Source organism: Spinacia oleracea, chromosome 1, assembly GCF_020520425.1.
Source record: "Spinacia oleracea cultivar Varoflay chromosome 1, BTI_SOV_V1, whole genome shotgun sequence".
NCBI lineage: Eukaryota > Viridiplantae > Streptophyta > Magnoliopsida > Caryophyllales > Amaranthaceae > Spinacia > Spinacia oleracea.
This window is the reverse complement of record NC_079487.1, coordinates 14,929,577-15,001,665: the sequence shown is the minus strand read 5'-3', so window position 1 is coordinate 15,001,665 and position 72,089 is coordinate 14,929,577. Positions and strand designations below refer to the sequence as shown.

The following is a 72,089-nucleotide window of genomic DNA, read 5'->3' as shown; positions in this document are numbered from 1 at the left end:
TCCCACCGAGTCAACTTCAGCACTATAGGGGAGAACCAGCCTACACCCCCGAACATGACTTTTACTGCTGATGACTGCCTCGGAATCCAGTACAAGCACGACGACCCGTTGGTAATTGAAATGGATCAACAACCACAACGTTCACAGGGTACTGGTCGATGGAGGGAGCGCCGTCAACATCATCTTCAGAAACTGCTTCGAGCAGCTCATCCTTGAAGAAGGAGAAGAGTCTCTAACAAAGGTCAGTTAGCCGCTGATCGGCTTCAACGGATCCGCAACCATTCCGTGGGGAAAAATCACTCTTCCCGTTACTATTGGCCAAGGCTTGGCAGCAAGGAACGTCCGAGAGGAATTCTTAGTGATGGACTGTGATTCGGTGTATAACGTCATCATGGGACGAACTATGATTCACAAGATACAAGCAATCCCATCCACGTACCACCAAATGATGATGTACGTCTCGGACGCAGGCTTCGCCGAGCGGATAAAGGGTGACCAGGAGGTGGCAAGGTCAACCTGTCACACTGCTATCCGAAAACCGAAGCTAGGAGACAGTCCTAGGGAAGAGGACGAGAAAAGTAGCCCCCCAAAAGAGGAAAAAGATGCAAAGAGGAGAAAGGCTGGCCCGAGCAGTCTGGTAAAACCCGCCGAGGTTGATGCTCGACTAGAAACCCTTTCTCCCGAACCAGATCAGGAAATGGAAGACATTCCCTTGGAAGATGATTCGGACAGAAGCATCCGAATAGGCAGAGGCCTGAGCTCGGGGCTCCGAATCGATCTGATCCAGTTGCTAAGGGATCACAAAGACATTTTCGCATGGTCGGCAGCCGATATGCCAGGGATAGATCCGGAGATGATCTGTCATAAGCTGGATGTCAACGCCGAGGCCCGACCAATCAAATAGAAGAAAAGAAACTACTCCTCGGAGAAAAACAAGGCCATCGCCGAAGAGGTGAGGAAACCGCAAGAGGCAGGCTTCATTGAGCCATGCATGTACCCCAAGTGGCTGGCCAACGTGGTCATGGTCAAAAAAGCCAACCGCTCGTGGCGCATGTGCGTCGACTTCACAGATCTGAATCGAGCCTGCCCGAAAGACTGTTATCCCCTCCCGAGGATAGATCAGCTAGTGGAATCCAACAGTGGCCATGCATTGCTTAGCTTCATGGATGCCTTTTCAGGGTACCATCAAGTATTCATGCACCCCGACGATAGAGCAAAAACCGCCTTCATCACAAGCGCGGGAGTGTTCAACTACAGAATGATGCCCTTCGGATTGAAAAATGCAGGGGCCACCTATCAAAGGTTAGTTGATCACGTCTTCGCCGATCAAAAAGGAAGGAACGTCGAAGTCTATGTGGACGATTCCATAGTGAAGAGTGTGAAGGAGGAGGATCACATCAAAGATTTGGCCGAAACTTTTGCCAACCTGAGGAAGTACAAAATGAAGCTGAACCCGAAGAAGTGTGTCTTCGGGGTTAGAGCAGGAAAGTTCCTCGGATTCATGGTGAGCGAAAGGGGAATTGATGCAAACCCGGACAAAGTCCAGGCCGCATTAGACCTACCCGAGCCAAAGACAAAGAGAGACGTGCAAAGGCTAACAAGCAGGTTAGCCGCACTTTCAAGATTTATATCGAAGGCTTCGGACAAGGGGGCACCCTTATTCAAAGCTCTCAAACCAAAAACTCTCCCAGGAGGAGAAGAAGAGCCTGCCAAAAAGAAAGGCGTCCCGAGGAAAGTGGACCTCGAGCTGACATGGGAACAAGAGCAGAAGGATGCATTTCAACAGCTCAGGGCTCACCTAACCCAACTGCCGACACTAGCTAGGCCGAAGGAGGGGGAAACCCTATACTTATACGTCGCAGTTAGCCCCGGGACAGTAAGTGCGGTACTCCTGCGGGAAGAAGAGAAAAAGCAACAACCAATCTACTTCACCAGCCGAACCCTAACAGATGCTGAGACTCGGTATCCACTCATTGAAAAAGTAGCATACGCAGTGGTGGTGGCATGCCGGAAGCTTAGACCCTACTTCGATTCTCATCAAGTAGTGGTGCTAACTGACCAACCACTAGAAAAAGTGCTAGACAAAATAGAGAGGTTGGGAAGATTGGCTGCATGGGCCTTCGAATTATCTGAGTTCGGCATCAAGTATCAGCCGAGGACCGCCATCAAAGCACAAGCACTCGCTGACTTCTTGGCCGAATGCTCATATCAGGAAATGTTGGACGACACCAAGAGAACATGGGAGGTATACACTGACGGCTCTTCCACAGTGAACGGCTCGGGAGCCGGAGTGGTGTTGATACCCCCAGTAGGGAAAAGCATCGAATACGCCCTGAAGTTCGGTTTCAAAGCAACCAACAATGAGGCCGAATATGAGGCCGCAATCGCAGGTATAGAGCTATGCTTATCTCTGGAGGCCGAACATGTTTGCCTCAAAACTGATTCTCAGCTCGTAGCCAACCAAATCCGAGGGGAGTATGAGGCCAAATGGCCATGTATGACAGCCTACCTAGCAAAAATTAAATCCTTAACGTCAAAGTTAAGATCCTTCGAAGTCATCCTCATTCCCCGAGGCCAGAACACACAAGCGGATGCACTGTCCAAACTTGCAAGCTCAACGCTCCTAAACAGGTTGGTCCATGTGGAAGTACACCAAGAGAGAAGCATTGACATGCCACCCCCCACAGTCTGTAATCTACGTCCTGAACCAAGCTGGATGGACGCAGTCATTGCATACAAGAAGAGGGGAGAACTTCCCGAAGATAAGCTGCAAGCAAGAAAGTTGAAGAGATTCAACCAAAGGTTCATTATTGAAGCCAATGGAGAGCTCATGAGGAGGTCATTCTCAGCCCCACTGCTGAAGTGTGTCGGCCCAATTGACGCCGATTACATCCTAAGGGAAATCCACCTCGGCATATGTGGAAATCACATCGGAGGCAGGGCATTGGCACACAAGGCACTAAGGGCCGGGTTCTGGTGGCCCACCATGGTTTTCGAAGCAAAAGCATTGACAAGAAAGTGCGAGAAATGCCAGAAGTTCGCACCAGCAATCCACCAGCCAGCTCAGGCCTTACAGTCAACACTCTATCCCTTACCATTTGCACAATGGGGGTTGGACATCATCGGTCCATTCCTTTCGGCTGTGAACCAAAAGAAGTGGTTGATTGTAGGAGTTGATTACTTCAGCAAATGGATCGAAGCTGAAGCAGTTTCATCTATCACTGAGCCAAAGGTCCGCAAGTTCATCTGGAAAAACATCATCACAAGGTTTGGTATACCGAGGCTAATGGTCTTCGACCATGGAAAGCAATTTGACAACACACCACTGCAGACGTGGTGCAAACAGTTCGGTATCCACCTCGCTTACTCGGCGGTATGCCACCCTCAGAGCAACGGCCAGGCCGAAGCTGCGAACAAGCTCATACTCAACGCACTCAAGAAAAGAGTCGAGGAAGAAAAGATTAAGTGGCTGGAAGGACTCCCTGGAACACTCTGGTCCCTTCGGACCACCGAGAAAGAAGCCACGGGACAAACGCCCTTCCATTTGGTATACGGTTCCGAAGCTGTCATCCCTGTAGATATCGGAACAGAAAGCTTGAGAGTCCAAGCATACAACAAGTATGATGGAACCCACGGACAAAGCAATGATCAACTTCTGACCGAAGCCTTGGATCTACAAGACGAAGCTCGGGATGAAGCCAGAACTCTCAACGCAGCTTACCAGCAGAGGGTTAGCAAACACTACAACCGAAGGGTCAATGCCAGACCTCTGAAGGTCGGCTTCCTAGTGCTCAGAAATGCCGCGGCATTTCAAAAGGGAAGGGTCCATGGGAAACTCTCGGCAACATGGGAAGGGCCATACATCATCCACTCTGAAAAGAGGACTGGCACCTTTATGCTTAAACAGTTAGACTGGACAATCTTGAAGAATCATTGGAATGCCGATGTTCTCAAGAAGTATTTTGTATGACCGGACCCCTTTGTAATCCAAGTAAGTTTTAACGAGTAAGTTTAATGAGAAGAGGAAAGCCACTGGCACCATGTGTTTCATTAAACATATCTCTAAATGTTTTTTGTCCTATTACCATTTTTTTTATATATATATATATATGCCTGCATGCAACTTCGGATCTGATCAATCCGAAGCTAAAAATAATCCGAGGCAGCCACTCCTTGGAAACTAAATCCAAGGAGCAGCTAACCCAAACCAACCCGCAAGGTACCGTCCAGAATCCCCGGATTCGCGATACCCAGGGAAACTCCGTTCGCAACAGGGTCTCTCGAATAGTTATAAAGAGTTCGGCTTAGATCCAAAGATCCCCGAAGCTCATAACTAGGAGTCAGACTTGCGACTTCTTGCCCAGGTTTCCGAACCACAAGAAGTCGGAAGAACGAAAACAGACGTTAAAGAGCTCAAAAGTAGACTCTTAAATAGATCCACGGATCTGAAGAGCTCAAAAGAAGACTCTAAACACGTCTACAGACGTTAAAGAGCTCAAAAGTAGACTCTTAAATAGATCCACGGATCTAAAGAGCTCAAAAGCAGACTCTAAACACGTCTACAAGCGTGAAAAAGCTCAAAGTAACCTCTTAACAGATCCTCGAATCTGAAGAGCTCGGAAGCGAAACTCCAAAGAAATCAAAGACTAAAGTCCAAAGCTACCGAATCCACCCGCAGAGCCTAAGCAAAACTCAAAAAGAGTCTTAGAAAATCTACGGATTGGGAGAACTCGCAAACGAGGAAATGACTTAGCAAAACGGTGGATTCAAAAGCAAAAAACAGATACTTCGGAAATACACAAAAATATACGAAAACAGCAAAGTCATTTTTCATTCAATATTTGGGGGGACAAGTACAATCATATCAACTAAAGCTCGGCACAGCCCGAGGAGTCCTCAAAAAATGAAAGCAAAATGACCAAAAGAAAAAGCTAAATTCGGCAGCCATCAACAGACAAAACATCGGCCTACCGAAGTACTAAGAAAGCAAAAAGAAGTTAAAGTACAACGCAGCGCCGAGGCAAAAGGGAGGAGAGTCAAGCGCAAGCTCGGAGGCCCTCAACTGGAATCGACCGACTCTGAAGAAGACGACTGCCCGAGTTCCTAAGGGACATCACCAACATGTCCCTGAGGAGCAGATCGCGAAGAGGCGCCAGCAGTGGTATCACCTTCCGAGGCGACCTTCCGAGCTTGCTGCGCCTTAGCAGCTTCTTCGCGCTCCTTGGCAGCGTCGTCTTTGTCAGCCTGACAATCCACCAAGTTGTCCTCGGCCTCGAGCCACTGAGGCACATGCTCAGTCCACTTGAAGTCAGGCATATGCTTGGCAAACATCCGACGAGCACCAAGGATCCCCTCCCAATACTGGTCTCGACACGTGTCGGCAGTATACAGCAAGGCCTTCTCCGCTTCGAGCTGGCGAACCTTGGCCTTAAGCTCATCAGCTTCGTGCTCAAGCACGGGAATCCTCTCAAGGGAAGCGGTGAACTTCTGAGCACTCTCACAAAGGTTCAGGATAACAGCATCCTTGTTCTGCAGCGCAGCCTCAAAGCTAGCCTTCTCCTCGGCTTTTGCCGTCTTCAGAGCCTCGTGCTCCCGAGCATCAGCCTCCATCTTCGACTTCAGATCATGAATCCCCTTGCCGAGCATCTCGAGTGTGCCCGTCTGTTCCCGAGTAAACTCGGCAACCAAGCCCTTTGTTTCTTCGAGCTCGGCAAGGAGAGTGTTCGCCTTCTCATCCAGAAGAGGAACATCATGATCGTAGCGCTCCTCGAATCTGGCCAGCCTCACTTCGTCAAAATACTGACATTCCGCTGCGAAGGAGGACCAGAAGTGCGCCTACGAGGATGAAAAAAGAATAGTGAATACTAAAGGAGAATAAAAGCAAAAGTTCACAAGAAAGAAATAATGCTTACCTCATTCAAATGAAACTGAGCCATTTGAGTAGGGTGGTTCGCCTCCTGTCCAGGAACACGCCAGTCAGGGATACCCCGAAGCATGTTCTCCCTGGCGGCGCTAGGGCCAATCATGGACTCAGGGTGTGCCTCGAAGTCTTCACCCAGAACAGAAGCCCGAGCAAACCGAGCCATGGTGTCCCTCACCTTCCGAGGAACCCTCCTGATCGGCACGTCAAAGGAAGGGTAAGCCAGACGCTCCAACACCGAGGTAGATGTGGAGCCCAAAGTCTCGCGGAACTTCCTTTTTAGTCGGCGTTGTTGGCCGAGCTCCCCACCTTCGGGAACCGCGAAATCAGCACCCTTGTTGGCCGAGGGACCACCTTCCTCATTAAAAGAAGAGGTAAGGTCGACGACCACCTTCGGGGGATCTTGCAGATCATCCCCCTGTCCAGCCGCAGCAGCGTCCTCGAACCCAGCAGCCTCAGTAGAATCGAAAGGGGGGTCAATCTCGAACCTCTCCACCATAGGAGTAACATCAGCGACAGTCCCCCCTACTGGAGTCAAAGGCTTCAGAGGCGAAGGTATAATAAACTCTTCGCCCATGGGCTGGTTCATAGGCTCGTCCTGTACCAGAATCGCCACGCTTTTCAGCTTCTGGCCAAGGAGAGGAAGCTTACTCCTAAGGCTCGGCGGTGGACCCATCTCTTCCTTCTGCCGAGCAAGGTAGCGTTCGCCTGCCTCAGCTAGACTGGGATCTGCGGCAACAACCTGCCGAATTCTTTCCTCAGTCAGATAAGGACGACGGCTCAAAAACTCGAGAACTTCGGGACTAGGAGTTACCTTCGACGAAGAAGTAACTTTCTTCTTCAACTTCGAAAGGGACCTCTCTCTTCTGTGCTTCTTGGGAGAAGTCTCTTTCTCCGAAGCCTTCCTCTTCTTTAGCTTCTTCGACTCCTACAAAAGAAAGGGCACATGAGAAGCGACCAAAACACCAAAGAGGGCAAACAGAGTACGAATGTAAGATCGCTTACTTCGGGAGCGGCAAAAGAAGGAGGAGACGAAGCAGAGGAAATGACAGGCGCAGCAGCTGTTACCTCTGGTCCCTAAGAAAAAAAGACACCGAAGACAGGGTCAAAATCGAGACCACAAGAGTCCACAGAACCGAAATCTAAACAAAATGAACGAACTAATCAGCGTTACCGGATCAGAGGTAGTTACCAATTCAGGAAGCACTGTCCGCCTCGAAACAACCTCTCCAGGGCTCTGAGAATCCCAAGGGTCGGCTCGAACGTCTTCCAGATGTGCAAGAGCGTGATCCGAGAACTTGTGATCCTCGAGCTTCGGCTGCCGAGGATTCTGCTTCTTGAAATCGTACGGCGGGCAGCGAGTAAGAACTCCGTCACCGTTGAGCTGATAGACGAGCACCTCGGGAACAATAGCCTTCTCACCTTGATCTGCGCAAAGAGGATGAAAAAATGAGATTCAAAGGAATAAAAAGGGAGGTGGCACCTCAACTGAAGCACGATCTCAGCATAAAAAGCCTCACCCCTGTCGTAGATCCTACTGAGACCGGCAGCAGCGAGGATGACCTCCCGTGTGATGTAATGCAAATTCGGAAGCCAATACATCGGCTCCCGAGCAGTTTTAGCCTTGAACCACTCCAGCTGCATGGCGTGGTCAGAGTTCTCTCTGTCTACAGGGCCAACCCGCGACATCGAAGGATCCGGTTTCACGAACCACTTCGGGGGCAAAAAATAGTGAGGGTGCCTCGGATCCACAGGAACACGGACCAGCAACCATTGGTCCTTCCACCCATGGACCGAAGAAACGTACGGAAAGGCAGTCATATAAAGGTTCTCGCCCTTCCGCTTGTTTTTGTTGTTTATGGCCTACCAGCCGGCCTCGGCGTTTGCGTTCCTCACAAGCTCGTGCATCTCTTTGAAAACCTCGATGGACGGCTCGTAGCCGAGGTAGTCGCACATCCAGTGGTACCCCACAATATGACGCATAGACTTCGGCGTCAGCTGGCCCAAAGAAACGTTGTACTCCTCCAGCACACGGGCGATAAACGGATTCAAAGGGAACTGAAGCCCGTAATCGAAATGATGGAGATACACAGCAATGTACTCCGGAGGAGTACGAGTCACCCTCGCATTCTTCTGCGTCGGAAGCTCGCACCAATAACCCAAGGCATGCTGAATGCCATACAAATCCTCGGCAAGCCGATGATACTTTCCGCGCTTGGCTTCCACCAACCATTTCCCACCAACAGCCACACCGTCCGGGCCCGCTATCTCGGACTGTTAGGTTATGATACATATGATATTACATAAATCATGCGGAAACAACCATTAACCCAGGATTACATATTATTTACACATAATCATATAGCATAATTTAGATGCATACTCTTTGTTGCGTGCCCTCCCTAGCTGCGCCCGAACCGAACAAGAACAAGTCTTTAGGACTCCAAGTGTCGTCCCTCCGTAGATAGTCCACAGCACGTCCGGATCCGCCTTAAGATTGACCAACTAGAATCGCCCTTAAGGTACTAGAATTTTCGGCACTTTTGAGCAAGATGTGTGGCTGAATTTTTCTCTCAAAAACTCACTTTGAATACTTTGAAACTCGTTATAAATTGTGAACCCAGGCCACATATTTATAGGGTTATGGAAAGGGAATTGGAATCCTATTCAGATACAAATTAATTAAACCTAGAATCCTACAAGAACTCTAATTTAATTAATTTATCAAATAGAATTAGGAATTTAATCATTAACCGAACTCTGCACGTTTTAGGAAACGTGCACGAACACAAACACTTACGCACACACACACTGCAGCCACGATGGGCCGCCCATGCGTGCGTGCGAGCAGCAGCCCACGCAGCGAGGCCTGCGCGAGCCACAAGCCCACGCAAGCACCCGCGCGCGCTGCGCGCGCTGTGCGCGCTGCCACGGCCTGCTGGGCCTGGCCTTGCGCTGGGCCTGGCGTGGCTGTTTGTGTGGCGCGCTTGGCTTGCTGGGCGATGGCCTGGCTTCGTGCTGGGCCCTCGTCCGGCAGGCCTCGTCCGATGCTTATTCGTACGATACGCTTCCGATTAAATTTCCGATTCCGGAATTCATTTCCGATACGAACAATATTTAACATTTCCGATTCCGGAATTAATTTCCGTTTCGAACAAATATTTAATATTTCCGTTTCCGGAATTATTTTCCGATTTCGGTAATATTTCCGATTCTGACAATATTTCCGTTTCCGGCAATATTTCCGATTCTGGTAATATTTCCATTTCCGATAATATTTTCCGATACGTACCATGTTTCCGTTTCCGGCAACATCTACGACTTGGATAATATTTATATTTCCGATACGATCCATATTTCCGTTTCCGGCAATATCATCGTTTCCGGAGTATTCATTTCTTGCCTGTGACGATCTCAGCTCCCACTGAAACCAAGATCCGTCGATTCCGAATATCCATAGATAGAGTATTTAATGCCATTAAATACTTGATCCGTTTACGTACTATTTGTGTGACCCTACGGGTTCAGTCAAGAGTAAGCTGTGGATTAATATCATTAATTCCACTTGAACTGAAGCGGCCTCTAGCTAGGCATTCAGCTCACTTGATCTCACTGAATTATTAACTTGTTAATTAATACTGAACCGCATTTATTAGACTTAACATAGAATGCATACTTGGACCAAGGGCATTATTTCCTTCAGTCTCCCACTTGTCCTTAGGGACAAGTGTGCATTTCCTAATTCCTTTGTCGCTCGATGCTTGCTCTTGAACATAAGGTAAGAGTTGTCATCCTTATTATGTCCAGAGGTGTTCCTCGGTTTCAGAGTTCAACTGATCAAATAAACAGATAATCATAGCCTATGATTCATCCGAGCACGGCCATGCATTTCACAGTTTCTAGCTCTCCGAGTGGCCTTGTACAACTTTTAAGCATCTCATCCCGATTTATGGGAGGACAATCCCAATCTTGCGATCTTGAGATTAGACTTCGTATGATAGGTGATTACCTGAGCGTTGCCTTTATAGCCTCCTTTTACGGTGCGACGGTTGGTCAACGTCAAAGCAACCAGTTCTCAAACAAGTAATCTCAAATCACTCAGGTATTGAGGATTTAGTGTCTAATAATTTAATGAAATTTACTTATGACAGACTTTCATTTCTTACAGTAAAGTTTCATAGGTCTTGTCCGATACTAGTCTTCCCAAAGTAAGTATCTATGCAAATGATTATGACATTGCCATGTCCACATAGTTCAAGAAACAGAACTACTAGTCATCTTGCATTCTAATCGTCTAACGTTTTCTATGCGTCCAATTTTATAGAAAACCCCGACTAGGGACCATTTTCAACTTTTGACATTCAAGTTCACTTGATAGACATTTCTTAGTCACAGGACTGGTCCTGACAGTCTATCTTGAATATATCGTCAAATTGAAGGGACTCATCATTTAATAAACCACAAATTAAATGGAAAAATGAATTCTTTTCATTTATTGTGAATGATTAACCAATAATGTTTTACAAATATTTAAACTCTAAAACTTTAAAACATTAAACAGAGACATCAAAGCCATTCTCCAATATGCTTGATTCCCATAGCTGCAGTGTGCGAGTTGTGCTTCGCCTGCGGCAGAGGTTTAGTTAATGGATCTGATATGTTGTCATCAGTTCCAATTTTGCTTATCTCGACTTCTTTTCTTTCAACGAACTCTCGTAGAAGGTGAAATCTGTTAGGTTATGATACATATGACAATTCATAAATCATGCGGAAAAACCATAAACCCAGGAAAACATATTATTTACACATAATCATTTAGCATAGATTAGATGCATACTCTTTGTTGTGTGCCTTCCCTAGCTGCGCCCGAACCGAACAAGAACAAGTCTTTAGGACTCCAAGTGTCGTCCCTCCGTAGATAGTCCACAGCACGTCCGGATCCGCCTTAAGATTGACCAACTAGAATCGCCCTTAAGGTACTATTATTTTCGGCACTTTATAGGCAAATGTGTGACTGAATTTTTCTCTCAAAAACTCACTTTGAATACTTTGAAACTTGTGTTATAAATTGTGAGCCCTAGCCTCATATTTATAGCGGTATGGAAAGGGAATCGAAATCCTATTCAGATACAAATTAATTAAACCTAGAATCCTACAAGAACTCTAATTTAATTAATTTATCAAATAGAATTAGGAATTTAATCATTAACCGAACTCTGCATGTTTTAGGAAACGTGCACGAACACAAACACTTGCACACACACGCACGGCAGCCACGATGGGCCTCATGCGTGCGCGCGAGCAGCAGCCCACTCAGCGCCCGCGCGCGCTGCGCGCTGCGCGCAGCCTGCTGGGCCTGGCCTTGCGCTGGGCCTGGCGTGGCTGTTTGTGCGGCGCGCTTGGCTTGCTGGGCGATGGCCTGGCTTCGTGCTGGGCCTCGTCCGGCAGGCCTCGTCCGATGCTTATTCGTACGATGCGCTTCCGATTAAATTTTCCGATTCCGGAATTCATTTCCGATACGAACAATATTTAATATTTCCGATTCCGGAATTAATTTCCGTTTCGAACAAATATTTAATATTTCCGTTTCCGGAATTATTTTCCGATTCCGGTAATATTTCCGATTCTGACAATATTTCCGTTTCCGGCAATATTTCCGATTCTGGCAATATTTCCATTTCCGATAATATTTTCCGACACGTACCATGTTTCCGTTTCCGGCAACATCTACGACTTGGATAATATTTATATTTCCGATACGATCCATATTTCCGTTTCCGGCAATATCATCGTTTCCGGAGTATTCATTCCTTGCCTGTGACGATCTTAGCTCCCACTGAAACCAAGATCCGTCGGTTCCGAATATTCATAGATGGAGTATTTAATGCTATTAAATACTTGATCCGTTTACGTACTATTTGTGTGACCCTACGGGTTCAGTCAAGAGTAAGCTGTGGATTAATATCATTAATTCCACTTGAACTGAAGCGGCCTCTAGCTAGGCATTCAGCTCACTTGATCTCACTGAATTATTAACTTGTTAATTAATACTGAACCGCATTTATTAGACTTAACATAGAATGCATACTTGGACCAAGGGCATTATTTCCTTCAGTCTCCCACTTGTCCTTAGGGACAAGTGTGCATTTCCTAATTCCTTTGTCGCTCGATGCTTGCTCTTGAACATAAGGTAAGAGTTGTCATCCTTATTATGTCCAGAGGTGTTCCTCGGTTTCAGAGTTCAACTGATCAAATAAACAGATAATCATAGCCTATGATTCATCCGAGCACGGCCATGCATTTCACAGTTTCTAGCTCTCCGAGTGGCCTTGTACAACTTTTAAGCATCTCATCCCGATTTATGGGAGGACAATCCCAATCTTGCGATCTTGAGATTAGACTTCGTTTGATAGGTGATTACCTGAGCGTTGCCTTTATAGCCTCCTTTTACGGTGCGACGGTTGGTCAACGTCAAAGCAACCAGTTCTCAAACAAGTAATCTCAAATCACTCAGGTATTGAGGATTTAGTGTCTAATAATTTAATGAAATTTACTTATGACAGACTTTCATTTCTTACAGTAAAGTTTCATAGGTCTTGTCCGATACTAGTCTTCCCAAAGTAAGTATCTATGCAAATGATTATGACATTGCCATGTCCACATAGTTCAAGAAACAGAACTACTAGTCATCTTGCATTCTAATCGTCTAACGTTTTCTATGCGTCCAATTTTATAGAAAACTCCGATTAGGGACCATTTTCAACCTTTGACATTCAAGTTCACTTGATAGACATTTCTTAGTCACAGGACTGGTCCTGACAGTCTATCTTGAATATATCGTCAAATTGAAGGGACTCATCATTTAATACTAAACCAAGATTAAATGGAATATGAAAATACATTTCATATATGATAAATGTTCAACCCAAATGTTTTATAACCATGGGCCTCAAACCCATCTTCTAAAACAATTCATGGAATTCAAAGCTATGCTTGATTTCCAGTGCTACAACGTGAGTGTTGCTTCTCACTTGTTGCATAGGTTTAGTTATCATGCTTTGCCAATCTTAACATCCTTTTCATCGAATGTTCTTTGAGATATGATGATAAGATCTTTTCGAGTTTGTTTATTATGTGATCTAGTCTTTCTTACTATATTAGTGGTTCTACGCATTTTGCAATGAAGAACCATTAAGTTAGCAGACGTTTTTCTTGCTTCAAGAGTGGTTCCACGCATTTTTCAATGAAGAACCATCAAGCCAGCAGATAGGTGATCTACCCAAGTTCAGTGAAGAACTTTAAACAACCCTGTTTTATTGCTTCTTAGGCAATAATTACTTTTACTTCAACTGTATAGGTTGCTAGTGATGCTTTGTTTGGATTTACCTATCCAGGCAGTTCATAGATATGTGGAAGATTCTCCAACTATATCTTGGAACATAGAAATTATTATTTTAATTTCCCACGCAACAACTCATGGTCTCCAACCCATGTTGCCATTTCAAAACACGATGCTCTATAGCTCGTCCTTATCAATGGTTAACTCCAAAGGGTCTTGCTTGATCCTTTGCCAGTGTTTATGCGTGTAGCATCAATATTTAGCATATCTTTATTTCCTTGAATCAAGAACTATTCCTATGTACCTTTTCAAGTACCATAAGTATTCTTGATCTCAATCTAGTTGATCTTCACTTAGATCAATAGAGATTGGTATATGTTCGTCATGCCTAAAGTCATACGATACGTTTTTGGCGATCCTCATATTATATCATACATGATAAATTCTTTTGCAGAATAATTCCCAATTGAATTCTATTCATGTAACTTTAGCTCATTCAATTTCAGCAGATACTGAATCCAGCTAAATTCTTTGACATATAATATAGGTTTAAGAATCTCATTTAGACTCTTTGATGTTTAACTTAGTAAATGCTTATACATAGTTCAAACATCCTTTACTTAGATTTATTCACATGGGTCGAATATCTCCAATGGAGACTTTCGTGTTTGATTTAGTAAATGCCATTACTTAATCCAAAACAATATCATAAGATCTTTGTAAATAGATCTTAATACCCAGTATGTACTAAGTTTCGCCATGGTCCATCATTGATGAATAATTTCAAATCTAAGTCATTAGCATTTGAATGTTATTTCACAATAGAGAGATATGTGTGTGATACACATAGGACCAAATAAGTTTTTATGTACTCCCACTAAACTTCTTATACATCTATAAGAATCATGTATATTTTATGAAACTAAAATGCTTATTAGCTTCACTTAAAATACAGTTCCAATTCCCAATTGCTTGCTTAAATCTGTACTTAGATTTTATAAGCTAGCTTTCCTTTTCAAGCATTTATTTGGATCCACAAATTCTATGACATGCCATGTACATATTATATTCCAACATTTGATTGAGGAATACGTTTTGTCATCCAATTGCCATATGTACCAATATGCAATTATTGCTTGAATTATAGACTTAAGCATTACGATTTTGCATGAGGTTTCAACACAATCCACGCCGTGAATTTGCTTGTAACCTTTAGCAACTAATCTAGCTTTGTGTGTGAACACAATTTCATGTTTGATGGTTTTTATCCCTAAAACAAACTTGCAACTAATAGGTGTGAAACTATTCTTGCAAATCAACAAAATTTCAATTTTGTCATCAAAACATTGAGTATGTTTTATGGCCTCTAACCATTTAAAACATTTGAGTCTATATATGGCCTCTAACCATTTTAGGGAATCTGGGTTTCGTCATAGCTTTCTTACAAGTCACAAACTCATTAATCTACATGATAATAGTTTGACTGCAAGTTGTAGGTTTCTTCACTATTTAATAGAAGAATCTCATAGTTTCATTGACCTGATCTCTATGTTTCTTCACTATCTAATAGAAGGATCTCATAGTTTCAGTGACTTGAATTCTATGCCTACTTGGGTATAGAACATCAAACAATAGAATATCAATAGCCACTTGAAAGTCCTTTGAATATTCTGTTCTCCTTGAAGCACTTGTAAAGTCTTCTAAGAGATGTGTATTCTTTAAAGCCACTTCTAAAGTCCTTAAAGAATAAGTTCGGATTTTCTGAAGAACTTCGAAAAGCCTCCGGAATGTCCGTTTATGTTTGTTGTTCGCCTTGAAGACTTTCGAGGTCTATTTTCTCCCACTTGTCATTTTGGAAACGAATCTCCAAAAGGACATTATTTCGAGCAAACAAACATTATGTTCTCAAAAATTCGTGGTAGAAACAATACCCTTGTGTCTCATTTGAATAAATCACAATGAAACATATATCTATACTTGGACCTTAGTTTGTTGAATAACAAACACTAAGCTCCCACTGAGTTTAAGAACTCTTTAGATATATTATGAAAAGATATTCTGAAATTACTTTACAATAGCTTTGACGAATTTGGTTTAGTTTGGTGGTAGTTGAGCATTTTGTTTTAGAAATTATAGGAAAAGTCTTTATGATCCATCATTGATCGAATCAAGTACTAATTGACTTCGATTATTCCAACTTAGATATGCCATATCTTATGGAGCTAGATTGTGAAATTACAACACACAATCATTGATGATCATATTTGGTCTCAAGTAATCATCAACATGATCTAACCTAGATCTTTATGATTTCTTGACAAGTGGATTTTATACTTCTGAATCTTTGAACTAGCCAAACAGATTCAACTTATATCACATTTGAGTAAATAAACCTATATTCACTCAAATCCATGTGAAATAATAAAGTCATAAAACCTTTCTTTAGCTTTGAACTCTATCGTCTAGGCGTTCTAACAATAGTTCATATTCTTTGTTACTTTCAACAAGTAAGACTAGCTTGTCTTAAGTTGATCTAGAAATCAACCAACTTTCAAAAGTCCATCAAAATAGAGCTTTTGAATGTTAACTTGTTGATATGGTCTAAGCAACAATGCCAAAGATTAGTGGAACTCAAATCAAGAAGTTGATTTGAACCTAGTAAAGTTCTTTAAAGAGTTGTTTGTTTTAATCAAGCATATTGACTCAACCTGTAATTGACCATTTCATTCAAATAAACAAACAAACATTGCTTTTGTTTTTCTTGAATGTGAGTCTTTCTGTGTTTGAAGCAGAAATTTAGGTATGCTGATTATGGAACAAAATAGCCATTTAGTTCCAGCCTTGAAAGGACTTAAAACAAACTAGATGACCCTACAACTAATGTAGCATTGCCATGCTTCATTTCCCACTTGTAGGCCATTAGTGTAGCCTAGCTTCCATTATTTGAGTTATTACCGAAGTAAGAACCTCAAGCGGTATATGATACCAAGGAAGTTTGATTGCTAGGTCACTTCTCTTTAAACATAAACTTATAGGTAGAAACGGAATCGTAAATTCCTTTCATTTGTTCCTTGTTTCCTATTTCTTGTACCCTTTCTTATAGTCTTAAGAATTGAATTCTTTAGTGTTGACTTTTATACTTTGTTAGACATGTCCAATGTCACCCCAACAAGGTTTTTACCATTTTAATTTATGTTGAATATTCTGTTTCAACTAGATGATCTTACAAGAAGCTTCTAAAGTTCTCTAAGCATCGATCTATTCGAATGTCTAGGGACTAGACTCATTCGAGAATTAAATGGACAAAGATATTAGGTTGTTAACCATTGGTAAAGCTGAGCGTTTAAGCTCAATGCTTTATGATCTCAAAACTACAGTGTATTTTGAATTCACAAGCACCAATTGGTTTGCCATTCGATTTTGATGTTCGAAAACAACCATAAAAGTCGCTATAAGAAACGTACATTTTAAATTGCTCACTTTCTCTCATTTCCGTGAATCGTTCTTGGATTCACTACCAATCGAGGAAATTTACTGTTACCTTTCTAAAAGGATTTATTGCAGTGCAAGATATTTAATTATAAACAATAATTAAAACATACATTGAAGCATGCAAAGTCTAAACATTTACCATGAATAATAACTTGAAATTAAAGCAACCATGCAATTCAAACAAGTTATTAGCATTTTATTCGATTTTATTGTTCCGGCAGGTGTGAATAAAATGATTCCAAGATCCTAAAACCATTGAAGAATTAAGCACAGTTTGTCGACTCAATTCTAAAACATTTTAGGTAAGCAAAAGCCTTTTGCTAATAGTCTAAAAACTACTCTTGGTTGATAGGTACGTCTAAGAACTTATTAGGTAAACCTATCGATTTTGCCACGACATAAAAGGACTCCTTACTTATATCGTTGAGTTTCACCAAAACTAACATGTACTCACAATTATTTGTGTACCTTGCCCCTTTAGGACCAATAAGTAACACCTCGCTGAGCGAAAACTATTACTAGATTGATGTAAAGGATATCCAAGCAAGTGTATATTTTGGCATGGCACCTTTTAACTCAATTTTTAAGTTTGGAACTTAAGGCTCTTATTATGTTGGTTAGATTTTAAGTGAACTAAAATCCTTAATCATGCAACATAATCAAGCCACAATCTTATGCATATTTAAGACATATTTAAAGCAATAAATAACTTAAAGCATGCATAAGATAAATGTGATCTAGTATGGCCCGACTTCATCTTGAAGCTTTAACTTCAAAGTCCGTCTTGAAAATCTCCGTGGGAGGCACCATTTTCTTCAAATAGGATAAGCTATAACTAATTACAACTATTTGATGGTACGCAGACCATATTTGAATTGAAAAAATAACTTTGGTACTTTAGACCAATTACATTCAAATTAATGGTACGCAGACCATATTTTCTATCCTATTTGGGCCATACTAGTCACTTCATAACCTGCAAAACAGTACATATACAATATATACCATTCACCCATTCATTATCATGAATGGCCCACATAGCTGGTTAGTAAAACACATTATGCATCACGTAAATATTTGCAGCAATTAATCAAGGGCACCAATAATCTACCAATTATTCAGTCCTTATTAATTCTAATCAAGTTGTTTTAACCTTAAGGATTTGTAGACCTAATCAAGAGTTTATGACTAAAAGGCGCTCCCACTTAAACCAATAAATTCATATGCTTTACTAATTTTAAACATAAAAATGTATTTCTAGTCTAACCGGAAACATACAAATTTAATTAAAATTTAAAGCTCATATAAATTTATAATTGAATCCAAAAAAGTTTAATTTAATTTCAGTCGCATTTAAATTAATTCATGATTTTAATTTTAGTAAAATAATTAGAATAAATAACATTTATTATAATTATAATATTCAAAATTAAAATCCAAGAAAATAACTTAAATTATTAATTTTAAAATTAATTAAAATTACGTGAACTGAAATTTTCAAATTAAACATTCAAAACGATCTAATCGTAACGCAAACACCCTACGCGTTGCACGCCCATGGGCCGCACGCACACAGCCATTGCTGGCCATGTGCGCGCAGTCCATGCGCTCGTCGCATAGCTGCTGCATCCCTATCGCAAGCCTCCGCACGCATTGGTGCTCGCTGCGCGCGCCAGCGCTCATCGCACGCGGGCTATCGCTCGCAGTGCGCGCGCGACATCGCTCGCTGGGCGCGCGACATCGCTCGCTGGGCGCGCGACATCACTCGCTGGGCGGGCGACATCGCTCGCTGTGCGCGCGAGCAATGCTAGGCGCAGCGCTCGTGGCACGCGAGCTTGCGCTCGCTGCGCGCGAGGCTACGCGCTCTTGTGCGAGGCAGCGCGCGTTGTGGCGCAGCTCGCTTGCTGCCCACACGCGACTGCCTTGGCTCGCCCTACGCCCATGCCCATTCGTCCATTGGTCGTGGCACACGACACAAGGCAGGGCTGCTGCCTTGTGCTCGTGCACTACGCCCTTGCTCATTGCATTCGTGCCGCATGGGCGACGAGCTCCCTTGCTCGTCGTCGCATGCCCGCATTATACAACACCCCTTAAGGGTAACACGAAGCGTCCATTGCTTCGTGCGTGCAAGTTATATGAACGAATCGCATAAAAATTTAAAATTTATATTTAAAATTAATGACAAATTAATAAATAATATTAATTTCATAATTTTAGGGCGAAAAATCGAAAATTTATTATCCAATTGATTTCCGATTGTTATGGATTCAAGTCTAGGTCATAAAAATTTAAAATTTATCGTAAATTTACAATTTTTATGGTGGTTTTTAATCATAGGTTTCTAATTAAATTACAATTAATTATGAAAATCAAATTAATTCTAAATTATTCTAATTTTCAACAAATTAATCATAATTACAAATTAGATTGCATAATTAACAAGACTAGGCATTCAAACTTGTTAAACATATGCAGTAGGTCAATCAAAAATTCAAGATTTATCAACAAGAATCGCAAATATTTAATTTAACATCTTAAATTTACGAAATTTTGCATTCGAAAAACTAAAACCTTCGAAAAGTCATAGTTAGGCTTCGAATTTGAGAATTCTGGGTTCGGCAGAAAAATACTAGTTTTGTCAAAATTTTAGAATGCCTTTTACATGCGGAATTGACACAAAAATCACTCAATTCGGATGAGTAACGAAGAAACTGCCGAAAAACTGCGTACGTATAATTAAATAAACGCAATTTGCAATTAATTAACAATTACGAAAATTAATCACCCCTTTTAATTCTTGCAAATTTGTAATATTTAACCATGTTCATGCAATTTAGATTATGAAAATAATAAGGGGCTCGTGATACCACTGTTAGGTTATGATACATATGACAATTCATAAATCATGCGGAAAAACCATAAACCCAGGAAAACATATTATTTACACATAATCATTTAGCATAGATTAGATGCATACTCTTTGTTGCGTGCCTTCCCTAGCTGCGCCCGAACCGAACAAGAACAAGTCTTTAGGACTCCAAGTGTCGTCCCTCCGTAGATAGTCCACAGCACGTCCGGATCCGCCTTAAGATTGACCAACTAGAATCGCCCTTAAGGTACTATTATTTTCGGCACTTTATAGGGAAATGTGTGACTGAATTTTTCTCTCAAAAACTCACTTTGAATACTTTGAAACTTGTGTTATAAATTGTGAGCCCTAGCCTCATATTTATAGCGGTATGGAAAGGGAATCGAAATCCTATTCAGATACAAATTAATTAAACCTAGAATCCTACAAGAACTCTAATTTAATTAATTTATCAAATAGAATTAGGAATTTAATCATTAACCGAACTCTGCATGTTTTAGGAAACGTGCACGAACACAAACACTTGCACACACACGCACGGCAGCCACGATGGGCCTCATGCGTGCGCGCGAGCAGCAGCCCACTCAGCGCCCGCGCGCGCTGCGCGCTGCATGTGCTGTGCGCGCTGTGCGCGCTGCGCGCTGCGCGTGCTGTGCGCGCTGTGCGCGCTGCGCGCTGCGCGTGCTGTGCGCGCTGTGCGCGCTGCGCGCTGCGCGTGCTGTGCGCGCTGTGCGCGCTGCGCGCTGCGCGCAGCCTGCTGGGCCTGGCCTTGCGCTGGGCCTGGCGTGGCTGTTTGTGCGGCGCGCTTGGCTTGCTGGGCGATGGCCTGGCTTCGTGCTGGGCCTCGTCCGGCAGGCCTCGTCCGATGCTTATTCGTACGATGCGCTTCCGATTAAATTTTCCGATTCCGGAATTCATTTCCGATACGAACAATATTTAATATTTCCGATTCCGGAATTAATTTCCGTTTCGAACAAATATTTAATATTTCCGTTTCCGGAATTATTTTCCGATTCCGGTAATATTTCCGATTCTGACAATATTTCCGTTTCCGGCAATATTTCCGATTCTGGCAATATTTCCATTTCCGATAATATTTTCCGACACGTACCATGTTTCCGTTTCCGGCAACATCTACGACTTGGATAATATTTATATTTCCGATACGATCCATATTTCCGTTTCCGGCAATATCATCGTTTCCGGAGTATTCATTCCTTGCCTGTGACGATCTTAGCTCCCACTGAAACCAAGATCCGTCGGTTCCGAATATTCATAGATGGAGTATTTAATGCTATTAAATACTTGATCCGTTTACGTACTATTTGTGTGACCCTACGGGTTCAGTCAAGAGTAAGCTGTGGATTAATATCATTAATTCCACTTGAACTGAAGCGGCCTCTAGCTAGGCATTCAGCTCACTTGATCTCACTGAATTATTAACTTGTTAATTAATACTGAACCGCATTTATTAGACTTAACATAGAATGCATACTTGGACCAAGGGCATTATTTCCTTCAAAATCTACGAAGTACATGCTTGACTCTCTGGTGGTGTCTAGGCTCTTTTGCCTGTGCAATAGCTCCGTTATTGTCACAATACAGGGCTATTGGTCCTTTAATGGAGGGGACTACACCAAGTTCACCTATGAACTTCCTTAGCCATATAGCTTCCTTTGCTGCTTCATGTGCAGCAATGTACTCCGCTTCAGTTGTAGAATCCGCAATGGTGCTTTGCTTAGCACTTTTCCAGCTTACTGCTCCTCCGTTGAGGCAGAAGACAAACCCAGACTGTGATCTGAAATCATCTTTGTCGGTTTGGAAACTTGCGTCCGTATAGCCTTTAACAATTAATTCATCATCTCCACCATAGACCAGGAAGTCATCTTTATGCCTTTTCAGGTACTTCAGAATGTTCTTGGCAGCAGTCCAATGCGCCTCTCCTGGGTCTGACTGGTATCTGCTCGTAGCACTGAGTGCGTACGCAACATCCGAGCGTGTACATATCATAGCATACATTATTGAACCAATCAATGATGCATATGGAATCCCATTCATTCGTCTACGCTCATCAAGTGTTTTTGGGCACTAAGTCTTGCTTAGAGTCATTACATGAGACATGGATAGGTAGCCTCGCTTGGAGTCCGCCATCTTGAACCTATCAAGCACCTTATTGATATAAGTGCTTTGACTAAGTCCAATCATCTTTTTAGATCTATCTCTGTAAATCTTGATGCCCAATATGTACTGTGCTTCTCCTAGATCCTTCATCGAAAAACATTTCCCAAGCCAAATCTTGACAGAGTTCAACATAGGAATGTCATTTCCGATAAGCAATATGTCGTCGACATATAATACTAGGAAAGCAATTTTGCTCCCACTGACCTTCTTGTATACACAAGATTCGTCTGCGTTCTTGATGAAACCAAAGTCACTGACTGCTTCATCAAAACGTATATTCCAGCTCCTGGATGCCTGCTTCAATCCGTAGATTGATTTCTTTAGCTTGCATACCTTCTTAGCATTCTTTGGATCCTCAAAACCTTCAGGCTGTGTCATAAACACAGTTTCTGTTAAAACGCCGTTTAAGAAAGCAGTTTTGACATCCATCTGCCATATTTCGTGATCGTAATATGCAGCGATTGCTAACATTATTCGAATAGACTTTAGCATTGCAACTGGTGAAAAGGTTTCATCGTAATCCACACCGTGGACTTGCCTGTAACCTTTTGCAACCAATCTAGCTTTGAAAACTTCAAGTTTCCCATCCTTGTCCTTTTTCAGTTTGAAAACCCATTTGCTTCCAATGGCTTGATAGCCATCTGGCAAATCGACCAAATCCCATACTTGGTTTTCAGACATGGAGTCTAATTCAGATTGCATGGCTTCTTGCCATTGCTTGGAGCTAGGGCTCGTCATAGCTTGTTTGTAAGTCGCAGGTTCATCACTTTCAAGTAATAGAACGTCATAGCTCTCGTTCGTCAAAATACCTAAGTACCTTTCCAGTTGAGATCTATATCTTTGCGAACTACGCGGGGTAACATTTCTAGATTGTCCATGATTCTCACCAGATTCTTCTAAAGATCTCTGAGTTTCATCCTGAATGTCATCTTGAGCATTCTCTAGAGTTTGTTGTTCGACTCGAATTTCTTCGAGGTCTATTTTTCTCCCACTTGTCATTTTGGAAATGTGATCTTTCTCCAAAAAGACACCATCTCGAGCAACAAACACTTTGTTCTCAGATGTATTGTAGAAGTAATACCCCTTTGTTTCCTTTGGATAGCCCACAAGGATACATTTGTCAGATTTTGGATGAAGTTTGTCTGAAATTAATCGTTTGACGTATACTTCACATCCCCAAATCTTAAGAAAAGACACATTTGGAGTCTTTCCAAACCATAATTCGTATGGAGTCTTTTCGACAGCTTTAGACGGAGCTCTATTTATAGTGAGTGCAGCTGTATTTAGTGCATGTCCCCAAAATTCTAATGGAAGTTCGGCCTGACCCATCATTGACCTGACCATGTCTAGCAAGGTTCTGTTCCTCCATTCCGACACACCGTTCCATTGTGGTGTTCCAGGAGGAGTCAACTCTGATAGAATTCCACATTCTTTCAGATGGTCATCAAATTCATAGCTCAGATATTCACCGCCTCTATCAGACCGCAGTGCCTTAATCTTCTTGCCTAATTGATTCTCTACTTCACTCTGAAATTCCTTGAATTTGTCAAAGGATTCAGACTTATGCTTCATTAGGTAGACATAACCATACCTACTGAAGTCATCAGTGAAAGTGATAAAGCAGCTGAAACCACCTCTAGCATTTGTACTCATTGGTCCACATACATCTGTATGGATTAAACCCAATAGTTCATTTGCTCTTTCTCCAACTTTAGAGAAAGGTTGCTTTGTCATTTTGCCAAGTAAACATGATTCGCATTTACCATAATTCTCTAAGTCAAATGGTTCTAGAATTCCTTCCTTTTGAAGTCTTTCTAAGCGTTTCAAGTTTATATGGCCTAATCGACAATGCCACAGATAGGTGAGATCTGAATCATCCTTTTTGGCCTTTTTGGTATTTATGTTATATACTTGTTTGTCGTGATCTAATAAATAAAGTCCATTGACTAATCTAGCAGATCCATAAAACATCTCTTTAAAATAAAACGAACAACTATTGTCTTTTATTAAAAAGGAAAATCCCTTAGCATCTAAGCAAGAAACTGAAATGATGTTTTTAGTAAGACTTGGAACATGGAAACATTCTTCCAGTTCCAAAACTAGCCCGGAGGGCAACGACAAATAGTAAGTTCCTACAGCTAATGCAGCAATCCGTGCTCCATTTCCCACTCGTAGGTCGACTTCACCCTTGCTTAACTTTCTACTTCTTCTTAGTCCCTGTGGATTGGAACATAAGTGTGAGCCACAACCTGTATCTAATACCCAAGAAGTTGAATTAGCAAGTATACAGTCTATAACGAAAATACCTGAAGATGGAACGACTGTTCCGTTCTTCTGATCTTCCTTTAGCTTCAAGCAATCTCTCTTCCAATGCCCCTTCTTTTTGCAGTAGAAGCATTCGGATTCAGAAGTGGGTTGACTGACCTTCCTCTTTGCAGATTTGGCGCCAGTTTGCTTAGTTGGGCTGGCCTTGTTGCCACCTTTCTTAGCATTCCTCTTCTTTCCAGATTTCTTGAACTTGCCCCCACGCACCATAAGCACATCCTGCTTATCACTTTTGAGCGTCTTTTCAGCGGTCTTCAGCATACCGTGAAGCTCAGTGAGCGTTTTGTCCAGACTATTCATACTGTAGTTCAGTTTGAACTGATCATACCCGCTATGAAGAGAATGGAGGATGGTGTCTATAGCCATTTCCTGAGAAAATTGCTGATCCAGCCGACTCATATTCTCAATGAGTCCAATCATTTTGAGAACATGTGGACTTACGGGCTCGCCTTTCTTAAGTTTGGTCTCAAGAATTTGCCTATGAGTCTCGAATCTTTCGACTCGAGCCAGATCTTGGAACATGTTCTTCAACTCACTGATGATTGTGAAAGCATCTGAGTTGATGAACGTTTTCTGCAGATCCGCACTCATGGTGGCGAGCATTAGACATTTCACATCCTTGTTGGCATCAATCCAACGATTGAGGGCTGCCTGAGTGACCCCGTCGCCTGCAGCTTCGGGCATCGCCTCATCTAGGACATACTCCTTTTCTTCCTGCATAAGAACTATTTGCAAGTTCCTTTGCCAGTCAAGGAAGTTTTTCCCGTTCAACTTCTCCTTTTCGAGAATTGATCGAATGTTGAATGAATTGTTGTTTGCCATATTAAAAAACTACAATTGAAAAGAATAAACAAATAAATAACCATTCACAGTTTCTCTTAATAAACTTAAATTCTAGCATACATGCATAATTCAATGTTTATTAAGCATTTTATTCAAGTTATGTGTTCCGGCAGGTGTGAATAAAATGATTCCAAGATCCTAAAATCATTGAAGAACTAAGCACAGTTTGTCGACTTAATCCTAGAACATCTTAGGTAAGCAAAAGCCTTTTGCTAATAGTCTAGAAACTATTCTTGGTTGATAGGTACGTCTAAGAACTTATTAGGTAAACCTATCGAATTTGCCACGACATAAAAGGACTCCTTACTTATATCGTTGAGTTTCACCAAAACTAACATGTACTCACAATTATTTGTGTACCTTGCCCCTTTAGGACCAATAAGTAACACCTCGCTGAGCGAAAACTATTACTAGATTGATGTAAAGGATATCCAAGCAAGTGTATATTTTGGCATGGCACCTTTTAACTCAATTTTTAAGTTTGGAACTTAAGGCTCTTACTATGTTGGTTAGATTTTAAGTGAACTAAAATCCTTAATCATGCAACATAATCAAGCTTTTGATCTCATGCATTTTAAGACATATTTAAAAGCAATAAATAACTTAAAACATGCATAAGATATTTGTGATCTAGTATGGCCCGACTTCATCTTGAAGCTTTAACTTCAAAGTCCGTCTTGAAAATCTCCGTGGGAGGCACCATTTTCTTCAAATAGGATAAGCTATAACTAATTACAACTATTTGATGGTACACAGACCATATTTGAATTGAAAAATAACTTTGGTACTTCAGACCAATTACATTCAAATTAATGGTACGCAGACCATATTTTCTATCCTATTTGGGCCATACTAGTCACTTCATAACCTGGAAAACAGTACATATACAATATATACCATTCACCCATTCATTATCATGAATGGCCCACATAGCTGGTTAGTAAAACACATTATGCATCACGTAAACATTTGCAGCAATTAATCAAGGGCACCAATAATCTACCAATTATTCAGTCCTTATTAATTCTAATCAAGTTGTTTTAACCTTAAGGATTTGTAGACCTAATCAAGAGTTTATGACTAAAAGCGCTCCCACTTAAACCAATAAATTCATATGCTTTACTAATTTTAAACATAAAAATGTATTTCTAGTCTAACCGGAAACATACAAATTTAATTAAAATTTAAAGCTCATATGAATTTATAATTGAATCCAAAAGTTTAATTTAATTTCAGTCGTGTTTAAATTAATTCATGATTTTAATTTTAGTAAAATAATTAGAATAAATAAAATTTATTATAATTACAATATTCAAAATTAAAATCCAAGAAAATAATTTAAATTATTAATTTTAAAATTAATTAAAATTACGTGAACTGAAATTTTCAAATTAAACATTCAAAACGATCTAATCGTAACGCAAACACCCTACGCATTGCACGCCCATGGGCCGCTCGCACACAGCCATCGCTAGCCATGTGCGCGCAGCCCATGCGCTCGTCGCATAGCTGCTGCATCTCCATCGCAAGCCATCGCACGCTGTGGTGCTTGCTGCGCGCGCGCCAGCGCTCGTCGCACGCGAGCCATCGCTCGCAGTGCGCGCGAGCCATCGCTCGCTGTGCGCGCGACATCGCTCGCTGGGCGCGCGACATCGCTCGCTGTGCGCGCGACATCGATCGCTGGGCGCGCGACATCGCTCGCTGTGCGCGCGAGCCATCGCTCGCTGGGCGCGCGACATCGCTCGCTGTGCGCGCGAGCCATCGCTCGCTGGGCGCGCGACATCGCTCGCTGTGCGCGCGAGCCATCGCTCGCTGTGCGCGCGAGTAACGCTGGGCGCAGCGCTCGTGGCACGCGAGCTTGCGCTCGCTGCGCGCGAGGCTTCGCGCTCTTGCGCGAGGCAGTGCGCGTTGTGGCGCAGCTCGCTTGCTGCCCACACGCGACTGCCTTGGCTCGCCCTTCGCCCAAGCCCATTCGTCCATTGCTCGTGGCCCACGACACAAGGCAGGGCTGCTGCCTTGTGCTCGTGCACTACGCCCTTGCTCATTGCATTCGTGCCGCACGGGCGACGAGCTCCCTTGCTCGTCGTCGCATGCCCGCATTATACAACACCCCTTAAGGGTAACACGAAGCGTCCATTGCTTTGTGCGTGCAAGTTATATGAACGAATCGCATAAAAAATTTAAAATTTATAAAATTAATGACAAATTAACAAATATTATTAATTTCATAATTTTAGGGCGAAAAATCGAAAATTTATTATCCAATTGATTTCCGATTGTTATGGATTCAAGTCTAGGTCATAAAAATTTAAAATTTATCATAAATTTACAATTTTTATGGTGGTTTTTAATCATAGGTTTCTAATTAAATTACAATTAATTATGAAAATCAAATTAATTCTAAATTATTCTAATTTTCAACAAATTAATCATAATTACAAATTAGATTGCATAATTAACAAGACTAGGCATTCAAACTTGTTAAACATATGCAGTAGGTCAATCAAAAATTCAAGATTTATCAACAAGAATCGCAAATATTTAATTTAACATCTTAAATTTACTAAATTTTGCATTCGAAAAACTAAAACCTTCGAAAAGTCATAGTTAAGCTTCGAATTTGAGAATTCTGGGTTCGGCAGAAAAATAACTATTTTTGTCAAAATTTTAGAATGCCTTTTACATGCGGAATTGACACAAAAATCACTCGATTTGGATGAGTAACGTAGAAACTGCCGAAAAACTGCGTACGTATAATTAAATAAACGCAATTTGCAATTAATTAACAATTACGAAAATTAATCACCCCTTTTAATTCTTGCAAATTTGTAATATTTAACCATGTTCATGCAATTTAGATTATGAAAATAATAAGGGGCTCGTGATACCACTGTTAGGTTATGATACATATGATATTACATAAATCATGCGGAAACAACCATTAACCCAGGATTACATATTATTTACACATAATCATATAGCATAATTTAGATGCATACTCTTTGTTGCGTGCCCTCCCTAGCTGCGCCCGAACCGAACAAGAACAAGTCTTTAGGACTCCAAGTGTCGTCCCTCCGTAGATAGTCCACAGCACGTCCGGATCCGCCTTAAGATTGACCAACTAGAATCGCCCTTAAGGTACTAGAATTTTCGGCACTTTTGAGCAAGATTTGTGGCTGAATTTTTCTCTCAAAAACTCACTTTGAATACTTTGAAACTCGTTATAAATTGTGAACCCAGGCCACATATTTATAGGGTTATGGAAAGGGAATTGGAATCCTATTCAGATACAAATTAATTAAACCTAGAATCCTACAAGAACTCTAATTTAATTAATTTATCAAATAGAATTAGGAATTTAATCATTAACCGAACTCTGCACGTTTTAGGAAACGTGCACGAACACAAACACTTACGCACACACACACGGCAGCCACGATGGGCCGCCCATGCGTGCGTGCGAGCAGCAGCCCACGCAGCGAGGCCTGCGCGAGCCACAAGCCCACGCAAGCACCCGCGCGCGCTGCGCGCGCTGTGCGCGCTGCCACGGCCTGCTGGGCCTGGCCTTGCGCTGGGCCTGGCGTGGCTGTTTGTGTGGCGCGCTTGGCTTGCTGGGCGATGGCCTGGCTTTGTGCTGGGCCCTCGTCCGGCAGGCCTCGTCCGATGCTTATTCGTACGATACGCTTCCGATTAAATTTTCGATTCCGGAATTCATTTCCGATACGAACAATATTTAACATTTCCGATTCCAGAATTAATTTCCGTTTCGAACAAATATTTAATATTTCCGTTTCCGGAATTATTTTCCGATTCCGGTAATATTTCCGATTCTGACAATATTTCCGTTTCCGGCAATATTTCCGATTCTGGTAATATTTCCATTTCCGATAATATTTTCCGATACGTACCATGTTTCCGTTTCCGGCAACATCTACGACTTGGATAATATTTATATTTCCGATACGATCCATATTTCCGTTTCCGGCAATATCATCGTTTCCGGAGTATTTATTTCTTGCCTGTGACGATCTCAGCTCCCACTGAAACCAAGATCCGTCGATTCCGAATATCCATAGATAGAGTATTTAATGCCATTAAATACTTGATCCGTTTACGTACTATTTGTGTGACCCTACGGGTTCAGTCAAGAGTAAGCTGTGGATTAATATCATTAATTCCACTTGAACTGAAGCGGCCTCTAGCTAGGCATTCAGCTCACTTGATCTCACTGAATTATTAACTTGTTAATTAATACTGAACCGCATTTATTAGACTTAACATAGAATGCATACTTGGACCAAGGGCATTATTTCCTTCACGGACTTGTCCTCAAACAGACAAGCAAGCCTCCCCAAGGGGCCAGCCTCCTCCCACCGCCTCGGAAAGAATGGGCGAACGGGAAAGCGGCCAGTCGCACCAGCACCTCGGCTCGATTCAGCACGGTTCTCATTTTCCGAACCCCCTTCAGCGTGAACCTCAGGAGACATCGATCTAGGCCCTTCAGAGGCTACCTTATTCTCCTCCTCACCACTAGAGGAGGACACCACGCCAGACTTCTTCTTCCATCTTCCCCCAGCCATGACAGAGTTGGGAAGCGCCGAGGATACACAGAAAAGGGTAGAAGCAAAAAGAAGTCAAAACAAAGAGCAAATTACCTCTCCGGAAGCGGAAAATGCCGATGAAACAGACGAAGTCAGGTCCCGAGGCAGATTCGTAGCAAATATGCAAAGATCTGAAGAAAACACCAAATAGAATGACCGGAATTCTTGAGAAGAATGGAGAGCGTTTGAGCGAATAAAGTTCGAAATGAGGAAGGAAGTGCGGTATTTATAGGCCACGTTCTGAAAACCGCCCAACTTCCGCCCCTTAACACTTGTCAACCGTTCGCGAATTCAAACCACTCTGTTTTCGAAAAATGAGAGGGAACCTTTGGACTTCCTACAACTGGAAACCCACCCATTTAATTCCAAATGGGCTGGGTCTGGGGGGCATGTTGTTTGGGCTCCCAATTGATACTCAATTGGGCCACTAAGTCCAAAGTCCAATGGCTCAAAACAGCAACATTAAACCCACCACAAACCAACATGGCTATTCAGCCATCCGCTAAGGCCCAAGACCCAATAGCAATGAATGACCTATGGGCATTTATTATGCAAACACTATAAATAGGCCGCCAAGGCTCACACCTCAAGGTACGTCCAATTTACTGCCTTAAGACTACTCTTTAGAGAACTTCTCTCTCTAGAATCCGAGCATCAATTTTACTTAGGCATCAGAGGGGCTTTCCTCGGAAACACCCCCGAGGCTAGTAACATTGTCTTTGTGCAGGTGAATTCGGACAACACTCATTCAAGCTAACAAGATCTTCAACACATTCAAAAGGGGCTTCATTCGAAGCCCATTGCTCCATATAAAACAGTATACAGCTAGAAAAACACTGTATTATAAATGAAAAACAAATAGTTACGGTCCAATGGGTCTAGGTTTCATTGGGACTCATTCCGAGTCCAACTCTTACCTATATTTGTCATTCCTTGTAAGCGCGGTGTAGCTCATATTGTTGGAGTCAGAAATTCCAAATTAAAAATTACATTGTGTAATTGCTGAATTCACAGATTCAATTTCTACTAGATATACGCCAATGGGATTGGGATTTATGGATTATTCACGAGTCCAAATTTATAATAAGAAGCTCAAATATCATTACTCCAAATTAATAATTACATAAATAAATACAGCAGTAAATTGCAAAAATGTATTTATAAGTGCTAAATTAAGGCCAAACAAGCTCAGAATCAATCCTTAAATGAGGTAAATCATCATTATCATCAACTTCTTCAAGTTGCTTCTGCCTAATCTCAACTTTAATCAACTCTTGAGCATAATTAGTAACACTAATCTTCTTCTTCTTCGTCTGCAAATCAGAAGCTGCAGTAGCAACACTTGAACTGTAAGTGTAAACAATCTGTGTGTTTTTCGGGTGCAGAAACTCTGATACCAGCAACACTAGAGATGCCATCAAATTTTAGATCTTTTTTGTTTTTGTTTTTGGTTTTTGAGTTTGATGTTTCTGTTTTTGGTGGTTTATTGTAAATTGTTTGTGGTTTATATATAATATATACAGTTGGTTTATTAATAAATGTTATGTTTACGGTTTACCAGGAATTTGATGCTGTTTTTTAATTAAATATGGTGGGCAGCTCATTATATATACTTTATACTACTCGTAGACTCGTAGTTGCACACCTTATTTATGCAGGAAGAAAAACAGTTGACGGAATAAGATGGTTTTAAATCCATAAGCAAATGTATTTCTCCCTGTCTATTTTTATTTATTGAAACGAATATAACAAGACAGATAAAGTATATATTGAAACAAATCTAACAAGACATAAGAGTAGGGGTGTGTACAGGTCCAAAATCGGATCGGAACCGGTTAGACCGGTAGGCCGGAATTTTCAGAATTCGCGGATCGAGGACCGGACCGGAAAGAATCTGGCCCGGACCAGAACCGGACCGGAAAATTCAGGTCCGGTTCGGTTTTTGGACCGGTTTTTTTAATTTTTGCGATTTACACTCTTAAACTCAATTTGTTTTTACGATTTTATCTTTTTACGACCTATATTTATCTTTAAGTATAGCATACATCACATCATAAGCTTAATTTAAAGGGGATAAAGGCCAATGATATATAAAAGATTCTCAAAGTTTTTTTTTGCGGGAGGAGATTAATGTACGTGGGCTATAATTGAGCTATTCTATCTAAAATTTATATTTTTATAATTATATTCCGGGTCACCTGTCCGGACCGGAAAATTTCGGGTTTTGACCGGACCGGACCGGAAAACCGGAATCGTGTATTTTCAAGGATCGAGACGGAACCGGAATCTATTAGTCCGGTCCGGTCCAATTCCGGTCCGGTTCCGGTCCAATTTTCGGTCCGAACCGGACCGTGCACACCCCTACATAAGAGTACTATATTATTTCTTATACTATATTGAAAATCCACATTCAAAGTTTTCAAAATATAATCCAAAAAATTTACATGGGACAATAGTACCTTTACATACTCCAAAACTGCGGAAAAAGAGAAAATTGTAAAAAGCACTTTTGAATGTCTCGTTAGCAAACTTAAAACGAAAGAAAAATGTTGCGAAAGTGAAACCACGGGCTAGTTGCGGGTTGGGCCCCACTGGTTTTTCAGAAAAGTGGAAAAAGCCAGTTGAACCCACATTCAAATAGGAAGTAGAAAATACTTCCTTTTTCTTTGGTTTTGGGCCATGGTTTTTTTAAGGGCACACCCACAATTTAAGGCCAGTTTTTTTTCACTGCCATTAAATCTCAAAGTAGGCAAAGCTAAAATGAGGGACATGTACCAAATTTAGGGCCTAGAAAAGAACTATTTCAACTTCATTCAATTTTTCTTTTTTGGGTTTCTATGTTAGGTGTTAATTTTTTTTTTAAATAAGAGAACATAGGGGAGATACACTTTCTAGCAACTCTGGAATCAATTGGGAATATTGAAATTCTTTGAAAAAAGAATAAATTTACAATTTGGTTTAGTTGCTTGGTTGGTAGTGCAGTGCTAAATATGTAGCTGGCACATACAATATGGTAAAGTAGTGATCGATATTTGTACTATTCCTAAAATCTAAGACAGATAAGTGTTATTTCACCACTTGTTGTTACCTACCACAAGCTCTGAAATCGATCCTCCCCACATCAATATGACTAAATCACTACTCGAATCCACAACCTTTTACTAGAAAAACTAAGGATTTGCACGCCATCTAATCTATACAATTTTATTGTTTAGTTCATCAGAATCATCACTCCAACCTATAGTATGTAAAGGAGGCCAAAGCCAATGGATAACATTTTAATGACACAAAGTATAGCCCAAACTAATAAATAGGTCTGATTAAAACTTGTTAGTACCATATACATCACCATCAAGGTTTTTCAACATGTTTATCTTTTTGACCACCACAAACTCAAAAAGGTCACACATCCTTTTCCACTTCTAATGCAAGGGCCATATGCATATATATATCAAAAATATCAAGCTAAGGGAGTATGAACCATTAAAATGAAACTTGTATTAATAAATATTTAAAAATCTATTTGTTTTGTTTCTACATAAAAGGCTTTTGTAAGTTCATAGGAAAATGTCAAATTACATGATTGAACTCTTTCAAAATTATGTGATGATATCATATATTATGATTAGATTATTAATTCTTGAATCTTCTAACTTGTGTGTCATGTGCAATTTGAAGCAAGATTAACAATCATGAAAAGAAATCAACAATAGAAGTTGTCCCATAGAGTACCTAATGGGAAGGGACAAGACATCAATCATGATGGAAGCTTGGATGTTTATGTACACATTATTTTAGTAATCCATCATGCATGGCCACACCAATTTGCCATCCCTCAATCGATTATCTTCAAATATATAAAATTTTAACCTAAGCTAGAGATTTAACATCATTATTAATAATATTAATAATCGTCTCAATTTGATGGTTTCATCAAACTCAACACATAATTTTATGCAATAAGTGGTTATTAGTGTATTTTTTATTGGGTGTCTTTTAACAGGAACATGGGTGTGACAGAAGCTCAATAGTAGAGAATTATTTAATTGAATAACAAAGGGTGTGAAACCCTAACTTTTTGGTAATATAAAAAGGAGTGGTAATAAGATATTAATAAATTATGTCATTAAAGTAGGTATATGGAAATATATTCAAAAGGAAGCAAAAGAAAGAGTTATAAGTTAAATGAGGGCAAAAAAAAAAATTCTAAGGATTACCAACTAACTTATCAGAACTTATATTATGAAATAATCAGAAATTACATGTAAAATATTACTCGAAATTTCATCTGGCCTCCTATAATTGTTACCAAAATTTGAAGGATGAAAATGTGCCAATTCATAAGGACAATAATATTATTTGTAAGAGTTTAAATATGTCCTCAGCGGCGAATCTTCTGTAAAGATTATCGACCAACGAATACTCAAAAGAATAGGAAAAAGAACAAGAAATGTATTTCCTAAAAAAGTGCTCAACCATGTTCTATGCATCTTTACTTAGATTGGACAAAAGTACAAATGGGAACCAAGTATGAAGGCATTAATCTAATATGGCTTTCTAAAATTATTATTATTAGATGAACTTTGCAATAGTAAAATTATTAAACTTGATAGTATTAAAACGTCTAAAACAAGAGACAAATAAAAGGATATCTTAGTTTTGTTATTATACTAGTATCTAATCATTTTAATCAATAGTTATGCTTATTAAGTAGGGATTAACCACTTGAAATGATTGCCTCTTTCTGCGCTAACATTCTCTTTTCATTACTTTAATCTCTTTGTCTTAGATTTGGCTTTCTCAACGTCTTCTCTACTCATTTTATGCTTTGTTTGTTGTAGCGCGCATATTCTTTTTGTCTTCTTACCAATTAAGTTGGATTTTTCAGTATGATTTTGATTTTCTTGTGTTTTGTTTAGAGGTGGCCATGAACGGAGAACTCGAGTCTAGATCGGTTGGTTTAAAATAAAATAAACTCAAGTGATCAACTCGTATTATCAATTGAATTTAGGTTGTGGGTTCAGGTAGTATACAGAAAGATTACTCGGTCTTTTACAAAAATTTAATGAAATTATACATCTCATTACTCAAGGCGCAATCTCATTAATTATTATAATAATGATGATCAAGATTATTTATCTAACCCTTAATTAAGATCTTAACATTCGACTAATTAATCAAGGTCTTAGCGTTCGACTAATTAATCAGAACACCCTTTTTAGAATATATGACAATAAGGCGAGGGACTTTTTTAATTATTGTCGAAGACCTTGTCATTTCTACGACGTATTCTAAATGTTGACTGGCTTGCTAATTCAAATTGGACCAATAATATAATGAATTTCATCAACAAATGACATGTCTATTTCAAATTAGACCAATAATATGATGAATCTCTTTGACAAACGGCCGGTCTATTGCACAAGCACTAGAAACACAAGTATAACTATCTTATTCACACAAAGTTACAAACACAAATTACTCATAAACTCACTAATCAAAAGACAAAATCAAAACATAATCCCAGAAGAAAACCCAAATTTAAGACTAAGGACAACCTAACCCTAAAACATTTTTAACCAACAATATACCAAAACCAAACCAATTTTGGTTCCTCATCATATATGTTGGCAAAAGGCATAGGCAAAAAACAAGTGTTAGACCATGACATATACTATATGGCTCGATCTCTTAACTTGGTAGCTATTTCCACCTCCCATTGACATGGGCTGCTACTCCATGAGGCTGTTGTGTTGGCCTACCACTCACATGCCTCGCCGTGATCGGTGGGCCCCCCTCGGCCGAGCACTTTATTGGTCCCGGTCCTACACTAACCGCCTTCTCACACCGACAGCTCAACAACCCACCACCATTATTATTCCCTTTCCCACCTCCTTTACTCCTCTTATCCTCACCACCCCCACCCCCACCCCCACCATTACAATTACCATTACCATTATTTCTTTCCGACTCCCGTCTCATGGCGGCAGCAGCGTACAACCCGACTTCCGAGGCCGAGACGGAGAAGTTGGTGAGGCTAGCACGGTCGTAGCCCTCGGCGGTGGTGACACTCCAATCAATGCTCACTTCACTAGGAGCATAACATTCCGTATGTGCTACAGAAGGTGTCATAGGCTCATCCATACCATCATGTTCATCCACATTGTTACTATTATTGTTGTTGTTGTTGTTGTTGTTGTTGTTGTTGTTACTTCTACAAACAATCCCAAGTCTCCTCATTGTACTAGTGTTGAAACTCGAAGCCGGAACAATCAACTCATCCATTGAATCCCTACAAGGATACGTCGTAGAAAAGCTCTCAATCTCAAACAAGTCTGAACTCCCATCACTAAGCACATTGTCGTCTTCGTAGCTCATTCTTCGCGACTTTGGACTCGAATGGCTCCTTGGTTGGTACACCTCCAATGAGTCCCTAGCCGGCTCGGCTATCACGTTGAACATCTTCTTCACCCCGACAGGCGGGTTCTCGAGGATCGGAAATGTAAAACCATTCGTATTAGTACTAGTACTAGTAGGAGTAGTACCAGCACTAGCAGCAGCAGCAGGAGTAGTGACAGTAGTAGTAGCAGTAGTACCAATGATTTCTGAATGATTAGTAAAAGACTTCAAGGGTCCCACTGCTACCACCTTGGGATTCGAGACATTCGTCGAAAAACCACCACCGTTGGAGTGGTGGTGGTTGTGGTTGTGGTTGTGGTTGATTCCGTTTGGGGGTTTTAGATTATTGAAGTTTAAGTTGTTGTTCTTAGACGGCTCTAATTGTATACCAACTTTTTTGGGACTGTTTTGTCTAGGAGAGTACCAAGAGGAAGATAGGTAATTTGTTGCACTACCATTTGAAGAAGTACTCCGCCTTAAATCAACCATCCTCGGCGTGTTGGACTCGTTCCTCTCTTCTACTTGGACCGATTTCTTCCCCGAACACGGGCATTTTCGTCTAGGGATAAGCCATTTCGAGCTTATCCTAGGCCACCTCGGGGTGGCGTTACTAGTAGTAGTACTAGTAGTATTACTAGTAGTACTACTATTAGGGGACAAGTTTTTGGTGAGACAAACACCAATAGAGCCAGGCGGGTTTGCTAATAAACCCGTCTGGCTATTCCAACTAGCCTCTGAGGAGGCTGTTGGAGTTGCGTGGAATGACCTTGCTCTATAGTTACCACTATTTCTCCCCCCATAGTTACTCCCGTTATCGTCCACAGACGATGATACGGAGGAAAATCTTGCGGGGATTGAAACCAGGGGATCGAGTCCTACTCGATCCCCTTTCAAGTTTTGTTGTTGGTGTTGTTCTTTTTGGTTGTCATGACCATCACTGAAGTACTTTGCTGCATCAAAAATGCTGATTTGATCGGATTCCTCGGCTCTGGTTGGACCCATTTGAGGAGTATACTTGTTTTGATGATGATTATTTTGAGATTGATGCATGTAAGAAGAGAAGGAAACGTCTCTTTTACCTATGAATTGAGCTCTAACAATGGAGGGATCTATGACTTCAAACATTGGTTTTGGTGTGTTTTTAAGATCATGAATTTGATCCATTTTTCTTTTATTAAAAAAAAGAACTATTGTTTTAAAGAAGAGAGTTATTATGTTTGATGTGTTGCATTTGTTATCCAAGATGAAGTATATATGAATTTTGGGTGATCAATAATTTCTTAACAAAGCAACAAAAAATATACAACTAAGTTTTAGGATTGTATGCTAACACAAAAAGGAAAGATAGAAAGAAAAAGATGGATTTTTTTTGGGCGTAAGTCAGATACGAGGGCAATATAAATTATAAATAGGTGTATCAGGATTTGAATCCGATTAAAACTTATTGTACATAGACCTTCAGTTTTAACCGCTATAGAAAAACCAATTTTTTTTTTTTAAGATTAGAATTATATATAAAATCATATGGGTGTGATATGTTTATGATATGTATGCTTTATTGGACAAGAAAGAAAATGGGGTATGTTTTGATATTTTTTTGGGGTTGAAATGATATGATGTGGGACAAGAAATGGTAGATGGGTGCATAAAAGTTTACATCAAAGTGTATTTAGTCCTTTCTTATAGAAAAGAAAAAATCATTTTGGTTTTATTGTTTAAAATAGTATCATGATGGTGATGTTTAAATTATGGCTAGTTGATTATTGGAAGTGGAAACCTTTTTCCCTCTTAGTTAATGGTCCCCCATGTTTATGCTTCATAAACCAAGTGTGTCTTGGCCTAGTGGAAAGGATTCCACCTTCCAACTAAAAGGTTGGGGGTTCAATCCTCACTAGGGGCACTTTGAGGGATGATTCCCTTTATCACTCCCCCCACTCTCAAAGTGTCTAGTCTGTTAACCCGAGCGGGTTGACCCGTGTAAAATTCCGACCCGATAGGCTATTCATCTTACCTTGCAAAAAAAAAAAAATGTTTATGCTTCATATAATTAAACAACTTTAATCAAATTGACTTTTAAGTTTGTTTCATGATGCCTTATGAATGTTAATCAACTAATTTATTACTCCCTCCGTCCCATAATTATCTTCCTGTTTCACCAAAAACACGGAGTTTAAGATAAGTGGAATATAGTACATGAAAAAGTGGAATAAAGTACAAATGATGATTGAGTAGTATGAAAAAGTGGAATAAAGTACATGTGAAAGAGAATATAGTACATGTGAAAAGTGGGATATAGTACATGGGTGGGGTTTTCAATTCAATTTTAATTAATATAGTACATGAGAAAGTGGGGACCTTAGTAGCCAAAATTAGAAACAGGAAGATACTTTTGAAACGCTCGTTTAGAAAAGCAGGAAGATAATTTTGGGACGGAGGGAGTAAATGTTTCTGATTATTTTTACCGTACAATCGGTACTATTAAGGATATTATTTGCTCATTCGAGACTTCCAACTGAGAAAATGATCAAAAAATAACATAGATGTTTAAGGTACAACGTTACCGTTTGTAAACAGGAAATCATCATGGTTAAGTAGTAAACATAACAGTGTGGTTGTAATAGAATGTCCAAATAGGTGGTTGTTAAAACTACTGCCAGGCCCGGTCCTGATATTTTGAGGGCCCTAGGCGAAATATGGGATTTGGGTCCCTTCGAAAATAATACGTCTTTAACTGAAATGATTTTTTTTTTTTGAAATTCATTATATTGTTGAATTCAAATCAATAAAAACTTACCATATCTCCTTTGCAGGATCCTAGAATTTCAAAATCTGGCTCTAGTCGATTTCTTGAAATATTTCAATAAAATAAATACTCACTTAATTACAAGATAATTAATATGCGTAAAGAGATATTTTTAAAAAATAAAGGTTCATTTTGAGCATATAAAAATATCAGTTAATTTTGTCTTCATTAAAATGCTTATCTATTTTAAAACTTATAAACCCATAGTCCATCAAATAAGCATTTTTTTGCTCACATATAGTTATATCAATTAGAACTGAGTACTAAAAGTCAAATACCATGTACATAAACTCAACGTAAAACACAAAAATAAAAATATTGACAACGTTTAAAAAAAAGAAAAGAGTTAGTAAGGGGAATCGAACCCTAGATCTCTAGTAAATATCAAAATTTTAGAAACTACTTTCTACCAATAAACCAAAGAAATAACATGTGTATTTAATGCGTTGTTTATTACTAGTACTAAATTACTGGATAGACAATTATTTTGGGCCCCTTTCCGCCTTGGGCCCTAGGCGGTCGCACCCCTCGCCTACCCCTTAGGGCCGGCCCTGACTACTGCTTAATAATTACTCCCTCCGAATCTAAATGTTATTCCCGTTTCCTTTTTTGGTGTCCCAAAATAATATTCCCATTTCTTTTATTTCCTTTTTAATTTCTTCCTTGTAATTTTAACTTTGTAATTCTATTGGTTTATCAATAAAAAAACCTTGTAGTCTTATTGGTTGGTTTAAGTTTGGATGGATTAATGAGTTGACATTTTTATTCCTAAAATTCTATTGGTTCAACTATTTTGTTTTCTTGTGAAAATGGAATCAAAAAGCAACAATTCCCCATAAAACTACATTAATAATAGTTAATCTTATAATGTTTCTTTTTCCTTAATAACCGCGTAAAATGACAAACGGGAATAACATTTAGGTTCGGAGGGAGTAGTTAAAAATGACAATTATATGAGGAAGTCTTAATCTATACTAGGTATAGTACATAGGAAAGTGGAATATAGTACATGAGTGGGGTTTTCAATACATTTTTAATTAATATAGTACATGAGAAAGTGGGGACCTTAGTAGCCAAAATTAGAAACATGACTATAATTGTGGGACGCCCTATTTAGAAAACAAGACTATAATTTTGGGACGGAGGGAGTAGTTAAAAACGACAATTATATGAGGAAGTCTTAATCTATACTAGGTATACCATTAAAGTGGTATGCTAATGTTCTGCATTTTTATTTAGCAACAAACCCCATAGTTTAGTACAAGAAAAATATTTGTATTTTCTCATGTGATATCAAACAACATAGTTTGGTAACGTGGTTTCATTTTTATTTGGTTCGAAACAACATAGTTTGGTAACGTGGTTTCATTTTTATTTGGTTCGAAACAACATAGTTTGGTACTCACAAGTCAAAGATAAATGTTATTTTTCTTGGACCAGACTCAATTTATTACATGAACTTACCATTTAACCCTTAATATACCACCTGAAGTTATTATTTTGCCCTTATTATACCATTTTAATAGTATACCCATTACCCAGTATAGATTCAGAAAACCTCCAATTATATGACCGCAAAAGAGGGAGAAAAATTATAATGAGCATATGGGAAGTAAAAAAGAAAAGAAAATGACGATATCGTTGTTATTTAGGGGTATCTATATAGTGAGACTCTTGAAAAGAGATTATTTTTAGGAATGCACCATTTTTCATCGTCTGGTTTGTAGCAAGGTGAAATATACTTTGCGACACATCCATAGACACTAGCTATGATGTTACTCCCTCATTCCCTTAATACTCGACCTGTTTTGACTTTTTGCATTATTCACATAATTCATTTCGACCCTATTTTATTTATAGTACATGAAAATAAATATAAGTATATAATATATTGTTGGCTTCATCTTAATATATATTTTTAAAATATTAATATTTTTATAAGTTTTTATAATATGTAGTTAAAGAAATTTGTGGTTAAAATTGTGCATTAGCAAGCTTGTCCGGTCAAAACAGGTCGAGTATTAAGGGACATAGGGAGTATATTGATAAATCTTCGTTGAGCTAAATATAAACTCTCGCTTCAGAGGAAATTTTGATTACATGTAAGACGATACGCCTAAAATTAATTGTAATAAGTAGAGCAGTCCACCAAACATATATATTGACCCAATATGAAATCATGATGTCATCCCTTCTTACACGAGACCATCCAAAAACAAGAGAGTCGTACGAACAATGAAACAACGTCCTCAAAAACAAAATCAATTATCATTAACGATGGTATAGTACGCAATAAACTTGGGTTGGGTTCGTAAGTTATTGTAACTCGGGTCTATAAGCAACAACACATGTAATACAATTATTAAAAATTTGGAGACCGTTGAAAATCTACATCAAACAAGAACCCTTGATTTAACATTAATGACGCACTAAAAGTAAATACAATTTGGTTATAGTTGGAAATCGAATGTAAACTTTGAGGTCCCCCGCCCCTCGTCGTCACGATCTAACACGAAAAAGTACGGTTCCAAAAAAAATATACGGTCCGATATAAGCACGAAGTGGTGGGTTGAGCATGAGCCATTTTTTTTTTACAAAAACATGACATATATAACTTGTCACGACAAAATATGTTAGATTGAGTAAAATTATACTCAGTCAAGATGGTCCGGCCCAGCACGAGAGCACGTGGGGCTTGTGTCGTGCACGTGCCGCATTTTTGAAAATTTTGGTCCGGCTCAAGCTCGAAGCATGGTCGTGCCCGACTCACAACCATCTTTACATAGAAGTATGTGCACCATATGATATTTTTATAGGTGATTGCTATCATATTTTCGCTTAATAATTTCTAGATAAAGGGAAAATGTGAATGAGTGCACTTAGATTTGCCGATGCCTAGGTGGCAATACTCTAAACTAAAAATTATTGAAGAAGAGTACCCCATCTTTAAGACTTTTTACAGAGGGAAGTTGTTGAGAGGCATAATGCTATTTAGTGAAAGATAACAACGCTTCATAGTACCTCACAATCTCACATTGATGAACGTGACATTTACTTGCAAATTGGGTCTCTAATTGACTAATTCTAATCTAATACCAACTGTTTGGGCTCCCAATTGACTCTCAATTGGGCCACTAAGTCCAAAGCCCAATGGCTCTAAACAACAACATCGAACCTACCAGTGGCTATTCAGCCATCCATTAAGGCCCAAGGCCCAATAGCAATAAATGACCTATGGGCATTTATTATGCAAACACTATAAATAGGCCGCCAAGGCTCACACCTCAAGGTACGTCCAATTTACCGCCTTAAGACTACTCTTCTAGAGAACTTCTCTCTAGAATCCGAGCATCATTCTTACTTAGGCATCGGAGGGGCTTTCCTCGGAAACACCCCCGAGGCTAGTGACTTTGCTCTTGTGCAGGTGAATTCGGACTCCACTCATTCAAACAAGCAAGATCTTCAACACATACAAAGGGGCCTTCATTCGAAGCCCATTGTTTCCATCTTTACAACACCGGAACAATTTGGCGCCGTCTGTGGGGAAGAACACTTCAAAGCCTTTGAAAGACATCAATCACCTCTTTCCGCGAAAATGGTGAATGATGTTGTTAACAACAATGACGACGATATGATGGTGCGGTCAGATTCAGAATCTGACCAAGAGGGGCACCCTCAATCGATGGCGAGGTCACAGCCAAGCAGAGCTACGACCGCCACAAATGCAGGACCTCCGATTCCAACTAGGGAAGAGCTCACTGCGGCCATGACCATCATGCAAAACTTCCTCTTCAATGAGAAGCAGCAAGGACTGGCAAATGACCGCAGAGAAGAGAGGAGGACCAGGCGAAGGCTGAACGAGCCACCCAGTGCGGAAGTGTCCAGACCCGAACGAGAACTCCTTCCCTTGACAGGTACACACTTGACGTCGAGGTGGATGGAAAGCACGTGGGACACCCAAAAAAGGGCACAACAGCAACCAGATTGGTTTGCGAGACCATCGCCTACTCCAACAGCTCTCCAAAGCGAATCGACTACTCGTAACACTCGGGTCCGAAGCTCGGTGCTCAGCAGGTTGAGGCCCTCGGTCCACTCAAGGTTAAGACCCTCGATCCATACGAGACTCGGGGTGGGCGAGCCAAGCAGATCTGGCGAACGACCCGAGGTCAGTAGCCGAGAGAGAAGAAGAGACAGGAGGCATGATCGAACCCCTAGCCCCCATCGTACGCCCGAACGTTCTAATCACAGAACCTCGGCAAACGAAGGCATCAGGGCTAGACTCGGGAAAAGAATCATGACTCCCACGTCATCCCCTTTCTCGGACGAGCTGATCATGGAAGAAATACCGAAGGTAAGACTGCCAGCGCACCTGACCTACAGCGGAATCACAGATCCGAGGGATCATGTCATCTCCTACGAGCAGCAAATGTTCTTGAGTCCCTACTCCGAAGCATGTTGGTGTAAATATTTCCCAACCACGCTAACCGGAGTGGCGGGAGAGTGGTTTAGATCGCTGCCGAAGGGATCGATCAAGAGCTGGAAAAAGCTGAAAAAGAGATTCTGCACACAGTTCGTGAGCAACAATCGCCCCGAGCGAACCACAGCAGAACTGACCTCAATCCAACAAGAAAGAGACGAAAGTCTGAGAGAATTCATGGCCAGATTCATGAAGGAATCAACAAACATACCAAACTTGCAGCCAGACGTGGCCATCTTCGCCTTGAAACACGCGCTCCAGGAAGGGAAGTTCCGTGACGAACTCTCAATGAAGAACCCCTCCAGAATAGCTGACGTGCTCCAAATGGCTGATGCGTTCATCAGAACCGAAGAGTTCAACAAGGCCGCTGCAAGATTGAAAGGATCGTCGGATCCGAGAGACACAAAGAATACCCAGAGCAAGCCCGAGGGCAGCTCAAGGAAGGGGAAAGAGAAAGTAGGAGCTAGAGAGATGAGCCCGAAGAAAGACGGGAGAAGGGGTGAACTTCAACCCAAGTACACCAACTACACTCCACTAGCTCTGCCCCGAAAAGAGATATTTAGCCTCAACAGAAATGACGAAAAGTGGAAACTACCTGGGAAGCTCAAGTCCAACCCAGCTCGGAGAAACAAGAACAAATGGTGCGAGTTTCATGATGACTTCGGTCACCACACCGAAGAATGCAACTCGCTGAAAGACAACATTGAGGACCTCGTTCGCCGAGGCTACCTGAAACAGTACTTGTTAGACCGAAGGGAGGAAAAAGAAAAGGCCGCAAGCGGCAAACAACACGAGCAACCCCAGAAAAGGATCTACGAAGCAACAGGGCACAAGAAGAATGACATCCTAGTGGTGTTCGGGGGACAGAAGTCTGGCCAGGCCAGCAAAAAACACCTAAGAGCCCTCTCCCATCGGGTCAACTTCAGCGCGGTGGGAGACAACCAGCCACACCCCCCGAACATGACCTTCACTGCTGATGATTGCTTCGGAGTCCAGTACAAGCATGACGATCCTCTGGTCATTTCCATGGACCTCAATAACCACAACGTACATCGAGTGTTAGTCGACGGAGGAAGTGCCGTCAATATCATCTTCAGAAACTGCTTCGAGCAGCTGATCCTCGAAGAGCCAGAGGAAGCACTGACGAAAGTCAGTTATCCTCTGATCGGATTCAACGGATCCGCAGCTATCCCTCGAGGAAAGATCACCCTGCCAGTCACAGTGGGTGAAGGCCAGGCAGCAAAAACCCTTCGGGACGAATTTTTGGTGATGGACTGCGACTCCGTATACAACGTAATCATGGGGAGAACCATGATTCACAAGATGCAAGCAGTCCCCTCCACATACCACCAGCTGATGATATACGTCTCGGATGCAGGATTCGCCGAACGAATCAGAGGTGATCAAGAAGTGGCGAGAAGAACCTGCCACACTGCTGTCCGAAAGCCCAAACTAGGGGACGACCCCGAAGAAGAAAAGGGAGCTACGGGAGAGGAAAGCGAGGCAAAAAGGAGAAGAGCAAGCACGAGCAGCTTGTCTCCCGCAGAAGTTGATGCCCGCCCCGAAACCCTATCTCCCGAACCAGATCAAGAAATGGAGGATATCTTCCTCGAAGAGGATTCAGACAGGAGCGTCCGAATAGGCAAGGGCTTAAGCTCGGGGCTCCGAATCGATTTGATCCGATTACTCAGGGATCATAAAGACATCTTTGCATGGTCAGCAGCAGATATGCCAGGGATAAATCCGAAGCTGATTTGTCACAAGCTGGACGTCAACGCTGAAGCTCGGCCAGTCAAGCAAAAAAAGAGGAACTACTCCTCGGAGAAAAACAAAGCCATCGCCGAGGAGGTGAAAAAGTTGCAGGAGGCCGGATTCATTGAACCATGCATGTATCCGAAATGGCTGGCCAACGTGGTGATGGTCAAAAAAGCGAACGGCTCTTGGCGAATGTGCGTGGATTTCACAGACCTGAACCGAGCCTGCCCCAAAGACTGTTATCCCCTGCCAAGGATAGATCAATTGGTTGACTCCACCAGCGGCCATGCACTGCTCAGCTTCATGGATGCCTTTTCAGGCTACCACCAAGTATTCATGCACCCCGATGACAGAGCAAAGACAGCGTTCATCACAAGCGCAGGAGTGTTCAACTATAAAATGATGCCTTTCGGCTTGAAAAATGCCGGAGCCACCTACCAGAGGCTAGTTGATCACGTCTTCGCCGACCAGAAAGGGAGGAATGTGGAGGTCTATGTGGATGACTCCAACGTAAAAAGCATCAAGGAGGAAGACCACGTCAAAGACTTGGCAGAGACCTTCGGAAATCTGAGGAAATACAGCATGAAGCTGAACCCAAAAAAATGCGTCTTCGGGGTGAAGTCAGGGAAATTCCTCGGATTCATGGTGAGCGAAAGAGGAATTGATGCGAACCCGGACAAAGTCCAAGCAGCATTGGATTTACCCGAGCCGAAGACCAAGAGAGATGTGCAGAGGCTAACCGGCAGGTTAGCCGCACTAACAGGTTCATATCAAAAGCCTCGGACAAGGGAGCCCCCTTCTTCAAAGCACTGAAACCAAAGAACCTTCCCGGAGGAGAAGCAGAACCAGTCAAGAAAAAGGGGGTCCCGAGGAAAGTGGATCCCGAACTGATATGGGAACAGGAGCAAAAAGAAGCTTTTCAGCAACTCAGAGCCCACCTAGCTCAACTGCCGACACTGGCCAGACCAAAGGAGGGGGAAACCCTGTACCTATATGTCGCAGTTAGCCCTGGAACCGTCAGCGCAGTGCTTCTTCGGGAAGAAGAAAAGAAGCAACAGCCAATCTACTTCACCAGCCGAACACTTACAGGGGCCGAAACCCGGTACCCACTCATCGAGAAAGTCGCATATGCAGTAGTGGTAGCTGCACGAAAACTGAGGCCATACTTCGACTCCCACCAGATCACAGTGCTAACTGACCAACCGCTCGAAAAAGTACTCGACAAAATAGAGAGGTCAGGAAGATTGGCTGCCTGGGCTTTCGAACTATCAGAGTTCGGCATCAAATATCAGCCGAGGACAGCAATCAAAGCACACGCATTGGCAGACTTCTTGGCCGAGTGCTCATACCAGGAAATGCTGAATGATACGAAAAGCACTTGGGAGGTCTTCACTGACGGATCTTCCACAATAAACGGCTCAGGAGCAGGAGTTGTACTAATCCCCCCGACGGGGAAAAGCATAGAGTATGCATTGAAGTTCGGCTTCAAAGCAACTAACAACGAGGCCGAATATGAGGCCGCAATCGCAGGGATAGAGCTTTGTTTATCCCTGGAGGCCGAGCATGTTTGCCTCAAAACTGATTCCCAGCTTGTAGCCAACCAGATCCGAGGGGAGTATGAGGCCAAATGGCCCAGCATGACAGCTTACTTAGCAAAAATCAAGTCCTTAACGTCAAAGTTAAGATCCTTTGAAGTCATTCTCATTCCCCGAGGACAAAACACGCAAGCAGATGCACTGTCAAAACTCGCAAGCTCAACACTCATCGACCTAAACAGGTCGGTCCACGTGGAAGTTCACCAAGAGAGAAGCATTGACTTGCTACCCACCACAGTATGCAGCTTACGTACCGAACCCAGCTGGATGGACGCAGTAGTTGCATACAAAGAAAGGGGAGAACTTCCCGAGGATAGGCTGCAGGCAAGAAAACTGAAAAGATTCAACAAGTGGTTCATCATCAGCGCCGAAGGAGAGCTCATGAGGAAATCATTCTCCGCTCCGCTGCTAAAATGTGTGGGTCCAACAGACGCTGACTACATCCTAAGGGAAATCCACCTCGGGATATGCGGAAACCACATCGGAGGCAGGACATTGGCACATAAAGCCCTTCGGGCTGGGTACTGGTGGCCCACTATGGTTTCCGAGGCAAAGCAGATGGCAAGGAAATGCGAGAAATGCCAAAAGTTCGCACCAGCCATCCATCAACCAGCTCAAACCCTACAATCAACGCTGTATCCATTACCATTCGCACAGTGGGGGTTAGACATCATTGGTCCCTTCCCCTCAGCGACGAACCAGAAGAAGTGGTTGATTGTAGGAGTCGACTATTTTAGCAAATGGATCGAAGCCGAAGCTGTCTCCTCCATCACCGAACCTCAGGTCCGCAAGTTCATATGGCAGAACATCATCACAAGGTTCGGCATACCAAGACTGATGGTCTTCGACCACGGGAAACAGTTCGACAACACCCCGTTGCAAAAGTGGTGCAAACAGTTCGGCATACACCTAGCGTACTCGGCAGTCTGTCACCCACAAAGCAACGGGCAAGCCGAAGCTGCTAACAAACTCATCCTCAATGCACTCAAGAAAAGAGTCGAGGATGACAAAAACAAATGGTTAGAAGAGCTACCCGGAACGCTATGGTTGTCAGCTTCCGAATGGACCATCACCATTCGGAAGCTGACAAGGTGCCCGTTCTCCAGCTGATTTGCATTGATGACGAGTGTTGGGAGTTGTATTGTGTCGTGGCGATCGTGGGTTGAGGAAGTTGATGCGCCCCTTTTCTTTTCTATAAATACGGGGTGCGTTGCTCTTTTTGAACTTTTTACTCCTTCTTTCAAACCCATTCTCTCTCTAAATTCCGGCGATCGCAGTGCAATTTGTTTCTTCAGATCTACGAAATTCGGCCAACTTTAGACTTCGGGAACTTGTGTTGTTCGTTTTATCGGCGAATTCCGCTTCGGAAAAAGGTAATTTGTTTCTGAATTCTCCTTTTTTCTTCGTTTTTCCTTCTACCCCTCAATCTCAACCCTAGACCGAGAATTCGCGGCCATGGCAAAGAATAGGGGCAAGAGCAAGTATACAATGGGCTTCGAATGAAGGCCCCTTTGTATGTGTTGAAGATCTTGCTTGTTTGAATGAGTGGAGTCCGAATTCACCTGCACAAGAGCAAAGTCACTAGCCTCGGGGGTGTTTCCGAGGAAAGCCCCTCCGATGCCTAAGTAAGAATGATGCTCGGATTCTAGAGAGAAGTTCTCTAGAAGAGTAGTCTTAAGGCGGTAAATTGGACGTACCTTGAGGTGTGAGCCTTGGCGGCCTATTTATAGTGTTTGCATAATAAATGCCCATAGGTCATTTATTGCTATTGGGCCTTGGGCCTTAATGGATGGCTGAATAGCCACTGGTAGGTTCGATGTTGTTGTTTAGAGCCATTGGGCTTTGGACTTAGTGGCCCAATTGAGAGTCAATTGGGAGCCCAAACAACATGCCCCCCAGACCCGGTCCATTTAGAATTAAATGGGTGGGTTTCCAGCTGTCAGAAGTCCGAAAGTTCCCTCTCTTTTTTGAAAAGGGATGATTTGCATTGATGACGAGTGTTGGGAGTTGTATTGTGTCGTGGCGATCGTGGGTTGAGGAAGTTGATGCGCCCCTTTTCTTTTCTATAAATACGGGGTGCGTTGCTCTTTTCGAACTTTTTACTCCTTCTTTCAAACCCATTCTCTCTCTAAATTCCGGCGATCGCAGTGCAATTTGTTTCTTCAGATCTACGAAATTCGGCCAACTTTAGACTTCGGGAACTTGTGTTGTTCGTTTTATCGGCGAATTCCGCTTCGGAAAAAGGTAATTTGTTTCTGAATTCTCCTTTTTTCTTCGTTTTTCCTTCTACCCCTCAATCTCAACCCTAGACCGAGAATTCGCGGCCATGGCAAAGAATAGGGGCAAGAGCAAGTTCGTCGTTGGCTCCTCTAGTGAGAGGGAGAACGTGCCTTCGGGAAGGTTACCGAAAACTTCGAGGGGTCGGCCTTCGGAGAGGCCAGTGGAGAGGCGTTCGACTGGTTGGGATGCTTCAAAAGATGATGTTGTTGGCGGGTCTAGCGTGTCTGAACGCGCAACTTCTGGTAAGAAAGCTGGCTCTTCGGGTGTGCGCCGCTCTTACCCTGAGTTTCCAGTTCATTGGACTGAAGCTGATCCGCAGGGCAAGTATGCCCCGATTCTGCATGAGACCACTAAGATCGATGGTCCCTTGGAAAAATCGGTCAGTGGTGACTGGTTGGTGGAGGCGAAGCTGGGGCATTACCATCGGAGGGCCGAAGAGTTATACGGAATCCAGCACGCCTTGGGGTACTGGTGCGAGCTTCCCGACCAGGAGCGTCCTCGGGTGACTCATCCGCCGAGGGGGTTCATCTCTGTGTATACTCATCATTTGGAGAACGGTCTCCGCTTTCCTTTGGATCCCTTCGTTTCCGAGCTCCTGGTGTCGTACAACATCAGTTTGGCCCAGCTTACCCCCAAATCTATGAGGCACATCATCGGATTTAGATGGGTGTGCGATTTTATTAACTTTCCATGTTCTGTTGCCGTGTTTCGGGATCTGCACGATCTGTCTTTCAACCACGCTTCCAAGGGGGATGGGTATGGTTGGTGGACCATCATCAACAAAAGATCCCGAAGAAAGGGGGAGCCGAACTACATTACGGCCTACCCTTACCTCAGCTCTGATCATAATTGGAAGACGGAGTGGTTGTTCGTTCGTGTGCCGACAGATCCGAAGCATCCACATTTTTACCGCCCTCCGAAGTGGTTTGTGACTCCTGATCCTGATATGCGAAGCGTGGCTGCTCCGGATCGGAACCATCACCACTACGTGGATCTCCTCCAGTGGTTTTTGGCTCGGGAGGACAACTACAAATTGCCGTCCAACTGGCTCCCGAACCTCAACTATATCTTGCGGGAGGACATTCTTGCTGTTGCCGGTCTCAGCAGGATTTTTGACAGGGGTAGGTGTCTTTCGGCTGGGACCGTGCTTTAGTAAGTTTGTCTTCCTCCTTTTTGGTCTCTTGCTCCAACTTACGAATGGCAGCATCCTTCTCTCGGATCTTCAGCTGGAGAACGGGCACCTTGTCAGCTTGATTCTGAACAATCTCCCGGTGCTTGATTCTGAACAATCTCCCGGTGCTTGATTCTGAACAATCTCCAGGAAGTGGTTTCGGAAGTGGTTTCGGAAGTCTGCTGACGTTTCTCTCGAAAGGGAGAAAAGTCCAGATAAGGAGATGGTGGATCTCACCGAAGCTCACATAGAGGTTCCCGAAGCTGAGAAGGAGGTCCCTTCTGCTGAGGAGGAGCAAACCAAGCAGGGTCTGACGAGGAAGAGGCGCCACTCGACCTTGGGCTCTACTTCGACCTCGGCCCTGGATAGACTGATCCACGCTGACCCTTGCTCGGATGTTCCGCTGAAACGGATCCCCGAGGAGGTAAGGGAGGCGATGGCTCGCTATGCTAGAGCCCCGGTTTTGGGGGAGAACCCCATGGCTCACGTGGGATCTTTGGTGGGTCCCGAAGCTGCACGGGAGAATCTTCTTCGGGCCAACCCGCAGTGGAGGGTTCCTGGAGCTGAGGAGAGGAACCCAGCTATGATGGCCCAATATTATCTGAATGAGGTAAGTGTTGGAAATTTTGTTTTGAGTTCCGTTTTTGGTTTGTTGTTTTCTTCTTTCCTCATCTTTTCTCGTCTTTTCTTCTTTCCCAGGCTGTTTTCTGGTCCTCGTTCGCTTCCGAGTGTAGCTCGGTTGAGGAGAGGCAACTGAGGAGGTATCAGGAGGCTTATGCTCGTGATATCCCTGTCTTGGACCAGAAGGCTGGGCGGCTCATGGCCGAGATGGTGGAGATCAAGCAACTGTACCTTCAGTACAGTCGTGAGGCTAGGGAAGCGGCGGAACAGATCGGGGCCGAAGTTGGGAAGCTCACTTTCCAGGTTGAAGAGGATGCTGAAAAGATAGCTTCCTTCGACAGGGAGAGGAGAGAAATGGCTGCCAAGTTTGCGAGCGAACTTGAAGAAAAAGACAGTCTTCTCAAGGAGATGACGTCTAAATTTGAGGCGGCCATTAAGCAGAGCCAGGAAGCGGAGGCGAGGCTTCAGCAGTTTATCAAGCACCGGGAGATTGTTCAGAATCAAGCTGACAAGGTGCCCGTTCTCCAGCTGAAGATCCGAGAGAAGGATGCTGCCATTCGGAAGTTGGAGCAAGAGACCAAAAAGGAGGAAGACAAACTTACTAAAGCACGGTCCCAGCCGAAAGACACCTACCCCTGTCAAAAATCCTGCTGAGACCGGCAACAGCAAGAATGTCCTCCCGCAAGATATAGTTGAGGTTCGGGAGCCAGTTGGACGGCAATTTGTAGTTGTCCTCCCGAGCCAAAAACCACTGGAGGAGATCCACGTAGTGGTGATGGTTCCGATCCGGAGCAGCCACGCTTCGCATATCAGGATCAGGAGTCACAAACCACTTCGGAGGGCGGTAAAAATGTGGATGCTTCGGATCTGTCGGCACACGAACGAACAACCACTCCGTCTTCCAATTATGATCAGAGCTGAGGTAAGGGTAGGCCGTAATGTAGTTCGGCTCCCCCTTCCTTCGGGATCTTTTGTTGATGATGGTCCACCAACCATACCCATCCCCCTTGGAAGCGTGGTTGAAAGACAGATCGTGCAGATCCCGAAACACGGCAACAGAACATGGAAAGTTAATAAAATCGCACACCCATCTAAATCCGATGATGTGCCTCATAGATTTGGGGGTAAGCTGGGCCAAACTGATGTTGTACGACACCAGGAGCTCGGAAACGAAGGGATCCAAAGGAAAGCGGAGACCGTTCTCCAAATGATGAGTATACACAGAGATGAACCCCCTCGGCGGATGAGTCACCCGAGGACGCTCCTGGTCGGGAAGCTCGCACCAGTACCCCAAGGCGTGCTGGATTCCGTATAACTCTTCGGCCCTCCGATGGTAATGCCCCAGCTTCGCCTCCACCAACCAGTCACCACTGACCGATTTTTCCAAGGGACCATCGATCTTAGTGGTCTCATGCAGAATCGGGGCATACTTGCCCTGCGGATCAGCTTCAGTCCAATGAACTGGAAACTCAGGGTAAGAGCGGCGCACACCCGAAGAGCCAGCTTTCTTACCAGAAGTTGCGCGTTCAGACACGCTAGACCCGCCAACAACATCATCTTTTGAAGCATCCCAACCAGTCGAACGCCTCTCCACTGGCCTCTCCGAAGGCCGACCCCTCGAAGTTTTCGGTAACCTTCCCGAAGGCACGTTCTCCCTCTCACTAGAGGAGCCAACGACGAACTTGCTCTTGCCCCTATTCTTTGCCATGGCCGCGAATTCTCGGTCTAGGGTTGAGATTGAGGGGTAGAAGGAAAAACGAAGAAAAAAGGAGAATTCAGAAACAAATTACCTTTTTCCGAAGCGGAATTCGCCGATAAAACGAACAACACAAGTTCCCGAAGTCTAAAGTTGGCCGAATTTCGTAGATCTGAAGAAACAAATTGCACTGCGATCGCCGGAATTTAGAGAGAGAATGGGTTTGAAAGAAGGAGTAAAAAGTTCGAAAAGAGCAACGCACCCCGTATTTATAGAAAAGAAAAGGGGCGCATCAACTTCCTCAACCCACGATCGCCACGACACAATACAACTCCCAACACTCGTCATCAATGCAAATCATCCCTTTTCAAAAAAGAGAGGGAACTTTCGGACTTCTGACAGCTGGAAACCCACCCATTTAATTCTAAATGGACCGGGTCTGGGGGGCATGTTGTTTGGGCTCCCAATTGACTCTCAATTGGGCCACTAAGTCCAAAGCCCAATGGCTCTAAACAACAACATCGAACCTACCAGTGGCTATTCAGCCATCCATTAAGGCCCAAGGCCCAATAGCAATAAATGACCTATGGGCATTTATTATGCAAACACTATAAATAGGCCGCCAAGGCTCACACCTCAAGGTACGTCCAATTTACCGCCTTAAGACTACTCTTCTAGAGAACTTCTCTCTAGAATCCGAGCATCATTCTTACTTAGGCATCGGAGGGGCTTTCCTCGAAACACCCCCGAGGCTAGTGACTTTGCTCTTGTGCAGGTGAATTCGGACTCCACTCATTCAAACAAGCAAGATCTTCAACACATACAAAGGGGCCTTCATTCGAAGCCCATTGTTTCCATCTTTACAACACCGGAACACCAACTACTACTCCCGTTTCTTTTTGTTTGTTACGTATTTCTTTTAGGGTGTTTCACAATGTTTGTTACGTGGAAAAATATTTTCTTTTATAAATTTATTATATTGTCATTTTTTGTGCCGGTTTTTAATTTTAATTGGTCCAATTTTTTCAACTCATTAAATTTCTTTCTAATTTTCAAGCATGTTAAGTTAGCAATCTGTGTGCTTTTTAATTATTGGTTCATTTTGATAAATAAAACAATCTTATTGGTTGTTGTAATGATAAGTGGATTAAGGTTTTACTTGGGTCTATTTTTTTAATAAAAAAGAAAAAGAATATTTATTATACGTTAATAAACGTCAAAAGTCCAAACGCAACAAAAAAAAAACGGAGGGATTACTTTTTAATACTGTCATAGTCTTTATAAGATAATACCAAATACTAAAAGCTACACCAATTTATTTTTTGTCAACATGAAACTAGTGATTATTGGTTCCTGTATACTTTGTATATCCTAAGCATGATATAACTAGAGAATTGGAAATTTTGGTAAAAAAAATCCAACCTTTGGTTGCGCTGCTATTAACAATATCACTTATCGATTAATTCTAAATAATCTAACATTTGTTCTGTGTCTTCACTTAACAGGTTATTTTAATTTATGACCTGCTGAAACAGGTGAAGGTGATGAGGTGGCGGTATTAAGCCGTTGGTAGTTTAAATCCCCTTCCCTGCATATTAAAACCCCCCTCCCTTCCGCTGGTTCTCTCTGTCCTCCTCTTGCGTTCAATTCATCCCTAATTTTGTTAATGGTTGGAATCAAAGCAACATCTTCAGGGTCATCTTCTTCCAATTCGGTTCGCGGACTGAAGTGTTACCACAACTTTGAAGCGGTTGTTCGAACGGCAAAGCAACGGCCGAACGCGGAGTTGAAATTCGTTAGGTGTTCATACTGGCATGTAATTGTTAATTTTCTTCTTTAAATTTGTTTTTAATTTTCAATGTTCTGGTCTAATTTGCTGGTTTTAAATTAGTGGTTAACTAATTTCATTATTGTTTCGTAATTAGGATGAGCGAGCTTGCAAATTTTTTAGGTGGATCTGTGGTGAGCCGTCGATGGTGGATTGTGGCGATAATGTTCATATGAAGCTGCTAGAGAAGGACACTCAAATTATTGAGTTGGAATACAAGAAGAGTTTGTTTTTGGGAAAAATTAAGAAATTGCAAACGAAGAAGGAAAATCTAGAAGAGGATGTGCAGGAGATGAAGAACAAACTATGTCATATGCGCATTGAAGTGATGAATTGTACCAGGAATGAGAAGAATTTGTCTCTCATTTTGATGTTCTCATGGCTTATATTTGCTGTTTTGGCCATGTATATTGAGATAGATTATGTAGGAAGAGTTTAGGTTGATGGATAATTTAGTAGGCTATTGTTGTTTAAATTACGGTGGACGGGTTTCGAAATTGCGTGACCGATTGTTGTTAAGGTAAAGAAGTATGTTAGTTTGCACGTTTATTGCGTTGGACGTACTTAGGTTACATTGTATTGCACTGTGAGTTTTAGAATGACACGACATGTTTATGCGTGTTTCAAGTTATTGTGTTGTATTTATAACTATGCGTAAGTCATCAAAAAAACATATTGTGCAATCAAACTTACAAACTCTTAAATTCATCATTCAACACCTTGTCTTGCATTACATGACTTAATATGAGGCATATATTACCATACCTTCATCCGAACAATTGTGTACCAAAATAAGAGGCATCGCCTTACATTCATCCGAACAAATAATTATCCAAAATAAGAGGCATCGCCTTACATAACATCAATCACACAAGTTTTTTACCAAAATAAGTGGCATGATATTGCCTTACATGCATCCACACAAAATAACAGAGGCATGATATTGCCTTACATTCATCCCCTTCGTCCCGATGTTCCTTAACACTAATACCTACTACAAACATAAAACAAGAATGTTCAATCGGTTTCGATGTAATTACCAACCCCTTGTGGCACCTACAAACAGAAAACAAAAAATGAAGTTAAGTTCACATTTTATCGAACTGAAAATATATTCAAGAATCTAAAAAAATTAAGTACAGGACGCTTACTTTTTTTGGTCTACCTCTTCCCCTACTCCTGCCTCTTCCCGTGCTAGTTGTTCCTTCTCCTACACCTAACCCACCTCTGCTGCTACTGGTGCCTTCCCCTGAACTAGTTGTTCTTCCACCTCTCCCACCATCAGCTCCTCTGCCCCTGGACTTGCTCCCTCTACCTCCTCTAATCATCCTTTCACCTCTGCCTAGCTGCGTAGGTTGAACAGTGGCTTCATGGTGGCTAGTTGTTGATTGTTGTGTGGATGTGGTTGTGGTTGTAGCAGCAGCAACATGTGGTTGTAGGGGTGGCAGACCATCCTTCATAGGCCTTCCCCTTTGCTTCTTGGCAGGTGGTTCTTGTGGATGAGTTGGTATGGCATTTCTGGTAGGACACCTCCTCTTGTTGTGGCCCTTGGTTTGACAAGTGTTGCAGGTCATCTCCATGTCATGCCTTGTTAACTTTTCCGGCCTCTTCGGGTCTTTAAATGGGTCTTTCCTTCTATCTCCTAGGTCGTCCTGGACCAATTTTGATGGGTGGAGGGTCAATGTTACTCTCAATCCTAGGCCAGTCCCTCTCACCATCACAAGGTGGAATTATACTCGAATAACCCTTCAAATAGACATCTCTCTTAAACCATTCATCCAAAAATTCCTCAGCTTCTTTATGTTGGAAGTAAATACAAGCAACGACATGGCAACAAGGATAACCACACATATCCTACTTCTTGCAACTACATGTCCTAGCCTCTAAATTAACAGTCAAGCTATCTAGATAATACCTAACTTGGAACAGATTATCCCCCGATGGCAACACATCACAATTTGCAGCCTTCTCTTTCTCCAACTCTAATTTAGCCTGAATTCTAGGACAAACTACAAACTTAGATTTCCCCATCTCTTGCCTTTTCATAACAATACTTTGCATCAAGGCAGAACTAATGTCATCCAACATATAAATTAGATGCTTGGTTCTTGCATTTACGATATAACAGTTAAAGGTTTCGGCCATGTTATTTGTAATTGCATCACTCGTCATTGAGGTGTTCATAAATGCTCTACAAAAAACCTTAGGGTTATACTTATTGAAAGCCACAACAATAAATGGATCAATTTGTTCAAGCTCATATAATGCATCATTGTAATCCGCCATGTTATAGGCTTTAGCAATTTTCCAGAACTGACGCTTAAATTCATCTCCCCTAAAAGCCTTGTGCTACAAGGCAAAAATATGCATGGCACAGTGTCTGTGTTAAACTTTGGGAAGGACTGCAGGAACAGCATGAAAAATACCCTTCAAAGCCATAACACAACCATTCAGAACAGAAGGCCAAGCATTTAAGGAAACGGAAAAAGGAAACAAAAGGGAATGCAATATAGGAAATGCAGAAGTGGTTTATAAGAACAAAAAAGGGAAGTAAAAAGCAAAGAAAAAAAATTATATGACACGGTCCCGAGTCCGACACTTGGACATATACCCGAGTCCGACACTTGGACACATACCCATGCCCGAGTCCAAGACTTAGACCCGTTCCCGAGTCCAACACTTGAATACGTACCCAGGTCCAACATGAGTAAACAAAAATTAATCACTAAAGTATTGTGAATTGGGATGGACATACCAGATGCTCATCAGAAATGCAACAAGTCCTTCACCTTCTCCCAAATTCAGAGCAGTATGTAGATGTTTAAAAAACACTCTCATGAATTGTTGTTCTCCCCTTCCACTACAGCCCAAGCAATGGGATACATTTGCTCATTCCCATCTCTCCCAACAGCTGACATCAACTGGCCACTCAAGAAGGTATTCAAGAATCATGCATCAACACATATGACTTTTCTACAACCTAACTGCCACTCTTTATGAATCACCTCAAAGCAAGTGAACAACCTCAGGAATATAGGTGGGTTTTATGCTTGCATCAGTGACCAAATCCAATATGATACCTGGACTTGAAGCTTTCAAAGCAGCCATATACCACTCTACCTTCTTGTGGTGATCCTTCATTGACCCATGTAGTAGTTTGTGGTCATTGTATTTGACTTTATAAGCAAAGTCCCTGCTGATCACCATCTTATAACCCCTCCTCATTGTCTCAACAATCTCAGCGGCTGGCCAATGTGGTCTCAACTTAAACACTTCAAGCAATTGCTTTGCCAACCATGAAGTTTTCAATTGCTTAATTTTCTTCATGTTTCTATGACAAGTGTGGTTGTCCATTGCAGTTCTTACAATACATGTAACTCTTCTAGAATCCCAAGATGCATATAACTTAAATGGACATCCATCTATGCATCTAACCCCTAGTCTTTGTGCACTGCTCTTGTTACTATCAGCAATGGTCAGGTTTCTCCCTTGATGTATAGCATACTTTGCCACAACATCCTTGAAATCATCCCTTGTTGCAAATCTCTGACCAAAAACCCACTTAAACACCCTAAAACCAGTGTTCGCACTCACAATAACACTCCTCCTTCTCTTCTGTATCCCTCTGTCTAAATCTTCTTCTCCACTCTCATGTGGAGTGTGGATGGCATCATCACTATCTTCATAATCACTAACAAACTCACTGTTTGATGGGGCCCCCTCTATAGCAGCAGCAGGTTTTGGTGGTTTCTCACCAAGCTTCACTTCAGCAACCTCCTTTTGCAACTGTTTTGCAAGGTTAAACAATCTGGTTTGACAATTTTGTACCCTCTGTCTTATTGTTCTAGCTTCATCATCATCATCACTGGATCCTTCACCAACAAGCTCATCATCACACTCTTCATCTTCTTCGAACTCAACAAACTCATCTTCAAACCCTTGTTGGTATCCCTCCTCATCAACTACAGCTTCACATGAGTAGTCTGGATCTGATTCTACATCTATGTCTGAACCTGAAGTGCCAATTAAATCATCCCATTTTAGAGGACTTTCTAGCCTCTCATAATACCAAGTATAATCCTCTGGAACTTCAGTTAACAAGTTCCTAGCTTGGCTGTGCAAATAAGGTTGGTTGGTGTGAAGATTTGGATGTGTTTGAGTTTGTGTTTCAGTTGGGGGCTGGGTTGAGAAGTTGTCTTCTTTGGTAGGGTTTTGTGGTTGAGATTGCGACCATGTTTGACTTAATGGTAGTTGTGTCATGCTTGCTGACTCAGCAGCTTCTTGTTGGACCACATTGCCTTGTGACTCAGCAGCAGAATCTTTCTGGAGCCCACTTTGATCATTAATGATCTTTTTAAACCTGGGGCTGCTTCTTTGTGGTTGGAATTTTCTTGGAGTTAACTTCTTGAGTCTGCTTTTCTTTGTAGGTGGAGTGGTGGCCATTTTGGGTTCAGAGGTGTTTTTTTTGTGAAGGGGTGATTGTTTTTGGTGGAGGGGTGGTTGTTTTTGGTGGAGGGGTAATTGTTTTTGGTGGGTGAACTCTCTCAAGAGCAGCTTGCAGCTCAGCAGGTTCAATTGGAAGAACTATTGGTGTGTCAACACCATGTAACACATAAAAATTAATGCACCTGTTCTTTTTGGCATAAGCAGTCATCTCCAATACCTCTTTATCACTATACACCCTTCTTAAACCATTAGTCAAGTTTTTCCCGGGAACCAAGTAAAATACTTGGTCGATTTTTTGGTAACTTCTCTCCCCACATTTCTTTGGCAAATCAACAAGCCAAAACCAATATAGCTCATCAGGATCAACTTCAAAAGTCCTAATCTTTCCTCTTAGATAAACTACTCCATTTTTCTTCTCCTTAAACAACCCTCCATGAAAAAACTTTAAAGTCACATCTTCATCCACACTCATTTTTACCTACCAATTACATTCATATTTAATCAATTTTACCAAGTACAACAACTCATTCAAACACAGCCAAATGACCAAAACATTCAATTCGCAATAAAATCGCAAAATCAATCGCAAAATCAAACTCAAAATTAAACTCAAACAAAAACACAACAAACCAATATATTAACCACAACATTCATGATAAATTCGCTATAGTAAACATACGGATTGCAAGAATTACAGAAATAACATTAAAATTTTGAAAAATTCGCATTTTAGGGTTTATGGGACTTACAATTTTGCGAAATCTGCTTCAATTCTCAGTTATGGCTTTGTTCTTCTTGTTATTCTCCCCAATTGTTGCTTCCTAATTGCGCAAAATCTCTCTTCTTTAAGCTTCCATAACAATGGCGACGTTTCAGTGTACAGAGGAGAGTGGAGAGAGATGAAAGAGATTGTACGGTTGGTGAGTGAGTGATTGGGTTTAGGAGGGAAAAGAAGTCAACATAGATTCATTGACAAGTCTCACCAGGTCACCGGTAAAATAACATGTTAAGTGAAGACACTAGGCAAAGGTTAGATTATTTAGAATTATTCGACAAGTGGTAATGTAATACCCCGAAATTTTTAAACTCGATTTATTAAAATTAAATATATTTATTAGCTTAATTTCGTTTTAAATAAATTATGAATAATCGAATTTCGTTATCTTAAACATTTTTACGATTTACTTTAAACGATAAATTTATAAACGAAAATTTATTTATTTTTCGTTAATAATATTTTACAAAGAATTATTTTAGCTAAACTTTTCTATTTTTAGTAGTTTCCAAAAATAGCAACAAATTTCGGAAATTTTGGCCTAATCTTATGAAATGACCAAATTACCCTCAAGAACGAAATTCCATTTTTTTCTCTCTCCTTTTTCCTGCTTTTCACGTGAACCAGAGGAAGAAGAAGTTAAATTCTTCTCTCCTTCCCTGAAATTGATCCACGTACATGGAAAACTCCAAGTTTTCTTTCTCCTCTTCTTCATCTACAAAATAAATTTCAGAATGTGAAATTCAATCACCAAAATCAAAATCAAAAATGAAAACCCAATCTCACCCTTTTGTTTCCTGTAATTCCAAACCACCACAACAAACACCACAGCAGCCACCGTGACCACCACCAACTACCACCACTACCACCATTGTTCGACCACCACCCCCGACCAGCGTTCACCACCAAGCATCACCACCGTTCATCGCCTCCCCTCTCCTTCATTTCCCCTGCTTCCTCCCCTATCTCCCTCGTTCTTTTCCCTACCGCAGCCACCACCCTCCAACAACCACACCGCAATCACCCCACCATCCCTCAAATCCAACCTCCGCCCCAAACCCCGGCGAGCCACCGCCTCCCGGAACCGCCCACTTCCTCCCCTTCGATACTCCCCTGCCTCCCCTGTTCGCCTTTCCTTTCCTCTTCTCCCCCTCGCTGTACCGCTGCCGCACAACCACCACCGTCACCGTCGCCTCCAGGCGCGGTTCTCTGTGCTGCACCGCCCAGCCCGGCCACCTCCGTCCTCCCTCCTCTCCTTCTCGTGCCCTCCCCTGTTTCGACCCCCTTTCCCTTCCCCTGCTCGTATTCTTTTTCCAGAAAACCAAACCAATTAAGTTTCAATTTGAAACTTAAATGATCCTCCTCAAACCCATATTAAGTTGGGCCATTTCAATTGGGCTTTTGGGTTTAAGTATCGATTTGACTAAAATAAATTACTAATTTGACTTGATAAAAATGGAATTTAAATAATATTTTCATATAAATCAATTTATGAAATATATAAATATATTTTGATTAAAATTTCGTTTAATAATATTTTCATTAAATTATGAAATTATATTAAAACTCGTTATTTATAAAATTCATTACTTATAAAATTTATGATTTTATAAAAATATTGATTTTAAAGTATTTACCGATTTAGTACTAATTCAACGTTTAATATTTTGAAAGAATTGGACTCGGAGCTCGGGACGAACGAACCAAAGAAAGCAAAACCCTTAGCAAATCGCGGAAGTGAGGTAACGGCTATTGCTAGTACCCGCAATTCCCTTATAAATGCGATTATGAAATTATAACGTTATGATTGTTTTATGAACTGAATGTTTTAACATGTTTTATGAATTGCGGGAAATGAAATATGATTTGATTGAATTATTTATTATAATATGATTTGATTGAATAATTTATTATAATATAATTTGATGGAATTATTCCTTATTTTATGATTGATTATAAAATGATATTATGATTGATTGAATTTCTTATAAAATGCTGTTTATAAGAAACCATGAAAGAAAGGATTTTTGATCATATGATCCAAAGGAAATATGTTACTTCAGTCGAAGTAAAAAGACTAAAATGTAAAATTAAACGAAACATGATAAATGAAAGTGAAAGACCTAGTCCGTTTGGCATTATATGTTCACAGGTTACGATTCTCGGTCATGCATGTACCCATGGGGCATCCGCCCATTGAGCCAAGGCTCTCATGTTCTCGGGCCAAGGCCCCATGTTTTATGGACAACGGTCCATCGTGGAAGACGTTCCACCATGTCATACTTGCCACGGCTAGCATGTGCACCCTAAAGTTATGAATGAATTAAATAAAGGACTTTATAAAATGTTTTACATTATTCTATTATCCCTGTCTTATTAAATAAAATGAATTGAAATAAATTTACGTTGCTAGAATAGTTCGTTACTGAGTCTTCGGCTCACCGTTATTTTGTTTTCTATTTTAGGTACCGCTGGGAACGATGGGAACGAGTAGTGGCGAGGATTTCACTTTAATAATTTCCACCTAGTTTATGTTTTAAGTTTTAAATAGTTAATTAAATATTTTTAGTAAGTTATATACTTTTACTTTGGTAATATAAAGGATTATTATGTTAATTTTGGAGGATTTAATAGCTTAAGATTGATGGTTGCCTTGTAATTCCCAAGAGGGAGTTACAGTAGGTAATGTCCCGACCGATTAGGTTAATTCCGCTGCTAATTATGATTAATAATTGAATTAGAGGTCGGGGCGTTACAGTTTGGTATTCAGAGCCAAGGTTCTGGACCATAAGTGCTAAACCTTACGGGTTTCGCACGAAATAGAATTCATTAAGCTTTAAGCAAAGAGTTTTAAGGAATTGGTTAAAAAGAATTTTCTAAAATCATGTTAATTAAGTTAAAAATGAATATGAGTGTGAGCGTAGGAGCGGGATAAAAGGGCTTATTTTCTACCATTTAATTGCTTTAATTTGTTGAGACATATTATGCTGAATGTTTTCTATCGAGGCTACTAATGATGTCCCCAAAGGATCGCAACGAGCACCATGATAACCACATTATGCACGAGGATTATGCCATATCGGTGCAATTATGAGTGTTTTCTTTCCTAGTGATTGTGAATTAGAAATTGCCCTATGATGTTAGAGAAAGTCGAGTTTTAGTATCCTTTGACCTATCTACGTTTGATATAATTTTTGGAATGAATTAGTTGACTGAATATGAAGCTAACATCAATTGTTTAAAGCGTAGTGTGACCAAAATGCCAGATGAGGATAGGATTGCATTCCCTAAGTTAGTAAGAAAACCAATGATTCAAATTGTCTCTGCTTTGAAAACCCCTATTGACCGATGGTGAGTTTTTCTGGTTATCCTTATAATGTTGTCGATCACCCATCACCTATACAACTATCGTTTGTGAATATGCAAATGTTTTCCAGAAAAGAAACCTAGTATGCCTCCACCGAGAGAATTAAACTTTAGCATAAAAGTAATCACAATATCCACCCCGATTCCTAAAGCACCTATAGAATGACAACCACTGAGTTGCAAAGAATTTAAGAAACAATTAGATGATTACTTGGATAAGGGTATATTCAACTGAGTGATTCACTTTTGGGAGCCATGTCATATTTGTGAGTAAAAATGATGGAACTATGAGGTTATGCATAGACTATAAAGGGTTAAACGGGATTACTATTAAGAACAAATATCATTTACCCCTTATTGATGATTTGTCTGACCAACTTCGAGGTACGAAAGTATTTCAAGGATAGATTTGAGTTCGTGATACCATCAACTTTGCATTAAACTTGAGGATATTCCAAGAACAACCTTTAGAACCAACTATGGTCGCCATGAGTTTGTTGTAATACCTTTTGGGTTAACTAATGCATCAGCTGTATTTATGGATTTAATGAACCACATTTTCAAACCATACCTTGATGAGTTTATAGTTGTTTCCATTGATGATATTTTGGTACATTCTAAGAGTAATGAGGAACACGAGGAGCATCGGAGAAAAGTGTTAGATATGTTGATTGAAAACAAATTATGTGCTAAGTTGTCAAAGTGTAAATTCTGGCTTAAGGAAATATCGTTTTTAGGTCATATTATTTCTGAGAAAGGTGTATCTGTTGATCATGAGAAAGTAAAAGCAATCGTGGAATACCCTAGACCAACCAATGTCCCTGAAGTATGAAATTTTATGGGTTTAGCTGAAGATTATCGAAAATTTATCTAAGATTTCTCTAAGGTTGCCTTACCCACAATCCGATTGGTTAGAAAGAATATCAAATTTATGGGGAATGATGATTGTGAATCTGCAATTCGATAACTTAAGAGACGTATCACCATTGCCTATCTCCTTGCCTTCCATCTGAAACCGAGAGATTTGTTGTTTATAGTAATACCTCTAAACATGGAATAGGATGTGTCAAAATGGAAAAAGGAAAGTCGTAGATGATGCTTCTCGCCAACTCAAAGCCCCTGAATAGAACTACCTTACTTATAATCTTGGTATACAATACCCCACTAGAGAAGCTAATGTTATTGTCGATGTTTTAAGTCAAAATCTTACCTAAACCCGATCATACTTTTCCAGGCCAACCAAGATGATCTGTAAAATTTAGAAGTTAAGTTGTTAAGAATAAAGGAAATGTTTGTTTAAATGCGTTAAGTCAGTACCGAGACCAAATTTGATTGATAAGATTAAGGAAATATTTGTTATGGAAGTCATGACCATTGTTTTTGAGATTATTTCAAACCTCTATCCTTAACTATAAGTATTAAAAGATCGTCTATTGGCAACGACCATAGAACTAATGACATTGTTAGCATTCCCCAGCAACCCGTGACTGGAAAAAGTTCCTATGACAAAGTCAAATGATACCAATGATGCTTGTAATGTTTTTCAAATGATTCTGTGATCGCCCATGTTACTCGTTGATACTCCTCCATTTATAATTTATCATCTATGTTCATAGTTTATACCAAATAGGTTTACATGAGTAGGATAATGAGTACTAGGTAGCCTGAAAGTTCAGGCATATTTAGAGGATGTAATGAAAGGATGATAGGTTGGAGATTATGAAAAGATTGAAATTTATGCATATGAGAGAATAAGAGTATATTACTCCAATTACTAAGAGACAAAAGGTCGAAATTGAAAGTTTATCAGACAACTAGGGAAAGGAACATGTTAGTTGCCTATAGTAAGTGCGCGAATATATTACAAAGAGGATACATGATAGACCCCTTTAGAGCAAACAAGATTTTAGGTTTCGCCCTATCATTGTGTCGGGAGATGAGTTAATTTGAGGAAATTATTTTAAGAATGATAACATGGAAATGTTACCTTGGGAACCCCGATCTTATGTGTAAAGAAACGATAATGTATGAGTATTATAAAGGATCAAGCTAAGTTACCACTATGCGTCATATATCTAGTATCAATGGAATTGGTGCAAATTATATTTGAAGGTTCGTTGAGCTATTAAGAACATACTAGAGGTTGTAATCCAAATACCATAAAGTTAGGTGAAATTATTTTAGGGTTATCAATTATATGTGAGATCTTGATGAATCACAATTAAGACTCGTGCTTTGATACATTTAGTTAACCTACCTGTGGATAGTTTAAGAATTATGGAGAACCCTAAGGAACAAATTTGAGGAAAATACAGGAGTTCGTGAAGTTTTGAAATATGTCAGGTTGGCAAGAAAGTAGTTTCGAAGGCTATGAAATGGCAATCGAGAGTGAACAACCTAGACTAATCTATGCTAAAGTATCTACCGTAAATTATGAGTATATGTAGAAATTTCAACCAGGCTATGTTCAAGGATCGAGTCACGTAATTTGGGCCGAGCCCTCCATCGTTGAAAGAATTTGACTTAGGAGAGAATATGTTGAACACCATTGTTTTAAGGTGAAATCAAAGGAACGCATGCTGAAGGACTAAAAGATGATTGATATGCCTTTATTAAGGAAGCTAAGAAGTTATACAGAAATGTTATAAACCCAACACGAGTTATAAAGACCCATCTGAGTTGACACATGAATAAGATCTTGAGGATTCTACCAAAATAAGTTATCAAGAATTAATCTGTCAATAAGGTTGATGATATCATTGAATGTTAGAAATTCGAAAAGAATGATTAAGGAATTCAATGAGATTGAGATTAGAGAATCAACATATTGAAGGAAATAATGCCCTTGGTCCAAGTATGCATTCTATGTTAAGTCTAATAAATGCGGTTTAGTATTAATTAACAAGTTAATAATTCAGTGAGATCAAGTGACCTGAATGCCTAGCTAGAGGCCGCTTCAGTTCAAGTGGAATTAATGATATTAATCCACAACTTACTCTTGACTGAACCCGTAGGGTCACACAAATAGTACGTAAACGGATCAAGTATTTAATGGCACTAAATACTCTATCTATGGATATTCGGAATCGACGGATCTTGGTTTCAGTGGGAGCTGAGATCGTCACAAGCAAGAAATGAATACTCCGGAAACGATGATATTGCCGGAAACGGAAATATGGATCGTATCGGAAATATAAATATTATCCAAGTCGTAGATGTTGCCGGAAACGGAAACATGGTACGTATCAGAAAATATTATCGGAAATGGAAATATTGCCGGAATCAGAAATATTGCCGGAAACGGAAATATTGTCAGAATCGGAAATATTATCGGAATCGGAAAATAATTCCGGAAACGGAAATATTAAATATTTGTTCGAAACGGAAATTAATTCCGGAATCGGAAATATTAAATATTGTTCGTATCGGAAATGAATTCCGGAATCGGGAATTTAATCGGAAGCGTATCGTACGAATTAGCATCGGACGAGGCCCGCTAGACGAAGGCCCAGCACGAAGCCAGGCCATCGCCCAGCGAGCCGCACGCAGCAACGCATGCCTCGACCAGGCCCAACGCAAGGCCAGGCCCAGCCAAGGGCGCGCGCGCGCGCAGCACAGCAACATGGGTTGTGCGCCTGTCGTGGGCCGCAAGGCCTGCGCGGGTGCACGGCTTGTACGATGCGTGTGCGGGAAATCCTAATCCTATTAGGATTTGTGCAAAGATTAAAATCCTAATCCTATTAGATTTGCTTTGTTATTTAGAGTCCTAATAAAGTTCTAATTAGCAAATCCACATCCTAGTAGGATTACAATTCCTTTTCCATACTCCTATAAATAAGTGCCTAGGGTCACAATTTATGGGTACGATTGAAGTATTCAAAGGGTAAGTTTTTGAAATATAAATCAGCCATACACTTGCAATAAGAGCCGAAAATCCTAAGCACCTTAAGGGCGATTCTAGTTGGTCTAACTTGAGGCGGATCCGGACGTACTGTGGACTATCTACGGAGGGACGACATTTGGAGTCCTAAAGACTTGTTCTTGTTCGGTTCGGGCGCAGCTAGGGAAGGCACGCTACAACATGTATGCATCTATTCTATGCTAAATGATTATGTGTAAATAATATGCTTTCCTGGCTTTATGGTTTTTCCGCATGATTTATGAATTGTCATATGTATCATAACCTAACAGTGGTATCACGAGCCTCTTATTATTTTCATAATCTAAATTGCATAAACATGGTTAAATATTACAAATTTGCAAGAATTAAAAGGGGTGATTAATTTTCGTAATTGTTAATTAATTGCAAATTGCGTTTATTTAAATATACGTACGCAGTTTTTCGGCAGTTTCTTCGTTACTCATCCAAATCGAGTGAGTTTTGTGTCAATTCCGCATGTAAAAGGCATTCTAAAATTTTGACAAAAATAGTAATTTTCGGCCGAACCCAGAATTCTCAAATTCGAAGCCTAACTATGACTTTTCGGAGGTTTTAGTTTTTCGAACGCAAAATTTCGTAAATTTAAGATGTTAAATTAAATATTTGCGTTTCTTGTTGATAAATCTTGAATTTTTGATTGACCTACTGTATATGTTTAACAAGTTTGAATGTCTAGCCTTATTAATTATGCAATCTAATTTGTAATTATGATTAATTTGTTGAAAATTGGAATAATTTAGAATTAATTTGATTTTCATAATTAGTTATAATTTAATTAGATACCTATGATTAAAAACCACCATAAAAAATTGTAAATTTATGTTAAATTTTAAATTTTTATGACCTATACTTGAATCCATGATAATCGGAAATCAATAAATTAATAAATTTTCGATTTTTCGCCCTAAATTTATGAAATTAATATGATTTATTAATTTGTCATTAATTTTGAAAATAAAATTTTTAATTTTTATGCGATTCGCTCATATAACTTGCACGCACAAAGCAATGGACGCTACGTGTTACCCTTAAGGGGTGCTGTATAGTGCGGGCATGCGACGACGAGCAAGGGAGCTCGTCGCCCATGCGGTACGAATGCAGCGAGCAAGGGCATGGTGCACGAGCACAAGGCAGCAGCCCTGCCTTGTGTCGTGGGCTGTGTGCAATGGGCGCATGGGCAAGGGCGAAAGCAAGGCACGAGCAGTCGCGTGTGGGCAGCAAGCGAGCTGCGCCACAGCGCGCACTGCCTCGCGCAAACGTGCGGAGCCTCGCGCGCAACGAGCGCAAGCTCGCGTGCCACGAGTGCTACGCCCAGCATCGATCGCTCGCGCGCAGCGAGCGCCTGCTCGCATGCCACTGCCTCGTGCGATGAGCGCAAGCTCGCGTGCGACGAGGGCAGGCGCGCAGCGAGCCAGAGGCCAAGCGTGCCTCGGATGCCTTGCGATGGAATGCAGCAGCGATGCGACGCAGCGCATGGGCTCCAGCAATGGCTGTGTGCGTGTGGCCTATGGCTGTGCGTTGCGTGGTGATGTTGCGTCACGATTAGATTGTTTTAAAATTTTAATTTGAAATTTTCAGTTTACGTAATTTTTTTTAATTTTAAAATTAATAATTTAAATTGTTTTCTTGGATTTTAATTTTGAATATTATAATTACAATAAATTTTATTTATTCTAATTATTTTACTAAAATTAAAATCATTAATTAATTTAAATACGACTGAAAATAAATTAAATATGTGGATTCAATTATAAATTTATATGAGCTTTGAATTTTAATTAAATTTGTATGTTTCCGGTTAGATTAGAAATACATTTTTATGTTTAAAATTAGTAAAGCATATGAATTTATTGGTTTAAGTGGGAGCCCTTTTAGTCATAAACTCTTGATTAGGTCTACAAATCCTTAAGGTTAAAACAACTTGATTAGAATTAATAAGGACTGAATAATTTGTAGATTATTGGTGCCCTTAATTAATTGCTGCAAATGTTTATGTGATGCATAATGTGTTTTACTAACCAGCTAAGTGGGCCATTCATGATAATGAATGGGTGAATGGTATATATTGTATATGTACTATTTTGCAGGTTATGAAGTGACTAGTATGGCCCAAATAGGATAGAAAATATGGTATGCGTACCATTAATTTGAATGTAATTGGTCTAAAGTACCAAAATTGTTTTTCAATTCAAATATGGTCTGCGTGCCATCAAATAGTTGTAATTAGTTTTAATTATAGCTTATCCTATTTGAAGAAAATGGTGCCTCCCACGGAGATTTTCAAGACGGACTTTGAAGTTGAAGCTTCAAGATGAAGTCGGGCCATACTAGATCACATTTATCTTATGCATGTTTTAAGTTATTTATTGCTTTTAAATATGTCTTAAATATGCATGAGATCAAAGCTTGATTATGTTGCATGATTAAGGATTTTAGTTCACTTAAAATCTAACCAACATAGTAAGAGCCTTAAGTTCCAAACTTAAAAATTGAGTTAAAAGGTGCCATGCCAAAATATACACTTGCTTGGATATCCTTTACATCAATCTAGTAATAGTTTTCGCTCAGCGAGGTGTTACTTATTGGTCCTAAAGGGGCAAGGTACACAAATAATTGTGAGTACATGTTAGTTTTGGTGAAACTCAACGATATAAGTAAGGAGTCCTTTTATGTCGTGGCAAAATCGATAGGTTTACCTAATAAGTTCTTAGACGTACCTATCAACCAAGAGTAGTTTCTAGACTATTAGCAAAAGGCTTTTGCTTACCTAAAATGTTTTAGAATTGAGTCGACAAACTGTGCTTAATTCTTCAATGGTTTTAGGGTCTTGGAATCATTTTATTCACACCTGCCGGAACACATAATTCGAATAAAATGCTAATGACTTGTTTAAATTGCATGATTGCTTTAATTTTCAAGTTATTACTCATGATAAATGTTTAGACTTTGCATGCTTCAATGTATGTTTTAATTATTGTTTATAATTAAATATCTTGCACTGCAATAAATCCTTTTAGAAAGGTAACAGTAAATTTCCTCGATTGGTAGTGGATCCAAGAACGATTCACGGAAAAGAGAGAAAGTGAGCAATTTAAAATGTACGTTTCTTATATCGACTTTTATGGTTGTTTTCGAGTATCAAAATCGAATGGCAAACCAATTGGTGCTTGTGAATTCAAAATACACTGTAGTTTTGAGATCATAAAGCATTGAGTTTAAACGCTCAGCTTTACCAATGGTTAACAACCTAAGATCTTTGTCCATTTAATTCTCGAATGAGTCTATTCCCTAGACATTCTAATAGATCGATGCTTAGAGAACTTTAGAAGCTTCTGGTAAGATCATCTAGTTGAAACTTAATATTCAACATAAAATGGTAAGAACCTTGTTGGAGCGACATTGGACATGTCTAACAAAGTATAAAAGTCAACACTAAAGAATTCAATTCTTAAGACTATAAGAAAGGGTACAAGAAATAGGAAAACAAGGAACAAATGAAAGGAATTTACGATTTCGTTTCTACCTATAAGTTTATGTTTAAAGAGAAGTGACCTAGCAATCAAACTTCCTTGGTACCATGTACCGCTTGAGGTTCTTACTTCGGTAATAACTCAAAGAATGGAAGCTAGGATACACTAATGACCTACAAGTGGGAAATGAAGCATGGCAATGCTACATTAGTTGTAGGGTCATCTGGTTTGTTTTAAGTCCTTTCAAGGCTGGAACTTAATGGCTATTTTGTTCCATAATCAGCATACCGAAATTTCTGCTTCAAACACAGAAAGACTCACATTCAAGAAAAACAAAAACAATGTTTGTTTGTTTATTTGAATGAAATGGTCATTTACGGGTTGAGTCAATATGCTTGATTAAAACAAACATCTCTTTAACAATAAAAACTTTACTAGGTTCAAATCAAACCCTTGATTTGAGTTCCATTAATCTTTGGCATTGTTGCTTAGACCATATCAACAAGTTAACACTCAAAAGCTCTATTTTGATGGACTTTTGAAAGTTCATTGATTTCTAGATCAAATTAAGACAACTAGTCTTACTTGTTGAAAGTAACAAAAGATACGAACTATTGTTAGAACGCCTAGACAATAGAGTACAAAGCTAAAGAAAGGTTTTATGACTTTATTATTTCACACAGATTTGAGTGAATATAGGTTTATTTACTCAATGTGATATAAGTTGAATCTGTTTGGCTAGTTCAAAGATTCAGAAGTATAAATCCCACTTGGTAAGAAATCATAAAGATCTAGGATAGATCATGTTAATGATTACTTGAGACTAAAAATGATCATCAATGATTGTGTGTTGTAATTTCACAATCTAGCTCCATGAGGTATGGCATATCTAAGTTGGAATGATCGAAGTCAATTAGTACTTGATTTGATCAATTATGATCATAAAGACTTTTCCTATAATTTCTAAAACAAAATGCTCAACTACCACCAAACTAAACCAAATTCGTCAAAGCTATTGAAAAGTAATTTCAGAATAACTTTTCATAAAATATATCTATAGAGTTGCAAAACTCAGTGGGAGCTTAGTGTTTGTCATTCGACAAACTAAGGCCCAAGTATAGATATATCTTTCATTGTGATTTATTCAAATGAGACACAAGGGTATTGTTTCTACCACGAATTTTTGAGAACATAATGTTTGTTTGCTCGAAATAATGTCCTTTTGGAGATTCGTTTCCAAAATGACAAGTGGGAGAAAATAGACCTCGAAAGTCTTCGAGGCGAACACAAAACATAAACGGACATTCCGGAGGCTTTTCGAAATGCTTCAGAAAATCCGAACTTATTCTGTAAGGACTTTACAAGTGGCTTTAAAGAATACACATCTCTTAGAAGACTTTACAAGTGCTTCAAGGAGAACAGAATATTCAAAGGACTTTCAAGTGGCTATTGATATTCTATTGTTTGATGTTCTATACCCAAGTAGGCATAGAATTCAAGTCACTGAGACTATGAGATTCTTCTATTAGATAGTGAAGAAACATAGAGATCAGGTCAATGAAACTATGAGATTCTTCTATTAGATAGTGAAGAAACCTACAACTTGCAGTCAAACTATTATCATATAGATTAATGAGTTTGTGACTTGTAAGAAATCTATGACGAAATATAGATTCCCTAAAATGGTTAGAGGTCATATATAGACTATATGTTTAATTGGTTAAAGGCCATAAAACATAACCAATGTTTTGATGACAAAATTGAAATTTTGTTGATTTGCAAGAATAGTTTCACACCTATTGGTTGCAAGTTTGTTTTAAGGATTAAAACCATCAAACATGGAATTGTGTTCACACACAAAGCTAGATTAGTTGCTAAAGGTTACAAGCAAGTTCAT

At 40.8% G+C, this 72,089-nt stretch overlaps 2 protein-coding genes across 2 annotated transcripts; one reads left to right on the top strand and one right to left on the bottom strand.

Moving 5' to 3' along the window:
- Positions 1–35,273: 35,273 nt before the first annotated feature.
- LOC110778677 (uncharacterized) lies at positions 35,274–37,133 on the bottom strand. Its single transcript, XM_021983239.1, has one exon. The coding sequence runs from the start codon at positions 37,131–37,133 to the stop codon at positions 35,274–35,276; it is 1,860 nt and encodes a 619-aa protein (XP_021838931.1).
- Positions 37,134–50,258: 13,125 nt separating this feature from the next.
- LOC130462878 (uncharacterized) lies at positions 50,259–54,634 on the top strand. Its single transcript, XM_056831846.1, has 3 exons — positions 50,259–50,660; positions 50,750–51,282; positions 54,319–54,634. The coding sequence occupies exons 1-3, from the start codon at positions 50,274–50,276 to the stop codon at positions 54,632–54,634; spliced, it is 1,236 nt and encodes a 411-aa protein (XP_056687824.1). The 5' UTR covers positions 50,259–50,273.
- Positions 54,635–72,089: the final 17,455 nt, after the last annotated feature.

Coding starts and splice junctions, on each gene's coding strand:
- LOC110778677 (XM_021983239.1), bottom strand. CDS start 37,133: ATGGATCAAATTCATGATCTTAAAAACACACCAAAACCAATGTTTGAA.
- LOC130462878 (XM_056831846.1), top strand. CDS start 50,274: ATGGTGGATCTCACCGAAGCTCACATAGAGGTTCCCGAAGCTGAGAAG. Junction 50,661..50,749: donor CCCAATATTATCTGAATGAG/GTAAGTGTTGGA, acceptor CTTCTTTCCCAG/GCTGTTTTCTGGTCCTCGTT. Junction 51,283..54,318: donor GACAAACTTACTAAAGCACG/GTCCCAGCCGAA, acceptor CAAATTTTTTAG/GTGGATCTGTGGTGAGCCGT.